General features: G+C 36.3%; 1 protein-coding gene across 1 annotated transcript; it reads left to right on the top strand.

Annotated features, from left to right (window-relative positions):
* The first annotated feature begins 15701 nt into the window (after positions 1–15701).
* Positions 15702–47515, top strand: LOC123813409 (membrane cofactor protein-like). The gene is made up of 8 exons (XM_045830404.1): positions 15702–15757; positions 23719–23907; positions 24896–24998; positions 28011–28096; positions 28942–29139; positions 34971–35153; positions 45281–45331; positions 47405–47515. The coding sequence occupies exons 2-8, from the start codon at positions 23751–23753 to the stop codon at positions 47467–47469; spliced, it is 843 nt and encodes a 280-aa protein (XP_045686360.1). The 5' UTR covers positions 15702–15757; positions 23719–23750; the 3' UTR covers positions 47470–47515.
* Positions 47516–51477: the final 3962 nt, after the last annotated feature.

Here is a 51477-nt window from a genome sequence, read left to right as displayed (position 1 = left end):
CTTAACTTTATCTGCCTTTTTATTTATGGAAATGGGTAGGTTTAGAATGGAAAAAAGTCTACAAATACATATCTTCTAAGAAGAATAGAGTTTTTAAACATTAAACTTAAATTTTAATGAAATAATTAACAATTTAATGAAAGACTTAGAGTAAATCCTGGAGCATAAACTAAGATTATGCTTTGAAATTTCTGAATTTTAGTAACTTTTTGTAGTTTTTCAAATACCTCTGAAATCAAACAATAATTTTAAGAATATTGATATTTATGGTTTTATGGTGCTTATTTAAAATTTAAAAATCAAAATGAGAGCCAACAATCTTTTATTTGGGACCAAAGCATTGCAAGTCATGCCACACAAATTCAGGCAGAAACCCATACAGTGTTCCAATTATACTGCGAAAGTGAAGGGGTTTTATGAGAAAAGAAGAAAGAATTTTATTGGCTTTGAAAAATTGAGGTACCCTTTAGCTATGTGTGATTAGTTATGGGTTCTATCTTCAAATACAAAGTCAATAGTTATCATTCCTTGTTGTCAGGATCTGTAGCCCTGCTGACTTTACAAACATTTGTTTGTAACACAATGTTGCTTTATATTAGTCCAAAAGTTGTTATGCCCAGTTTAAACATTCCAACAGTTCAGGGAGCAAGACATGCAAGGCCATTCCTCTAGAACAGCTGCTCTAGCTCCACTTTAAAATGGCTCCACTTATGTCAACTTTTACAATAATATCTTTTCATTTCATATTAGTCATCTGGTTTAGGCTATGTAACAAAAGTATGTTTTTCACTCATAAAGAATTCAAACATTTTTTTCTATTATTGGCTCCCTTTTTAAAATACCCAAACAAAATGTATACCAAGACATATTATAATTAAAATGCCAAAGGTTAAGACAGAGAGAATCTTAAAAGCATTAAGAGAAAAGCAGTTAATTAACATACAAGGGAGCTCCCATAAGACCGTAAGCTGATTTCTCAACAGAACTTTTGCAGGTCAGAAGATATTAAAAAGAAATATTCAAAGTGATAAAAAGCAAGGATCTACAACCAATATTACTCTACCCAGCAAAGATATCATTTAGAATGGAAGGACATTAAAGAGCTCCCCAAGCAAGATAAAGCTAAAGGAGTTTATCACCACCAAATCAGTATTACATGATATGTTAGAGTCCACTTTAAGAAGAAGGAAAAAATACATAAAATATGAATTATAAAATAAAAATAAATACATATCTATCAACAACTGAATCAAAAATAAACAAAGAAGCAGAACAAAAACAGACTCATGTATATAGAGAACGTTTTAATAGTTGCCAGATAGGAGAGGGGTTTGAAGGACAAGTGAAAAAGTAAAAGAATTAGGAAGTAAAAATTGGTAGCTACAGAATAGTTACAGGGATGTAAAGTACAGCATAGGAAATACAAGGTCTATCCGGAAAAAGTCCAGCCAATGTTAATATAAAGACAACAGTCTTTGCAACCTTGATGTAACCTGTCAGCCAAGGTGAGTGAACTGTGCACATGTATGAACAATTACAACTTCACTGTAGTAGTCAGTGAAGGTGGTAGATGCCATTGGGTGAGTATGTGTACTATGTGGCTGTTGCATTCAAAATGACAGCAAATAGAGTGACAAATCTGCGACAGATTTTATATTGAGCTTGAACATTCCTCCATGGAAACTATTCTGATGATTCAGAAGACTTTCAGGGATGATCGCAGTGCAAATAAAAGTGTGGCACAAATGCTTCAAAGAAGGTTGAGAATCTGTTGAAAGTGACCCATGTTCTGGAAGGCCTGAAACAAGTAGAACACCTGAGAATGTTGAACATGTATGGGCTGCAATCTACAAAGATTGGTGAATGACAGTGTGAGAACTAGAAGCTGACCTGGGGATTCCAAAATCTACTGTGTCTGAGATTTTAATGATGGATCTCAGCATGAAAAGTGTCACGGCAAAATTTGTTCCACAGCTTCTGCTACCAGAGCTGAAGGAATATCATGCTGCCATTGATAGTGGCTTGATTCAAACTGCTACCAATGAACCCTCTCTAAAAATAAATAAATAAAATATTTATTAGTAATAGTAATAATTTAGAAAAATAAGTTATAAATAAAGTACCCAGCATGCTTTCATTTTCATCCTAAATCTTGTACTTATGGAAGATATCATATGCATGTTTACATTTCAATCAGTAGCATATTTTAAATTACATATGCACTACACTGTATATAGGAAATACTATCAATCGGATATGTTTATAAGTCCAAAAGATTTGTGTAGTATGCACAAAAGAAGCCATGGAACACCTTATAAAGGAGACTTTATGGGTTATAACCTAGTAAAAGTTATAAAGGAGACTGCACTATTGGTCTTCACAGAATCTATGTAACATCTATTACATAAGGCTACTCTGGGAATACCAGGAGATGTAGTAAATCTACCTGATGCATAGAAACAAACACAGGGAATCAGACAAAATGAGGAGACTAGGAAACATGTCCCAAATGAAAGAACAAAATAACTTTAGAGAATAATTAAAGGAAATGAAGACAAGCAGTCTAACAGATACAAAGTTTAAAATGCTGGTTATAAGGATGCTCAATGGACTTACAGGAAGGATAGATTAACTCAGTGAAAATGTCAACAAAGATATAGAAAACATTAAAAATGGCATAAAACAAAAAAGAACCAATTAAAAATAAAATACAATAACTGAAAGAAAGAATACATCAGAGAGAATAAAAAGTAGGTTAGATAAAGCAGAGGATTGAATCAGCAATTGGAAGAAAAAGTAGCTGAAAACACCCAATTGGAAAGAAAAAGAATTTTAAAATAGAAGGAAAGTTCAAGGGACCTCTGGGACAACATGAATCATACCAACATCCACATCATATGGGCACCAGGAGGAGAAGAGAGAGAACAAGATACTGAAAACCTACTTGAGGAAATAATAACTGAAAACTTTCCTATCCTCTCAAAGGAAAATAACATACAAAGTCAGCAAGTACAGAGAATTACAAAGAAAATGAATACAAAGATACCCATGCCAAGACACATCATAATTAAAATGACAAAGGTTAAAGACAGATAATCTTTTAAGTATCAAGAAAAAGCAATTAAGTAAAAGCTCTCACTAAACCATCAGCTGATTTCTCAACAGAAACTTTGTAAGCCAGAAGATATTGACATGAAATAGTCAAAGGGATAAAGGGCAAGGACCTGACACCAGGATTGCTCTACCCAGTAATTCAATCATTTAGAAGTGAAGAACATATAGTTTCCTGACAAGAAAAAGCTAAAGGACTTCATTGCCACTAAACCAGAAACACAAGAAATGTCAAAGGGACTTTTAAAGTAGAAAACAGGAAAGAGAAAGAAAGAAAGGAAGGAAGGAAGGAAGGAAGGAAGGAAGGAAGGAAGGAAGGAAGGAAGGAAGGAAGGAAGGAATCTCACTGACGAAGGCAAACAGTAAAAGCAGCGGATCAACAAATTATAAAGTTAGCACAAAAGTTAAATAACAAAAGTAAAATCATTTTAATGATTGCACATGTAACTACATGCAATAAATTAAGGGACATGTACAAATACACACAAAAGTTAAAAACTATGACAAAAGCATAAACATAAGAGAGGTGAGTAAAAATTGTAGTGATTTTAGAAGGTGTTTGAACTTAAGTGTGCATCAAGTTGAAATAGGCTGCTATAAAAGTAGCTAGGTATATATGAGGTACATGGTCTCCCCAAAACAAAAATCTATGAGATATACCAGAATAAAGAAAAAGGAACCCAAACACAATACTATAAAAAGTCATCAGCATAAAAGAGACAAAAACAAGAGAATAAGGAACAGGGAAGAACTATAAAAACAATCATAAAACAAAAAAGGCAATAAAAATATACCTATTCAATAACCACTTTAAATGTAAGTAAGTGATACAATAGAAAGACTGGTGTAGCTGAATAGATTTAAAAAAAACAGAACTGCACATAAGCTGTCAACAAAAGATCGACTTTAGATCAAAGGATGTACACAGACTGAGAATAAAGGAATGAAAAAACATTTCATGCAAATGCACGTGAAAAAAAGCTGGAGTAGCAATACTTATTATCAGATAAAATACACTTTAAAGGAATAACTGTCACAAGAGAAGAAAAGGGACATTTTCTTATGATAAAGGGATCAATACAAGAAAATATCACTCCTATAAACATTTATAAACCCAAAGTAGAAACTTCTAAGTATATTAATAGACATAAAGAAAGCAATTGACAATAATACAGTTATACTAGGAAACAGTAACACCCCTTTGCCATAAATAAATAGACCATCTAGACAGAAAATCAACAATGAGACAGTGGTCTTACATGACTCTTGAGGCCAGATGTACTGAACTGATATTTCTGGAGCATTTCACCCCAAAGCAGCAGAGTATACATTCTTTCCAAATGCATATGGAAAATTTTCCAGAATAGACCAACATGTTAGGCCACAAATCAAGTCTCAATAAATTTAAGAATATTAAAACCATGCCACATTTTTTTCTGGTCACAATAGTATGGAACTAAAAATCAAATGCAAAATGAAAAGTTAAAAACACATGAACATATGAAAGCTAAAAAACAAGCTACTAAACAATGAGTTAAAAATGAGATCAAGAAATAAATCAAAAGATACCTTGAGAAAAATAAAAACAAAATGGCCCACTATGGCCAGGTAGATCAGTTGATTAGAGCATCACCTTGATACACCAATGTTGTGGGTTCTATCCCCAGTCAGAGCACATACAAAAAGTAACCAATAAATACATAAAGAAGTGGAATGACAAATTGGAGTCTCTCTCTCTCTTTCTGTCTGACTCACTCTCTCTCTCCCTCCCCTCCCACCTCCCTCTCTGAAATAAAAGACCAAAAGTCTCTGAGACATAGACAAAACAGGTCTAAGAAAAAAATTCATAGCATTACAGGCCTACCTCAACAAATAAGAGAAATATAAAATAAACAATCTAAGCTTACACCTAAAGGAACTAAAAAAAAAAAAAGAACAAAGTCCAAAATGAATAGAAAAAGAAAATAAATCTGAGTGAAAATAAATAAAACAGCTTAAAAATTAGTAAAGATCAATGAAACCAAGAGCATATTCTTTGAAAAGATAAAAATTATTGACAAACCTTTAGTCAGACACAATAAGAAAAAAGAGATAGGACCAAATAAATAAAATCAGAAATGAAAGAGGAGAAGTGACAGCTGACACCACAGAAATACATAGGACTGTGAGAAAACACTGTAAATAGTTATATACCAACAAATTGAACAACCTGGAAGAAATGGGTTATTTTATAGAATCATACAATCTCCCAAGACTGAATCAAAAAGAAACAAAAAAATTGAATAGACACATAACTTTTCATGCTATTGTACTAGTCATCTAAAAACTCCCAACAAGTGAAAGTTCTGGGCCAGATAAATTTTTGCTTACAAGTGAGTTTTACCAAACATTTAAAGACAAATTAATAGCTATCCTTGTTAAACTATTCTAACAAAATAACCCCTAAGCTCATTTTATGAGGCCAGGATTACTCTGATATCAAAACCAAAGACATTATAAAAAAATTATAGGTCAATATTCCTGATGAACATAGATGCAAATTTTCTCAACAAACTATTAGCAAATTGAATTTAGCAATAAATTTAAAAGATCATAAATCATAATAAGGTGGGACTTATTCCTGTGATGCAAGTTTAGTTCAATATCTGCAAATCAATTAGCATGATAGCCACATAAATAAAATTCAGGATATGACATGATCATTTGATCACATCAGTAGATGCAGAAAATGCATTGACAAATTCAGCAACCATTTATGATAAAAATTTTCAACAGAGAGGGCATAGAGGAAAAACAATATAATAAAGGCCATGGTTGACACAGTAATACCATACTCAAGGTGAAAATCTGAAAGCTTTTTATTTAAGATAAGAAATAAGAAAAGGATATCCACTTTCACCACTTATATTCAACATAGTTTTGGAAGTCCTAAACAGCAATCAGAAGAGAGAAAAGAAATAAAAGCCATTTATATTGGAAAGGAAGAAGTAAAACTCATTATGTGCAGATAACATGATACTATAGAGACCCCTAAAGATTTCACACACAAAAAAAAAACTATTAAAACTGATAAATACATCCAATAAAGTAGCAGACTACAAAATTAATATTCAGACTTCATTTGCATTTTGTACACCAATAACAACCTATTGGGAAGAAAGATTAGGAAAACAGTTCCATTTAAATTGCATCATTAAAACCACAATGAGATACCACCTCACACCAGTCAGAATGGCAATCATAAATCAACAAACAAGTGCTGATGAGGTGGTGGAGAAAAGGAAACCTTAGTACATTGGTGGGATTGCAGACTGGTGCAGCCACTGTGGAAAACAGTATGAAATTTCCTCAAAAAACTAAAAATGGAATTGCCTTTTGACTCGGCAATTCCACTACTGGGATTATACCCTAAGAACCCTGGAACATGAATTAAAAAGAACCTATGCACCCCAATGTTCATAACTGCACAGTTTACAATAGCCAAGTGCCAGAAGCAGCCTAAGTGCCCATCAGTAAATGAGTTGATCAAAAAACTGTGGTACATTTACACAATGAAATACTATGCAGCACAAAGAAAGAAGGAGTTCCTACCCTTTGTGACAGCATGGATGGAACTGGAGAGCATTATGTTAAGTGAAATAAACCAGGTGGTGAAAGACAAATACCATATGATCTCACCTATAAGGTGAACATAATCAACAAAACAAATAAGCAAACAAAATGTAACCAGACATTGAAATAAAGAACAAAGTGACAATAACCAGAGGGGTGGGTGGAGGGGGATAACAGGGAAAAGAAGGGGAAGGGTTGTCAAGAAACATGTATAAAAGGACCCATGGAGAAACCAAAGTTGGGTTGAATTGGGGGTGGGGGTTGGGGTGTAGGGGAGTGCAGTAGGAGGGAAATGGGGACAACTGTACTTGAACAACAATAAAAAGTTAAAATGATAAATTTTTATAACCTAAAAAAATAAAGTTGCCCTGGCCGGCATAGCTCAGTGGATTGAGCATGGGCTTCGAGCCAAAGCATCGCAGGTTCGATTCCCAGTCAGGGCACATGCCTGGGTTGCAGGCCACGGCCCCCAGCAACCGTACATTGATGTTTTTCTCTCTCTCTTTCTCCCTCCTTCCCTCTCTAAAAATAAATAAAAAAAATCTTTAAAAAATAAAATAAAATAAAATTGCATGAAAAAATAAAATATCTAGGAATAAATTTAACCAAAGAGGTAAAAGGCCTCTACTCAGAAAACTATAAGACATTGAAGAAAGAAATTGAAGAAGACACAAATAAATAGAAGCTTCTATGATGTTCATGGAAAGGAAGAATTAACATCATTAAAATTCAATACTACCCAAAGAAATCTATGGATTCAATGCAATACCTATCAAAACACCAATGGCATTTTTCAACAGAACTAGAACAAATAATTCTAAAATTTATATGAAACACAAAAGACCCCAAATGACAAAAAAAATATTGAGAAAGACAAAGTTAAAGGTACTATGCTACCTGATATTAAACTATCTTACAAGTCCATAGTAATCAAAGCAACATAGTACTGGCATAAAAACAGACATATAGGATCAATGGAACAGAACAGAGAGACCAGAAACAAACCCTATAGGGTCAATTAATCTATGGCAAAGGAGACAATGATACTAAAGACAGTATCTTCAACAAACTGTTGTGAATACTAGACAGATACATGCAAAAGAATCAATTTCTTACACCATATACAAGAATAAACTTAAATGGTTTAAGCCTTAAATATAAGACTCAAAACCATAAAACTCCCAAAAGGAAAGAAACATAAGCAGTAAACTCTAATATTTCTCTCAGCAATTTTTTTTCTGATGTATGTCCTTAGGCAAAGGAAACAAAAAATAAATAAATGGGACTACACCAACTAAAATTTTTGCACACCAAAGGAAACCATCAACAAAACACAAAGACAACCTACTGAATAAAAGAAAATATTCATCATTATACATCCCACAAGGGGTTAATATCCAAAACTGATAAAGAATTCATACATCCCAATGCTAGAAAGAAACACAATTCAATTTAAAAATGGGCAGAGTACCTGAATAAATACTTCTCCAAAAAGGACATACACATAGCCAATAGACATATGAAAAGATACTCAATGTCACCAACAATCAGAGAAATGCAAATTAAAACCACAATGAGATATCACCTCATAGGCTATCATCAGTACTTCAACAAACAAAAAATGTTCACAAAGATGTGAAGAAAAGGGAACTGTAGTGAAAATCTTGGTAGAATTGTAAATTGGTATAGCCACTATGGAAAACAGTATGAAGGCCCTCAAAAAGTTAAAAATAGAACTACTAGTTGACCCACCAATTCCACTGCAGGGTATTTACTGGGAGAACTCCTAAACACTACTTTCAAAAGATATATGTGCCCTTATGTTCATTGCAATGTTATTTACAATGGCCAAGATGTGAAAGCAACCCAAGTGTCCATAAATAAACAAATGGGTAAAGAAGAGGTGGTATATATGTATTTGTATATGTATTACTGTGCCATAAAATAGAATGAAATTTTGCCATTTGCAACAACATGGATGGACCTAGAGGGTATTATGCTAAGTGAAATAAGTCAAACAGAGACAGACAAATACTGTATGATTCCACTGATACCTTGAATTTAAAAACAAACACAAACAAAACAGAAACAAATTGTTAGACACAGAGAACAAGTTAATGGTCACCAAAGGGAAGAGGTATTGGAGGAATGGGCAAAAAGGTAGAAGAGATTTTGCAGTTATAAAGGTAGTCATGGAATGTAAAGTACAGCATAGGGAATATAGTCAATAATATTATAATAGCTTTGTATGGTGTCAAAGACATACTAGACTTATTGGGGTGATCACTTTGTAAGTTATACAAATGTCTAATCACTGTACTATATACCTTAAACTCATACTATTGTATGTCAAGTGTCATTGGAAATCATTTTAAAAATCTATGCTGCACTGTACCTAGCCTGAACATTGGTCATCAGAGTCCTTCCCCGTAGACCAGCAGGTCTAGAGCCTGTGGGCTCCCCATGTGCCACATGGGCCCAGGCTCCCTGGATGGACTGTGATGTCCGTGAGGGCTTTCATGTTGCCCTTACTCATTCTTGCTTTTCAAGCCCAGGAGTGCAGAGCCAGGAATCACAGAAACACAAAGTGAAATTTCTGGGAGGGATTTTAGGGCTCATTCAGTCCAATGTCTTCACTTTACAGGTAAAGAAGGTGAGTCCAAGCAAGAGAAGAGGCATGCTCAGCATAGGGTGACATATGAGCAGTTAGACTAGAACTTGACTGGCTTGACTTCTAGTCCTGTGGTCTTTATAAAATGAGGAGGACTATGAGTCAATTTCTTTTAGGAGAGCACTAAGTCATTATTTTCCATGTGCATTCCTCTCCTGTGTTCTTCTATCAGGTCTGTCTATCTGCATGTCCATCAGTCCATCAAATAGACACAGACATATTCCATAAACAGCCAAAGACATCATGGAAAGAGCCAGCATAAGTGATGAGTACTTGGAGAAGCCCAACTTGAGTCTGCATTTGAAAAATGGACACCCCATAGCCCATTCCCACAATTCCAAGCTGGCTCTGCACACAAGCTGAGTCTCCAGTGTCTGATAAGTGCATGCAGACATACACTAACCTGGTCACTAATTCATCCATTTGAAGCCACCGCCACCGCGCTCCTTCACAGAAGCAGGAGCCATGCTTCTCAGGAGGGCAGGAAGGAGAAAGGGAGGGGAGAGAAGAGAAAAAGCAAGGAGGAAATGGCAGGAGTAAAGGAGGATATCAATGAGCTCTAGTCTACCAGAATGAAAAGGACCCAGTCCAGCCCGCTAGACAGAATTTCTCAGCACTGACATCTAGGTGCCTCTCTTACATTCTAAGTCCCAGCCATGAGAAGTTTTGCTTTTCATTTCTTTCCACCCAGAATAAATCTCAAAGCCCTCACTTCCTCATCGTTTCACTTCCAGCTCGAATCTCAGAAGCAGCATCTTCCACACCTACCCATGTGTCATGTCTGGCCCACTCGCCTGAAGCCTTCAATGTCACAAAAGTTCTGAAATTTGCTCAGCTGCAAATGTATTTTACCACCCTCTTTGCAGCTCCCACACATCCTTGGATTTCCAAAGCCACTGTAGCATCAACCAAGCAGGAGCTGCTCTGAGGTCCAGACAGCTGTTGTGAGGTGGTGTTAGAGATCCCAAGGCCTGGCTGAGAGGAACCTGGCAGTGAGTGGTCACTCTATTACCATAAGTCTCACCTGTTAGGTACATGTCACACCCACCTTCCCTGATTTCAGAGTCAGGCTGTCTTTCCTATGTTATTAAGAAGCAAATACATTATTTGTGATGAGCTGTAAGTTTATGTATATAAGTTTATTGCCATGCTTGTTACTTTTTAGCTTCTCAGCTATCAACTTCCACCCAACATGATGCTGTTAGCCTTGACTTTCTAAACTTCACAATTCTCTATGCCCTGAAATCACATGGTTCCCAGGCCTTATGCTTTATCTGCCCAGCTGGGTCTCTCTTCAACTTTATATTTCACCAGATCACAGCTTTCCTTCGTGTATATCTTACCTTTTCCCAGACCCCCATCCCATCCCATTAAATGTATCAAGCATTATTTACTGAGCACCCACTGAGGTCAGACACTGTGAAAGCACTTCAGGGTTTGCAAAGAAACATAAGATATAGCTTCTATCATCAGAGAACTTCCAATCTTATTCCTATAAGACAAACAAAAATAACCACAATGCAAGGAACAGTGTGTCATAGCCTTCTACAATGGAGATAGGTAGGTCAGATGGGAGGGAGAATCATACTGGTTTGAGTAGAGGTAGGTGATATTTGAGGTGGGTCTCATAGGGTGTGTATGATTTTAACAGATGGAGTTGGTAAGAAAGTACCTATGGTAGCAGGAAGTTCAAGAGCAAAGGCAATAAGGTAGAAGCAGGGGTGTATATGTGATTTCTCACAACTCCATCAGGTAAGGTTCTGTAGGCTGTAAGTGACAGAAAAATCAATGAAAAGCTGTTTAATAATAAGGATGTTTATTATTTCTCTTATCAAGAAAATGGTCCCAGGGTTGGTATTAGGGCTCAATGTCAGCTTCCTGCAGTTTTCTTGGCCTCCCCTCTCATAGCTTAAAGATGGCTCAGGAACTCTAAGCATCCCACCTTCACATGAAGCTCAAAGGGGGAAAAAAAGGATATATCTCAGTGATTCTTTTTATGAGTGAGAGATATGTCCCCAGAACACCCAGCAGACTTCCCTTCATCAGCCAGGATGGCATCACTGGCAATGGGGACTGGAACTGACTTAAACAGACCAACATTCACCTCCAGGACCTGGGGAAAATACTGGCCTAAGCAAGCATTTAAGTAACAAAGAGTAGGGAGTTTCTGCCCTTATATGTTTGCTTTCTCACATCTTTGTAAGCCTTTGCACAGACAATTCCTTCTGCCTGGGGTGCCATAGTGACTCTGACCTGTGCCCTAGGAACTCCCAAAGTGCTGTCCATTCCCCTAACCAGTCATTTTATTGTTTGCTAGCTCCCCTGGATTCTGAGCATGTTAAGGGCAGGGACCATTTTTAATCACTTTGTATGCCTAGCTAGATGCTTAGCCTACATTAGATGTCCAGTACATGTCTGTTGAACTGAATAAATGTTTGCAGCACAGATGAATGAGTGAGTGGGGGAAATGAGCTAGGTGATGCAGGTGCAGGGTGGTACCATCTGAGGCCAGTCATGTGGTTTCTAGGTAGTTTTGCACCTTTTCTTCCCTTGCATCTATGCGGACCCATTGACCAAACTCCACAGGAGATGATGGGGTAACTGGTACTGGGCAGCTTAGCACCACCTTCAATAAGCTTGTGTAACAGACACAGGTAAGCAATTTCCAGGCTGTAACTTGATTAAAGTGTGAGTAAGTGAAGCCAGGAAGGGGAGCTAAGGGAAGGAGAAGTCCTCCCTGCAGAAATTGATGAAATATTCTTGGCTATTTAGTAGAATCTCAGAGGTACAATCCTCACCCTCACCTTGATAATTAAAGTTTTTGATTCCAGGTGAAAACTCATAGTGAATTGATCACAGCTACAGACCTGATGACGTTGTAATATCTTTGCACTGAGTAAAACTTTCTCTTGATAAGCCCTCAGCAAGAATGTACAGCCGATAAAGCCACTTGAAGATTCTACTAAATTCACATCTTCACTAGATGGACTGCAGGCAGTGTAGTGGGGCTATAACTATTACACACCCCCAAATAGAACCCAACCAGGAGGGATCCCTGGGTTTGTGGGGAAGCATCAGTACTTCACACTGAACTGTGTGATGTGCCCTCCTCGACCCCATGTTCAGTCATGATTCCCTCTGTCACTAATTCTGAGGGAAGTGAACACATAAGTAAGCCACACGAACAGGTTCCCTTCTGTCCTCTGCTGTGTCAGCCACCTTCAGTATCCAGGCAGCTGGAGAATGTTATGTGAAATGAGATGGGGAAAATGAGGTTGTATCTGCAGCATTAGCATTGTGTTGTGGTCAAGAACTCATCCTCTCTAGCCAGAAAGAACTGGGTTCAAATCTTGACTCTGCCACTTATGAACTCGGAGTATTGGTCAAGTTATTGCCTACGCCTCTCTGAGTCTGCACTTGCTTCTTTGTAATAAGAAGCTAATATTAGCACTTCCCTCATAGGGTTATTGTGATGGATAAAAGCCAAAAGCCATCATACGTGCAGAGCCAAGTGGAAGGTGCCTGTTATAGGGTTAACATTCAATTAATATTATCTTGTACTTTTTTATTATGCTCATAATAAAAAAGAAGGTGTTCTCCTTTGGAAACAAGTGGGGGTAAAACAAAAGACTTCCTGGAAAAAAAGTGATTTTATTCCACCCAGAACTATGTGAAGTCAGTCCTCAAGAAATGTCCTCCCAGGAAGAGTGACAGAAGCATCACCAGAGAGTGAGGTTGATTTGTTTCGAAAATAATTTTATGATTGTGTTGGGGTGAAGTCCTAATCTCCATGAAATTGAGCTACATTTAAAAGTCTCAACATGGGACAGCGATAGTGGTGTCTCAGTATCACCCTGGCAGTGGATCTGCTTCAATTATTGATAACAGAAAGACAAAAGAAAGTTTCTGCCCTGGCTGGCGTAGCTCAGTGGATTGAGCACGGGCTGCGAACCAAAGTGTCACAGGTTCAATTCCCAGTCAGGGTACATGCCTGGGTTGCAGGCCATGACCCCCAGCAACCACACACTGATGTTTCTCTCTCTCTATCTCCCTTCCTTCCCTCTCTAAAAATAAATAAATAAAATTTTAAAAATATATATAACTACTATTAATATGGGCTGTACTATTGTTACAGGGTGCAGCCAAGAGGGGGGACCCCAAATGGGCATTTGAAATGGGGTCCAGAACTCAAGGTGTCCAGGAGATTTTAGGATGTCTTCACCTACTCCCCCAGGGTGTGGGTTGGGGGAAGGGACAAATGGAGTGGGGCCATTGAGAGCTGTTTCACATAGCAATAGCCTTGCAGCTAACCTCTGGCATGGTTATTTAACATATCTATAACCTTTGATTGGCTGTATAGATATGTTAAATAGCTGTGGCCATGCTCTGGGCCAGGGGGATGGAAAGGATCTTCTGTAACTGGGGGGCAAGTCCCCCGAGTAACAGCACCTGCGTGGGAGCTTGGAGAAGATTGGCTCCCTGATATGAGGCCACGCCTGCCCAGATTCATGATGGCAGTCCAGTAAAGCTGGAAGGATGTGAGTTCTGGCCTGTGAGGCTGAGTGTGGGAGGAGTCGGAAATGGGGCTGCAGAGGAAGATTGGCGGGGGCGGGGGGGCAGGGGGGGGCGGTTGTTAAACCCAGACACGGCAGCCCTGAGAGAACCATGCGGCTGCGGCAGTGCAGAGAGGATCACAGCTATTGAGAAGGGAAAACCACGCGGCTTGAGCAGAGAGTCGCCACTCGGCTTTGGCAGAGTGGTGACCCCCCCTCCCTTGACCGTGGCCCTGAGAGGGGAGAAGCACACGATTTTGGCTGAGTGGGGACTCTTTTGGTCCTGGGAGAGAGGACCACCACGTGTCTTTGCCAGAGTGGGGACCCCCACAGCTTTAGAAGGGGGAACCACCACCTGGTTTTAGCAGAGATCCCGGCGACACAGCTGAGGATGCCAGGAACCCAGGGAGGTCTCCCAGTCAGGATGGAGTCTGACTGGGAATATCCAGAGGACTGCCTGAGCCACGGACTTCTATTTCCTTTCCTGAGATAACGGTACTCTGGACTAGGCAAAGGGGGAAGGAAGGACTGTGTCTGTTTGTGGGTGTTTTAAGGGACTTTAGGATTTTTGATGAAGACATTAGGTCACTACTTTAAGTTTGTATAGCATTAAATAAACATTTCCTTTTCACGAATCTCTGGCATTGAGAGACGTCTTTCCTCTGGAGGCAGACATAATGGACCTGGTGGCTTCTTTCAGTAATAGTATATTGTCCCAGGCCCCCCCCTTGTTGTTCTGTAACACTGTCACCATTCTTTAAAATTAAAAAAGAAAAAGAAAGTTTCTATTACCTCCAAACCAAACATCTTGGGGGCCAACCCAGCTTCCAAGGAAGATGGCATGGGCACCCTTTTCCCAGCCTCGAGGATCTTCAGCTGAATTCAGGACTGCATGCAAACTCCATTATTCCCGCCAGCCCCTGGGGTGAGAAGCAGCACAAGGAAGACTCTCCTAGTTCAGAGGGAGGGCTGGAGAGCCTCCCCAAAGCTTCCTTCTTCCCTGGAATTACAGGGGTCTCTGTGAGCCTGGTCAAAGGAGAGCTGGCACGCCAGGCAAAGGGGCAGGGTGGTGGGAGCCCCTTAGAAGTCCAGAGCCCACCCAGGTGAATGTGGGGTTAAAAAGTGCACTCGTGACCTTTCCGCGAGGCACACCAGCACCTTGAACAACCCTGATCCTTCATTACACTGCCCTGACAGCATGACCCACTAGAACCTGCACACACTAAGAGCTCCTTGGAGGCAGGGGCGGGGTGGGATCTGCTCTAGTACCCACTGACCTAGCGCCCTGCCGGGGTCTTAGTAAGTTCTCAATACACGGGTCATGAGCTAACTGAATAGAGCTGCCAGGGAAGAAAAGGGGAAGGGGTTGATTTCCTCTAAATCTTTTTGAGGTGATAATGACACCTCTGAGAAAAACAGTCCTCGGGTATCATCATCGTTAGCTTTTGAAAAGCGTAACTATCTATGAGCAGCTTTTGAAAACGGTAACTGTCGATGAACGATGAACGTGGTGGTGAACCACCAAGTCTCACAAGTGGCAGGGACGCTTCCCGGTAGTCAGGAAGCCAGAGAACTGTCAGACCGCACCCTCCACCCCACCCGCCACCGCGGGCGCGGGCAGAACCTCGCCTGCCAGCGGGATCCAACGGATCAGAACCACCGCCATCCATCCAGACCTAACGCAACGGCCCGGGCGTTTGGCCCCGCCCCGACCCTGAACGTCACGGCTCAGACCACGCCCATCATTGGTACCTCACTAGACACTTTTGGAGTCGGGCGATTGTTGCGTTTGGTGTCTGCACTCGAGAAGGTAAATGTTTGCTGTTCCTCCAGTTTCCAAGTTGATCTCTTGGAAAAATGAGGGCGTCTCATGCGCCGCGCACGGCACCTCCCAGCCGCCCCGGGAGTCCCTGTTTTTCTTGGTGCTTTGCTGGGATCGTTTTGGTGGCCCTAGTGCTCCAGCTACCCAAAACCTCTGGTAGGGGATGGGAGAGGGTGTGAACTTTATAGGCGAACTGGAGCTTGTTGGGGAGATGGCCGACTGGAGCCGAGGGCGGGGAGAGGGGGATTTGGTGGGTCCGTCAAGAGGCAAGGGACTTGGGCGGTCCCGGAGGTGCAGAGTTGGGGTGAAGGCGTGGCTAGAGCTCCTCGGGGTTATGCTGTGCCCGGATCCTAGGGGAGTGGGGCCCTGAAGTGCCGGCGGTGAAGTTTGCTTGGTGGTCGGCATTGAGCCTGGCGGGGCTCTGGGTGGGGGCGGGTGTTTGCCAGGGTCCAAGAAATAGCTTGCATGTTTCTGGACTGAGCCAAGCGGGATGGGAAGCGCAGGCCGGGTGCTCAAGGGGTGCCCAGGTGCCTGGGAATGTTGCTAGAGCCGGTGCTGTGCGTATGGGGAAGCTATGCAGTCTTCCGAGAAGGCGTAATGCCTTGGTGTTTAGGCCCTTCTGGGTAGGCCTGAGAGGAGCTCGAATCGGACGTTCGCGAGTGTGTGCTTTGTACAAGTGTCCAGGCCAGCAGTACTAGATGTGCGGCAAGGAAGCTCGCTGCTTGCTCTCCAAGGGCACTGGGGAGCACGTTTTGCAGGGAACCCTTGAATGAGAGCTAACTCTAGGTCCTGGGATTTAGAGGATTTTAGATGGGCATGCAGTGCCTTTTGTACATAAAGTAACGGGCTCTTTGTTGCTCAAAAATTGTATTATTGGTTTGAGGCTGTTGCTTTAAAAACAAACAAATGTGGAGTAATCTTCCTATTCCCATCCAATACAGACATTATCATTTTTTATCCCCCCAAATGTCTTTTGAGCAATGTTTTTTTTTCCTTTTTTTTCATTAGATTGGGTTCTATTTGAGGTGAGGTCTGGAACAACCTAAAAACTACTGGTAACCAAACCTAATCAGAAATGAGTATTCTAAGAAATGATTGATAAGTAACTGTAATATGGTTTTCCTCTAAAGCTCATAAACGAAAGCTGAAGGCCATCTACTCAGTTTGATACATGTTTCATTCAATGGAATAAGTACTACTATGTGTGTGTGTGTATGCCAAAAATCATGTGTATTGTATAAAATGTACACAATGAAAGGGTAATTATTTTTAATACTTGGGTATATTTCCTTCTGTCTTTATATGCACTTGTGTGTCTATGCCCCAATTATTTTAGGACCCTATTACATATACAGTTCGCATGCAGCATTCTTTCCTTAGCAGAATTCATTCAATAAATATTTGCCTTTTATGTGCCAGGTCCTGTACTGGTTTGGGGGCCACACTGGCGAGCAATAGCAAACCATTCCTACTTTCATGATCTTTGTTTCACTATTTTTTCCGCACTCATGCACACACACGCACACAAACACCCACATACTGGAATATAAGCAGGGACTATGTTTTTTGCCCACTGTTAGATCTAGGCACACAGTATGCCTACTGTGTGCAATCAATCAACATTTGCTGAAATTTATTGGGACTGGCAGACAGTAACCAAACCATAATACTGATATGTTACACCCCCAGACAGGTGCCCTTCTGGAGGGAAGGAGCATGAGTCTCTGACAGCAGTGAACAAGTGACTGGTCAAGGGGAGACTTTTCTGCTCATGAGACAGGCCAAACTCTGCTGCTTTGCGGCTTCTGCCCTTGCTGTCCCTCAGTGTGGGAATATTCTCCTGCTGCCTCTTACATAATTGGCTCCTTATCCTTCAGACTCATTTGCAATCTTATTCCCTGAGGAACTGTCTCTGAGGGAACTATATCTAGAAGACACACACACTCCAGTTCCAATCCTCCCTTACTTGGAATCACTCTTCTGAAACTGTCTTTTCTATCCTCTGTCCACTGGAATGCAGAGATTTTGTCTGTCTTGTCACACTTGCGGTTGCAAATGTCCAATTTTTTGCCTCAGTATCAACATATTTGTATAACTATTCAGTGTCAGAAAATGAAGTATAATGTTTAGCCAGGGCTCAGGGCCCAGGAACAAATCTCTCTTGCTCCAAGGGAAAGGTTCTTCAAAGAGCCATGCTTAGGATGGCCTTTCAGTGGTGCCTGACAAGCTAAGGCAAAAACAGCTGAGGGTTGGAGAAGCTCTGTCCTTTCCCGTTTATGTAGAGCCTGCAGGGCTCATGTTGCTCCAGTCTTCTTGTTACTGATCATCAAAAACTTTGTTTCTATGAGAGAGGGAAGGGAACAGTGGTGGTAAGAAAACTAGAGGAAATTTTTAAAGAAGAATAAAGTTTAGTATAGGCTTAACACTAGAGTTGAAGAACACTGTAAATGTTATTTGGAATAGAGGAAAATACATAAAATGTGGGGTGCAACATGGAAGGTAACAAAACTAGAAATGAAGGGGATGAAAACAAGGTTAAGTTTAAGGTTTAAAGTTAAAATCAGAATAAAATAAAACTTAGACAAAGTAAAAATGAGAAATCACTTTGCTGGGCAGGGAAAACATGTGGATAAAATAAACATTACTCTCTTGAAGCAGCTCAGAAGATGGATTTGCAAGCAGACAGTGTTCTGTGTGGGAGGCTTGCATCTCAGAGTTAGTTGTCAAATTCTAGTAAGTTGAGGGAAGGAACACTTGTATTTCCAGGAGCAATCTCACTCTTCCAGAAGGGGTCTTCTTTTTGGACAAACCCACAATATACTGTTATATGTGTTCTCTAATACCTATTTTAGTTTTTTTCCTTTCTTTCTAATTAAAAAAAAAACTATGATCAACAAGTGCTTACACAGAAGTTTCTTAGTTTCCTTAGTTTGCATATTACAATGTAAAGACACCAGTTGTTTGCCTATCAATTGCTAGGTTACCAGAATACTGGCAGATAGGCAACAAAAAAAATTACATATCCAAATTCTTCTCCAGTGCATAGAGTTTTAAATGATTATTTTCAATATTATATTCATTACAACATCTTTTTTACCATCATTTTTTATTTGACAGCACTGGTACATTGAGTATTGAATTTTTTTGAATAACTGCTATGGAGGACATTCTGTGCTAGGTCTTATGGCCACATGGATGAGTGGAGTCAGCCATGTTAACTAATAAACTCAAAAACATCTGCTAGTGACCTAAGAGATCCATGCAGAAGACTGAGTCCAAGAATGGAGGACTGGTCACTGCCTCCTCAGGGCAAGGAGACAATGCTTCCTAGAGGAGATGTTGAGTGAATTAAGTCCACAAGATGAGAGCTGAGGTGGGGGGAGGGTATGCAGAGCACAGGAAGCAGTGAGAGCAAAGACTGAGGGATGTGATAGGGCTCAGGGCATTCATGGACTCTTGAGCTGTCCACTGTGGCAGCAGTAGAGCAAAGTAGGCAGGAGAAAGGCATAGAACTAGATCGAAGAGTGACTAATTGTAAAAAGGAACAGGGTAGTTAGTAGTGAATCATTATCACCATAAAATTTAAACTACAATGTCATTACCTGTCCTTTTAGGGCAACTTGAGCACTTCTGTTTGACTTAGCACAGTGCAAATCTAAAGTAGTGTTGCTTTAATTTCTCCAGGCTTAGTAGAAGACCTATTCTTGAGGACTAAATTGCAAACAGGGCGTGCTGGTGTAAGCATGTAAGTGTTCCACACAGGAAACAGTGTTTGTAATAGAACTAGGCTGCCTGGGTGGCTCGGCTCCTGGATCAGTTGTCTACTAGGAATGTATTCTTGAGCAAGTTACTTCACCTGCCTATGCTTCAGTTTGCTCATATTGAAGAGGGGGAAAGAGTACCCAACTCATGGCATAATTAAGATTAAGTTACTTAAAAAGCACTTGAAATAATGGTTGGCACAGGTAGTGCTCTATGCTTGCTATTTCTAAAATTATTCATAACATCACTATCATTGTAAGAATCAAGTACTGGAATCTTTCATAGCCAACCATTGCCATACTTTAGGAAAAAATATAACCTACGGTATTTGGAATTCAGCTTAGGTAATATTTAAAAGCCATTTCTAATAATAACAATAATGAGAAATGGGTACATAATAAACTAAGCATAAATGTTTTGACATGAAAGAAATTTGATAAAGGGAAATATCAATAAATAAATTAATAAAAAATGAACACAGGCATAAAAATAACAAAGAAAAATTATGATTTGGAGACATCTCCAAGACAAGCTGGCTGAACAGTAAAGAATTGAATGTTGATCTGAGAGTGTCTAGAACTGATTATCTGTGTTCACTCACCTCTAATGCTAGGTGCAGCAATGAATGAGACGAGGTCCTCAAGGAGGTGACAGTCTCATAGAGAGCATAAACAATAAACAGTTACTATAGTAAAAGTGTTTAAGAAAAAAGTGGGGAAGCATGAGGACACTTAACTCAGTACTTAAGTGAGAGACATCAAGAGCCTCAAGGAAGGAGTCTCATCTAAGATGGAGCTGAAGGGTGAGCAGGTGGGAAGAATGGCAGGGTCTCTGATCAAAGCTGAAGGAAAATGACGCATGCAGGCCTAGCATGCAAACACAATTCAAAAAACTTAAGTAATTTAATGGCCACTACAAGGAACTGAATATGGCTTGAGAATAGTGTGCAAGAGAAAGCAGGATTCAGATAGTGACAGATTGTACTGTGAAAGTCTTTAGTCATGCTAAGGAGCCTTAAACATTATCCTGAGGACATTGGGTATCCATTGAAAAGTATCTGGCTTGGGAGGTCCTTGGTCACTGTGTCATAGCAATATTACTCTGGTAGCATTATGAAAAATGAATTGAATGGATAGTACCAAGGTAGATGAAGAGACCTATCCAGAAACTGGTCACAATCCAGATAAATGACAGTGGCTGTAGAAATAAAGGATAGAACTAGAGGGATGAACAAGCATTCAGTTGTGGAAACAATGTAACTAGTTTGCTGGGTATGTGTGAATGTGAAGAATCAAAAGGGCGAATTCATTATGTTATTTAAGATAGCATGACACTTTCCAAGTGGAGTTGTGTGAAGTGGCAACTGAATATGTAGACCTAGCACCCCAAGTAGAGATCTAGAATGGAGAGGGATTTGGGAGGCAGCTCTCCTCAGGGGTAACAAGGTTGTGGGAGTGTATCTACCCACCCAGGGTGTCCGCAGAATGAAATAACAAGAGTTCCCAGAAAGACCATTAGGAACATCCCATTATCCCATTATCTGATCAGGCAGAGAAGGAAGACTAGCCAGAGGACAGGCTGAAAACCAAGGTGGTGGTGCTGTCCTGGAAACCAAAGAGAGCTTTTCAGACAGAAAGGAGCAAAGACAGAATGATCAATAGCTCCAGATGTTAGAAACAGTGTAACTGAAATTACTGAGGAAGAAAATGTTAGGATTTGTAGAAAAACAAGGAGGCCACTTAATGACTTTTAAAGTAATTTAGTGATTTTTGTAGGCCTAGAAATAAGTCAGAAGTGAGAAATAGCAGAGGTGTAGATGCCAGAGTCTGCATTTTGGGAAGCAAAGAAAGTTTAAAAATAGGTTGTGTAGACAGTGGGAAGAAAGAGCAAGATGGTCAGGTTTCACTGGGCTCCAGTTGAATGAGAGACCATGATTTTCTGAAGGCATCATCTGGGTAGGGCTGTGTGTGTACTCATGTGAGAAAGTGATTTTAATTTTTGCAAGCAGGTAGAAAGTACTTACCCAGGGTTGGCAAATGTAGACAAGGTGAACAGTTCTTTTGGCCAATAGTAGAAAACTATTTCATTTTCCTAAAACTCACCTCGAACATTGGAAAATTTTCTAAATGCAGCCCATCATATTACATAGTGTCATCTATTGTTGAAATATAGTATTTCGGCTCAATAGTAAACATATTATAAACTACCTAGAAAAATAAGTCAGTATGCTGTTTTTCTGCATCTGGAAATAATTTAGTTTGAACATCATTGATGGAAGGAAATTTAGTGTTCTGAGCAAGGTAAGAAATTTGATTATTAAAATGTGTGATATTAGACTCGATTATCACAATATATAAACCAAGTATCAACTGGTAGCCAACCATATTTTAAATTCTGCACATTATTGTAAGCATCTTTAATAATGCATGTTCGTGGGAAGAAATACTTTGAATTAGATGAATAGGTTAAAGCAGCCAATTGACTTTTCCTTTTCCATGCAGAGACTATATATGAGAGTAATATTGGGCTTCCTCTCTTCTTAATCTGCTTTCCATACAAAGCAGATAACGCAGTTACAAAGACTGAATGCATAAAACAAAGAACACTTGTATGATTAAATCACAGACATGTTGTTATGTGGTTTCTTTCTTGGTGGTTCCAGGAAATTTTGAAATGATGTTATGTATTCTGAGTGGAATTATATACCATTTCTAGCCGTGTGTTTTTTTCCTATTTTAAGAATGTCTGTCTCGCTGTACTCAATAAATGTAACGTTATTAATAAAACTCACCTCTGTACTAATCCTCTTTCTTAAAATGCTGTTTGCCTTTTGTATTTGTTTTGTTACAGGCAGTTGTATTCAGATACCAAGGTCAGCGTAGTGGAAATGTTGAAATATTTTGCCAGTAGTTCGATTATGAGATATGATAGAAATGAAATGGTAGACTGTGTATATAGAGAGGATTTTAGAATTTCGAATATGACATGAAATAAGAGTAAAATTGCCCTTGTTTAGAGTTCTCTTTGCTGGTCTCTCAATCCGAAGACCAAGATTCAAGGAGTAAGAGAGGAAAGGTTTCTCAGGGTTTTCAAAACAGACCTTTCTCCTTTCTCCTTCAGTCCTTAGCCTTGTAGGAGAGGCCTCTGCATTCTTTTAGCCCTTTAGGGCTTAATGTGTCTCCAGCACATTATTTTACATATTGTTCTAACACATTTGTTAGGTATTCAAGCCTACAAATAATTTAAGGGAAAGAAAAATTGCTGATGTAGAAATCGTAAGAGGCAGAAAAGTCTACTTAAAAAAACCCCAAAGTAAAAAATTTTATGGCATAGCAATGTAGTAATTTTACTATCAGGAATTGTTGGACACACAGCCCAAACAGCTACCTCAAAGCACTTCGGAGAGAATATATGATCCATTGATCAGTGAAGAGAGATTAAATTACATTTAAAATAATGTCCAAGAAAGCAGTTTTTTCTTCATCCTAATAACTTAAAGGTTTAATAACCTAAAGGTTATTAAAAGTAGTAAATGTTGATATCTAAATATCTATTCACATATAAAATGCTCAGTTCACTGATATGAAACATATGACATGAAGTCTTATATTTTGAAATAGTTTAGTCCATATTTATTTTGATCTATGAAATCTACAACGCTTATTTAATAATCACATCATAACATAGCATTTCTAGAGCACCCACTGGGTTCAAAGAATACAGATGCTTCTCTGTCCTTTACAAAGTTGCCTTCAGAGAGGAGACTGAGCATGAAGTGACAAATCATCATCAATTTGTATTTCAAATTATGGAAGAGTAATCTGACCAAGGACTATATACTATGGAAGGCTTCTTAGGGTAGAAGTGTGAAATGAACTCAGAAAAAAAGTAGGAAAAGATGCATAACTATATATACTTTTTGACACCCCAACCTTGATATTTGTCATTTCAATTTACTGTTAAGTGAATATTTACCTTACTCCCCAACAAAACAAAAGCTAATAGAATGTTATTTAAAGTAATCACGGCATATCCTCAGCTTGTGTAGAAGCATGAAGCAAGCATTTAAAAACTTGCCAAGGACCTTTCCATTTATTCTGCACCACCTAACCACTGTCAGACTACAGTCCCTGGCTGATGAAAAGACAAAACACTTCATTGGCCTCTTCTGATTCTCTTATGCCCAGATGCCTGTGGTGATCCGCCAAGATTTGAATCTATGATGTTCAAGGGTAATCCTGCACCCTTTTATCATCATGGGGACAGAGTCGAATTTAAGTGTCGTTTAGGATACAAGCGTATTGTACCTTTTCTCGCTACCACCGCTGTTTGTCAGCCTGATAACACTTGGACACCCCTCCAGGAGGCTTGTACAAGTAAGTACACAAAACTTTTCTTTTTATTGCTCTGGAGATTTTTACACATGTTAGAGTGAATATTTGACTGCTACAATGGTGATTTTCTCATGGGACTGTGGATGTTAGATAGCAATGTCTTTGAAAATCTCCTGGGAATCTTTTTCTTGGCAATTGCTTATCAGGGTAAATGTGAATCTTAAGTTTGGGCTTTAAATAGTTAAATGAATTTACAAGAGCAATATATGATCTTTTTAATGTATTGTTGGATATGGTTTGCCAATATTTTGTTGAGAGTTTTAGAAAACTGAAAATGGATCTGCCTTTTGACCCATTAATTCCATTGCTAGAATTATATCCTAAGAACCCTGAAACATCAACCCAAAAGAATCTATGCACCCCATAGTTCATAGCAGCACAATTTACAATAGCCAAGTGCTAGAAGCTACCTAGGTGCCCATCAGTAAATGAATGGATCAAAAAACTATGGTACATTTACACAGTGGAATTCTATGCAGCAGAAAGAAAGAAGGAGCTCCTACCCTTTGCAACAGCATGGATGGAACTAGAAAGCATTATGCTAAGCAAAATAAGCCAGGCAGTGAAAGACAAATACCATATGATCTCACCTTTAACAGGAATCTAATCAACAAAACAAACAAACAAGCAAAATATAACCAAAGACACTGAAATTGAGAATAGGCTGACAGTGAACAGAGAGGAGAAGGGAGGGAATTTAGGGGAAGGGGGGAAGGGTTTGAAGGAACTAGTATAAAGGACACATGAACAGTAACAGGGTTGGGGGGTGGAGGTGGGAGGTGGGAAGAGCTCAGGAGGTGGGCTGGGATGGGGGTAAAAGGCAGAAAACTGTACTTGAACAACAATTAAAATAAAAAAAGAGAAAATATATAAAATAAATAAAAATAAAAGAGTAATGTAGAATTTTGACTTTGATTCAAATCTGTTTTAAAATGGATAAAAAACAACAAATTTGAAAATTTCCTTTTAGAAAAATCATGCCCACAGCTAGGAGATCCCACAAATGGTCAAGTGGTCTACGTAAATGGAACTTACCAGTTTGGTTCACAGGCTCACTATGTTTGTAATGACGGGTAAGTTGCTCCTTAGAGAGATAAGGTAAATGTTACTAGTTCTATTTCTGTTTGGTTCTCTTCTAAGCATTCCCATAATTTGGATTTCATCTTGCTTTCTGTGTGACAAGTTGGACTTGTAGCCAGTCAGCTCTTAATGTTTTTATGGAGACTGAAAAGATATGTAATGAATAGAAATTTAAATTGAAGAAAAGGAAAATTTTATAGTTTTATGTGTATCATTAGCATTAAAAATGTAGTAATCATAATGACATTACTTTAACAACTAAGTGTACCCTATTTCACATGGCCAACCCTCAGAGTCGACGGAGGGCTTACAGAACGAGAGGTAGATTTGCCCACCAAGGATATTATTACATTGAGATAATTCTGTAAAGTGTCAGAAGAATATTGACCTGGTTAGTCTGGACCATAAGATTGATCAAGACCTCTTAGTTGGAAAACCTGATTTCTCAGACTGCTACAAAGAATGAAGGTCTGAAAAACTATTACCAAGCACTTAATAGTAGCTTTGTTCTATAGGACTCTTTTAATAGTATATATTTGAAAATCTGTGAAAAATATGCATTTGGAGGGTAAATATAATACACTATAAAAATGCAACTGATTTTTTAATATTGCCTTTGTATACTGCTACTCTGCTGTATTCGTTTATTAGTTCTAGCAGAATTTGTGTGTATATGTGTGAGTGTAATCTCTAGGGTTTTCTACATTTAAGATTTTATTATCTGCAAATAGTGACAATTTTACTTCTTCCTAACCAATTAGGATGCCTTTTATATCTTTTTTTCTTGTCTAATTTCTCTGGCTAGAACTTCTAGTACTTTGTTAAGTAGAAGTGGCAAAAGTGAGCATCCTTGTATTGTTCCTGATCTTAAAAGAAAGCTTTCAGATTTAAACCATTGCATATGATGTCTGTTGTGAGTTTTTCACGCATAGCATTTATTGTCCTAGGGGTACTTACCTCCTATACCTAGATTGTGAGTACTTCTTTGCAAGAGTGTTGAATTTTAATAAGTCCTTTTTCTGCATCCGTTGAGATGATCCTGTTGGGTTTTTTTCCCTTCATTCTGTTCATATGGAAGACTACCTAGATCAATTTTCCTATACTGAGTTACCCTTGCATTTCAGGAATAAGTCTCACTTGTGCATGGTGGATAATCTTTCTGGTTTCTGTTTGCTATGATTTGATGCATGTTTTTGCATCAAAGGTCAGAATGGATACTGGTATGTGGCTTTCTTTTCTTGTAATCTTTTTCTGCCTTTGGTGTCACAGTAATGCTCTTCTCATGGAATAAGTTCTGAGGGCTTCTTTCCTCTACAACACTTTGGAGAAGCCTGAGAACACCTGGTATGAGTTTTTCTTGAAATGTTTGGTAGGATTCACCAGTGAAAGCATCAGGTCTCTCTGGCTTTTCTTTCTTGGAAGATGTCTGATTACTGATTCAGTCTTACAAATTATAAGTCTACTCAGATGTCATATTTTGTGTGTGTGTGTGTGATTCAGTCTTGGTCAGTTTTGTGTTCTGGAATTTTTCTGTTTTATCCAGGTTTTCCAGTTTGTTGGATCAAGTTGTTCATAGTACTTTAAAGTATTTTGTATTTTTGTAGAATCAGTATTAATGCCCCCAGTTTTATTTTTTATTTAGTAATTTGTCTTCTTTTTTTTCTTAGTCCATCTAGCTAAAGTTTCATCAATTTAGTTGATCTTTCTGACCAAATAACTTTTAGTTTGATTTATTTTTCTCTCTTGTTTCTCTTTACAATGTTTTATTTATCTCTGCTCCAAACTTTATTATTTCCTTTCTTTGGCTAACACTGTATTTAACCCTTTTAATTGTTCAAGTTGTAAAGTTAGGTGGTTGATTGCATAGCTCTTGTTCTTTGTTTTAAGTGTTTATAACCATAAATCCCTCCCTTGGAAATACTTTTGCTGCACCCAAAAAGTTTTAGGATATTATGTTTTCATTTTCATTCATTTCAAAGTATTTTCTAATTTCTGTTTGATCTATTGGATGCTTAAAAGTGTAAATGCTTGCAATTTTGTGAATTATCCAGGTTTCCATTTGATATTGGTTTATAACTTTGATAAGAGAAAGATTCTGAGCTGTGTGAAATTAAATTACAGAAGGCTAGAGGGGTAGGAGGAAGAGACAAGGAGTCATCAGTTAACAGAGCCAAGGGCAGAAACGAGAAAAGCTGCTCACTTTCCTAAGTGTATGTTGAACCATTGAATCACCTTGCAGACCTATTTCAGCATAGTGTTTAGAGAAGAGCTATTTCAGGAAATAGTCTAACCTAAAGAGGGGTAGCTGACCACCACTCTCCACTGCATCCTGTGGACACATGCCCATTCCAAATGTTGTCCACAAACAATCCAAAAGCAGCAAACACTTCTTTCTTATGGATTCTCTCCCTATCCCAGAATTAGACCAGCTTTACTTTCTCTTGCCCTCCTTACCTATAGCCATTGTCAATTATTTCAAAACAACTTACTAAAACTTACAGAGTACTCACTATATGTCAGACACTATTTATCTACTATTCAAAACAACCCTGTGAGGTATATACCATTATACCATTTTCATAGATGAGGAAACTGAGAAAGAGAAACATTAAGGGTAGCTCAAATAACAAGTTAGTCCGGCGGCTGGGATGTAAATCCAGGCAGGTAAGCACGAGGGCCAGATTTCTCTACTTGGGCGTTTTACTGGGCTGAGTGGCATGAGAAGTTCAGAGAACTAAATGTTGATGTGCCTCCTGAAGATAGAAAAGAGGCCAGACTATCAGGCAATGACAGACTTATTTAGACACTTTTCTCTAGGCCTATGAATGTTCAAATGCAAAATCTCTTTAAGTTGCCAACTTGCTTAGCAGTTCAATACATTGTTTAAGAAACTTCTCCCTCAAACTACTATAGTGCAGAAAAACAATCACATAAAAATGTTCTTTATAATCATGTGCTTCTTCTTAACTAATAAAGAAAACAGTAATCTTTCTTTTCTCATTTAGTTATTACTTACTTGGAACAAAAATTGTATATTGTGAAATTTCTGGAAATAGTGTGGAATGGAGTGACAGTCCTCCACAGTGTGAAAGTAAGTACATTCTCTCTTTAGAATTTAGAGCCACAGTGCTCAAATTCTGTCCCCTGGGGACTCTTTTATGCTTTTAATTTAACAAAGACCCCACAGAGCTTATCTTCAGGTGGGTAAGTCAATTGATATCCATTATCTTAGAACAAAAACTGATAAATTTTAACAAGAAATATTTATATATTCATGTTTAAGAACTCATAAGCTTGATGCATATTTGACTATGGAACTTTTACATGGAAAATCAAAACTTTAAAAACAAGTGATGGAATAATGGCATTGTTTTACATTTTTCAAATGTCTTCAAGTTCTGGCTTTAGAGGAAGATGCCTGGATTCAGCACATTGCATTAGCAGACAATTTGCAGGCGTTGGAAATTTCACTGTACACTCTTAAGGATGAAAGTGATGAAAGGCAGTGATATCTGAGTCTACCTGTGAACCACTGATTTACACATGGATATATTTTTTAACTGTGAAGCCTTTTTCAATGACCACTGAGTTTTACTTTTAATCACCAGCAAATTTTCTCATTAAACGGTCAACCTCTTTAATGATGAGAGCAAAACTTGGAATGGCCTTGAAGATAATACAGCTATTTCACATAGGTATCTTCTACTGCTATTAAGAAAACTACTTTTATTCTAAAAGTACAGCTCCACATTAGTGTTTTGAATTGGTATAATACATTCTCTCATAGAAACTTTCTTCTTAATGGACATTGGATTCACAACTAGATTGTAGAAATTCATATGTTAATAACTACTGAAGGTAGTTAACAGGATGTTACTAATACTGTCTTCATCTTTAATCTTTTTTTGCCTTCTGTGTCTTTTTTCTATTTTTAAGGAATTTTATGTCAACCTCCCGGAAAAATATCAAATGGGAGATATACAAATAGCTACAAGGACATATTTGAATATAATGAAGTAGTAATTTATAGTTGTAATCCCTCAAATGGACCAGATGAATATTCACTTGTTGGAGAGAGCAGGCTTATTTGTTCTGGGCATAATGAATGGAGCAGTGACCCTCCTCAGTGTAAAGGTAACATTTCCATTTCTTTCTTTCTTCATTTGTAAATAGTATGGAAACACTTTCAAAATACTGTTGCCAAAAAAGTAAACAAAACAGTCATATGAGCTTGCTCCTCCTGTTAAATTAGTTTTTAAGTTAATTTACTATAGGGCAAATAGATTTAAAAAATACTTCTAGTTATAGAGTTCCCCAATGTTCTCATCACCCCAATGTTCTTGGTACTTCACTGTATACATTGTGAATTAGTGTGTATATGCATGAATTAAGACTTTTTTTGCTTGAGAGCATCACAAAACACACACCGGCTTAAAAATAAAGTCTCATAATATGGGACATATAAGAGTTCTGCCCAGAGGAAATGGTAAAATGCAAAAGACTAAACCTCTCACCAACAAGAGTGATAAACTCTGGGTAAAACATACAATCATACCTTGTTTAACTGCACTTTGCTTTTTTGCATTTCATACATGTTGTAATTTTTACAAATGGAAGATGAGACCCCTAGGAGCAAAATTATTATGACTTACTTTATTATGATACTCCCTCTTTATTACTGTGGTCTGGAACAAATCTGCAGTATCTCCAAGGTATACCTGTACATAAAAAGCAATGTTTACTGCATTCAAGTGTGACCAAAAACAGGGAGACAACTAGAGTGTATTTGACTCTTGAAAGGAAGAAATAAATCACTGTATAACAACAAAGTTTCTCTTTTCAAGTACATATAGAACAAACTCTAATAACATATTGTAGTCAATAAGATAATTTTTTAGTTTCCAAAATTTAATTCATTTATTGTATAATAAATATCACAATGGGATGAATGTAGAATAAAAAAACAAACATAGTATCTGTAAAATCCCCAAATATTTGAAAATTATTAATGGCAATAATAACTCATCAATGAATCAAAGAAGAAGTCACAAAAAATTGAAAAGTGTTTTGAATGGAATAAAATTAAACAATATATCAATACATCAAAATTTCTGGGACAAAGCAAAAGCATTGCTTAAGAGGGATATTTATAGCCCTGGCTGGCATAGCTCAGTGGATTGAGCACGGGCTGCGAACCAAAGTGCCGCAGGTTCAATTCCCAGTCAGGGCACATGCCTGGGTTGCAGGCCACAGCCCCCAGCAACCGCACATTAATGTTTCTCTCTCTCTCTCTCTTTCTCCCTCCCTTCCTTCTCTAAAAATAGAAATTAATAAAATCTTTAAAAAAGAGGGATATTTATAGCATAAAATACCTACATTAGAAAAAGAGAAAGATCTCAGATCAATAATATATGCTTAAGATGTATTCTATCTTAAGAATTGAAAAAGAAGCAATTTAAATAAAGAACAAGGAAATGATAAAACTAGAAATCAATGAAATTGAAAAAAGAAAAAGTAGAATCAATAAATACATGGCTTTTGGGGAAGATCAATAAAATAGATAAACCTATAGCCAGTTGGATAAGAATAAAAGAAGATACAAACGACCAATATCAAGAATGAAGAAGAGGACATTACTAAATATTCTGTATACATTTAAAGTATAATAGGGGAATAACAGAATTTTATGCCTATAGCTTTGACAACTTAAACCTCTGACAAAGACACCTACAGGCTCCATGTCCTCACTGGGTAATTCTACCAAACATTTCAGGAGTGAATAATAGCAGCTCTATATAAACTCTTCAAGAAAAATAGAAAGATGGCATTGCCTTGATATCAAAACTAGGAAAATTATAAACAGTATCCATTATTAACATAGAATCAAAACTTCTTAACAAAATATTAACAGATTAAATACTGTCATATAAAAATAACAATATCATAATTAAGTAGTATTTATTCCATGAATGTGATGTTGATTTAAATTTAAAAATTAATCAGTATAATTTGCTATATAAAAAGAGTATAAAAGAAGGAAAAACACATGATCATCTTAATAGGTGTAAAAAAACATTTGAGAGAATTTATCATCTTTCCATGGTAAAACTTAGCAAATTAGGAACTGAAGTGGACCTGTCTGAAACTGCCAAAAATCACCTCCATTACATGAATCTCACAGCTAACATTATACTTAATGTTAATAAAGTAATTTATTTCCCCTTAAAGTTGAAACAATATAGGATGTCTACTCTCACCACTGTATTGAGTATTATATTGAAGGTCATAGCCAGCACAATGAGGCAAGATATGGAAAAAGGCATATGTATTGAAAAGGAAGAAATAAAATAGACCTTATTCATTTATGGAATGATTGTTTAGAAAATATGAAAGACTGAAGCTTTAGACAAGAACTTAATGTGGAGTAGTCAATTCTATGTCTATTTACTGGCAATGATCTATTAGAAATTCAAAGTTTTAAAGTACTATTGACAACAGCTCCAAACTGCACAAACTATTTGTAAATAAACTAACAACATATGTGCAAGATTTGAATGGTAAAACCAACTGAACACTTAAAAGACATTAAACAAGACATTAATTAATAGAGAAAAATTCTCTATTTTTCATAGATTGAAAAGATTGTTCATAGATCGAAAGACAATATAATAAAGATGCCAATTCTCTGTAACTGATCTATAAAATCTCAGTAAAAAATGCCAAGTCAAATTTTATAGTAATGAAAACTAAACTTTATATGGGAAGATACTCAAAACAATTTTGAAAAAAATTAGAAGATTCAATCTTCCTGGTGTCAAGACTTACTATAAAACATAGTACAAGGCATATGCTTAAGGTAGTGTGGTATTGGTGAAAGAATGACCATAGAAAACAGTAGAACTATATAGAGGCCCTGGAACAGACCCTTTAAACTGTGTTGATTTCTGTACTGGCGCACAAAATATGCAGTGGAATAGCTAATAGTACAGGGACAATTGGATAACCATATGCAAAACATTTTTTTAAAAACCCTAAGCCCATGTTAAGAGCATATTTCACCATTTACTGAAAATAGATCTTAGACTTAAATTTAAACCTATAATTATAAAACTTACACTAGAAAACATAGAAAATATTTGTGGCTTGGCCAAAAAATATTAAATATAATCTTAAAAGCCTGATCCTTTAATGAAAAATAATGAACACATTGGACTTCTTAAAAACTGAAAAATTCTTCTCTCAAAAGACATTGTACCAAGAATAAAAATTAAATGATAATAAACACTGGAATAAAATACTGGCAAGCACATTTCTGATAATACACTTGTATCTGTTATGTATGTAGAAACACGATAATGAGAAAACATCCCAATTTTATTAAATAGACAAAAGACTTGACTAGACCTATTTCACCAAAGTAAATATAAGGGTGGCAGAAGTACATCAGAAGTTGCTTAATATGATTAGTAAATACAGAAATGTAATTTAAAACCACAGTGACATACCATTGAACATACCATTGAACTTGAATGGCTGAAATTCAAAGCAAAAACAAACACGTAATAGAACCATACACTGGAAAAGATATGAAGCAATTGGAACTTCCATACATTGCTGGTAAGGATGCAAAGTGGACCCTGGCTGGTGTGGCTCAGTGGATTGAGTGCTGGCCTGAGAACCAAAAGGCCACTGTTTGAATTCCCAGTCAGGGCACATGCCTTGGGTAGTGGGCCAGGTCCCCAATAGGTAACATGTGAGATGCAACCACACATTGATATTTCTTTCCCTCTCTTTCTCCCTCCCTTCCCTTCTCTTTAGAAATAAATAAATAAAATCTTTTTTTAAAAAAGAATACAAAGTGGTATGTCTGTTTTGGAACACAGTTTGGCAATTTCTTATAAAGTTAAGTATACATTTACCATACAGCTCTGCAATCTGAGTAAATTAAAACTTGTGCACATAGAACCCCTGTGTGACAATCTTCTTAGCAGCCTTAGTCATAAGCACATTCTAGAAAATCTATATTATAGGGATGAAAACAGATCAATGGCTGGCTGGTTTCGGGAGGTGGTTGTGGGGTGGGGGGTGGGAGTGCTGAGTACTAAGTGGCATGAGGAATGGTTGGATGTAATGGAACTTTTCAAAGTCTTTTCTGTGGTGGTAATTACACAGTTAGTGTTTCCATTTATGAAATGTCATAAACCTGTACACTCAAAAGAGTTTTACTATATGTTAATTAAATTCAGTACACACCTAACTTAAAATCATTAATGTGACTAATAGCATTTTAGCACAACAGAAAAAGCTCAGTGAACCTAAATTCAGGACAATCAAATCGAACATGATTTTAAAAAATATTTAAAATATTTAGAGAGATAATGTAGCAAAGAGCAGCAAATAATCATACATATTATTGGAATTTCAGAAAGGAGAAATAACAGTATGGACAATTATTTGAATAAATATTAACCCAAAATTATTCACATCTGAACCAAAATAGCAAACCCACAAGTCCAGGAATGTGAGTGACTCTAGCAGGTTAAATAAATTTTAAAATTTTACCAAGAAATCCCCACTAAGTGAAAACACTTGTGATAAAACTACTACAATCAAACGTGAAAGTAAAAGAAGCCCTGAGAAAGGGGAGGAATGCATATTACACTGCCCCTGCCCCCATAGAGTGAGAACTGACTTCTCTTGGATCTGTGGCAGGGCTGTGGAGACTAGAAGACAATAATATCTGCTAAAGTACTAAAAGAAAAACAGAACACATTACCTAGAAATCTCTTTCAAGGAGAATTTTTTCAGACCTGAAAGTGAAATAAAAACATTTTGAGATAAAGGTAAGAGAATTTCTCACTATCCAGGCCTACACTACAAAAATTGCTAAAGGAAATACTTCAGGCTAAATGGATACCTTACCTGATGGAAATTCAGATCTATAGGTAAGGAGGAAAACCACTCTTCTGGTTTAAAAGTCTGTATGTTACTGGCCCTTATCTATTGCTAGGATTTAATCTCATAATCTCTTTTACTCACTGGACAACTCAAGGTTTGGTTTGTTTGCTTGTTTGTTTATTTGCTTCATCTTTTCCAAATTCTGCCAAACACATTACTGGATCCTCAAATCAATGGTCAGCATTTTACTTCCTAATTAGAAGAGTATAATTGAAAAAATGCCAAAGCACAGTGCTATGGAGTCTAAGTTTTGACTTTTAACTTTATCTCAGGCCTATAGGATTATACGTTGGGTTACAATGTAAAATGTGATATTTGATTATTAAGATATAGTTTGGTAAATACAGCCCTAACTTCATTGGCCTTTCTATTTTTTAAATATCCCAGTTCATGTAAATTCTTGCTATCTAAGAACTTTCTTTTTTCGTATCTTTACATGGCTAGCTTCTTATCAATGTTTATAACTGAGCATAAGGATAACGTTCTCACAAGAGTCTTTCCTGCCTTTCTAAAAAAGCAGTGTACTGTAGTCAGTATCAGCAAGACTTTTTTAAATCCCTAAAGAGAATAAAATTTGCTTTTGAAATTTCCCAGAATTTGTATCTGGTAGTCAGATACTTTTAAAAATGTGTCAGTATGGGAAAAACATGAAGGATTGAGCAAAACGGGAAAAGGACTCATGGCCATGGACAACAGTGTGATGGTTGCAGAGGGGAGGAAGGTATAAGGGAAATCAATATTAATGGAAAAAAATACAATTGAAAAAAATATTTTAAGAAAATATCACAAAATAAAACATAAAGGAAACCAATAAACTATAATGACAGTCTGTTCTACGTGGGAAAATATTAGATTTCTCTATACCTGTTTACTTGGAATTAGATATTTTTAAATTAAAATCCTGCCTTGTCTCTTTATTCCCAGTGGAAATTACTAACTTTGCACTAGTTTTTCTGTCCTATGTTAGAGCAGCTTTCCATTAATTATGGAATTTCTCTGCCTTTTAGTGGTCAAATGTCAATATCCAGTACTCAAGAATGGAAGACTGGTGGCAGGATTTAGAAAAAAATATTACTACAAAGCACAGGTTACATTGGAATGCCTGGAGGGATTTTACCTTGAAGGCAGCAGCTTACTTACCTGTGGAGCTAACAGTAATTGGGAGCCTAAGATACCAAAATGTATTCAAGGTACAAATACCTTTTCTTTTCTTTTTTTATTAATTTTTTTGACATTTACATTTTATTTCTTGACATCAACAAAACAGAATAATTGAAAAGAGGCAGTTTTTGTAATTAACTATGTCTTAGATTCACTTCCATGACAGATGTATGACATAAAATGTATATGTTATTTATATTTGTTAGCACATTATGTACATCACACTGGTGCCTAAATTTCTGTTGTTTGGCATTTTTATGTGTAAATTGTGTAGCATATATTTTTCCAATAAGTTGAAGCATGAGAAAGTTTACTTACATAAGTCAAGAATGAAAGGCATCTTATTGTATACTGAAAATAATAACCATTGGTTGAGCCAGCCTACATTATTTTGTTTTCTAAATGTTTACTCCTCCCAGGAAAAAAACTGTGATTTCCTATGTCTCAGAATTAGTAACTTTCTGCTTTATTTTTCAAAGTTGTTTAAATACCTGTTGATTTTTTTAAAATCCTTTGAATGGTGGTTTACAGTCATTCATAATTTTAGTAATAAAAAGAAAAATAACATATTTACAGCTATTCTAGTTGTTATACTAATGATTCTAAATTGATTTTTCATAGTCCACAAATATAAACAGGTGTGTAAACTTGGGCAAGTTACATGAACTTTAAATGTGTTTCCTTGTATGTAAAATGATTTAATGCCTTCCTCACTGGGTGATAGTAGAGTTGAAATGGGCTGCACTTAGAGCACTTAGCACAATGTCTGGACTATAGGAAGCTCTTAAAAGAAGCTCATTTATGATTTACAGCATCACTCTAATTTACGTGAAGAGGAAGGTCCATAACTTCCATGTTGTCCGCTTCCATTGACTTTGCTCTTTTATTCACTTTAAAAGTGATCTGTTGACACCTTTATAAGGTATCTTTGTATGACCAGTTTAGTTCTTTTTATATAGTAGCATTTAAACTGGGAAATGTTTGCCCAAAACAAGATCCATATTTCTACCACCTTTCCACACTTCATACAATAGTGTTTTTATCTGTACTGGGAATGTTTATTTGGCAATGGAAGCTAAACATTATAGCAACTGAAAGGCAGGAAAAGTCTTCATTTAAGTGAAAAGGAGTACTGATCAACTGCTCTCCTAGACACTTCAGAGATCCGAGAGTTCTGATCAAGATGGCAGAATAGGTAAGCACTGAGCTTGCCTCTTCCCACAGCCACATCAAATTATAGCTCAGTTATGTAACAGTCAACCTGGAGAACCACCTGAAGACTAGCTGAACTAGTGGAACTCATGTAACTAAGGATATAAAAAAAGAGGCCACATCAAGACTGGTATGAAGGACAGAGGTGTGAAGTGGGCTGGTCCCAACCCATGTGTGGCAGTTGAGAATCAGGAGGGACATTGTGACTGCGGAGGTCCCCACTGAGGATCGAGAGGTCCTAGCTCTACACCAGGCTCCCTGGACCAGCATTCCAGTGCTGGGAAGAGAATTTCACAGCAGCTGGCTGTGAAATTCAGTGGCTGTTCAGTCCAGTCTTATTGAGATGGAGAGCTGCTAAAAACCCAGATGTTCTCCTAGAAGGCCTGCATACAGGCTCAGTCCCTCGCAAGCACTAACCCTAAGCACCAGAAAAGGAACAGTGGCTCAAAAAGCACCAGAGACATGTGGGGAGAAACTGAAATGTGTGGCTTCAGGGCAAGGGCTGTCATTGTCTCTACAGCCTTCAGGGAGAGACTGGCACCAAATCTGAATCTGTATTAACCCAGTAAATACCACTCACAAAATCCCGTTGACTCCCTGAGACTCAGCTCTAGCCCATGTACACACTGCCTTTGGCTCTTTCAGTGGCTAATGGGCAGATGTGACCTGCACTGCACACTTTCTTAAAATTTTCCAAAGTCTACAGGCCTCAAGAAGGCAGTGGCTGACCTTGGTGTGCTCTATGCCTTTTGCAGAGTGGCTCCACACTCATTGTGGGTGGCTGCCAGCCTCAAGTCACATTGTGTCTTCTCCTACAAGCCTCCTGGCCTAGCACAGGCAGTAGCCAACCCGGGATTACTTTGTAGCTCATACAAGATGGCCCTGGTCCCAGCACAGGCAGCGGTTGAACTTAGCCTGTACTGGAGCCCCGCTCAAGAAGCCCCAGAACCAACACACCTGATGGCCAACCTCATATCACAACAGAGCACCACTCAATTAGCTCTGCAAAAGGCAAACCCAAAGGGTGGTCTCAAAAGGCACCAGAGCCCCACTGGGGTGAATCATATTCCATAGGGTCAGTTCCCACTGTGGTTGTTGTCAGTCCTCACAGCCAGTCAGCCTGAGGGACTACCCCACCTATTGACTAGCAAACAGCAATCAAGGTTCAACTACAGCAGGGGGGCACACACAATTCACACGAGGGACACTCTTGGAGCATCTGGTTCAGGTAACAGGGAGACCATGCCACTGGACCCCAAAGAAAACCTATTACATAAGGCCACCTGCCAAGACTGGGAAACAGCAGATCTGTCAAATACATAGAAAAAAACACAGAAGGAGTCAAAATGAGAAGACAAAGAAATATATCCCAAATTAAATAATAGGAGCAAACTCCAGAAAAAGAACGAAACAAAATGGAAATAGCAATACACGAGATGCAGAGTTCAAACCACTGGTTATAAGGATGCTCAATGAACTTAGGGGAAGAATAGATCAACAGAGTGAGAACTTCAACAAAGAGAGGGTTAACATAAAAAAATAGAAACCATAAAACTAACCAGTTAGAAATGAAGACTTCAATAACTGAAATGAAGAATACTCTAAAAGAAATCAACAGCAGATTAGATGAAGCTGAGGATCAAATCAATAATTTGAAAGATGAGATAGTGGAAAACACCCAATCAGAATAGCAAAAAAAAAAAATATATTAAAAAATGAAGATAGTTTAAAGGGCTTGTGTGACAACATCAAAGTTACCAATGGACACGTCATAGGAATACCAGAAGGAGAAGAGAGAGAGAGCAAAGGATTGAAAGCCTATTTGTGAAATGACTAAAATTTACCTAACCTGTTGAAGGAAATAGTCACAATAAGTCCAGAAAGTATAGATAGTCTCATACAAAACAAACTCAAATAGGCCACACCAAGACACATCATAATTAAAATGCCAAAAGTTAAAGACAAAGAGAGAATCTCTAAAGCAGCAAGAGAAAAGCAGTTAGTCACATACAAGGGAAACTATCATCAAAATATCAACTGATTTTTCAATAGAAATTTTGTAGACCAGAAGGGATTGGTATGAAATATCCAAAGTGATGAAAAGCAAGGACTTATAAGCAAGATTACTCTACCCAACAAGGCTATTATTTAGAATCAAAGTAGAGATAAAGAGCTTCCCAGACAAGAAAAAGCTAAAGGAATTCACCACTATACAACCAATATTATAAGAAATGTTAAAGGGACTCTTTAAGAAAAAGAACATAGATATGAAAAAGAACATAAAAATGAATAATAAAATGACAGTAACTACATATATATATATATATCAATAATCACTTTAAATATAAATGGATTAAATGCTTTATTCAAAAGACACAAGGTAGCTAAATGGATTTTAAAAAACAAGAACCATTCATATGCTGTCTACAAGAGACCCATTTTGGATCAAAAGACACACACAGACAAAGTGATGGAAAAGATACTTCATGCAAATAGAAATGAAAATAATCAGGGATAGCAATACTTATATCAGAAAAAATATATTCTAAAACAAAGTCTATTACAAGAGACAAAGAAGGACATTACATAATCAAAGGATTAAAGCCAACATGAGGATCTAACTCTTGTAAACACTTATGCACCCAATGTACAAACAATTAAATTCATAAATTAAATATTGATGGACATAAAAGGAGAGATCAACAGTAATAGAGTAATTGTAGGAAACTTTTAACACTCTACTGACATCAGTGGATAGATAACAAAGATAGAAAACCTAAAGAAAACAGCAGCCCTAACTGACATACTGAGACAGATGGATTTAAATATTTTTAGAGTACCTTACTCCAAAACAGAAGAATAAACATTTTTCAAGTGCACACTGAACATTATCCAAATTATACCACATGCTAGGCCATACATAAATTTAGCCTCCATAAATTTAAGAAGGTTGACATTATCTTCTCTGATCATAATATATGCAACTAGAAATCAATTACAAGAAGAAAACAACATATGGAGGCTAAATAAAATGCTGTACATAATGGATGGATTAACAATGAGAGCAGGACATAAATCAAAAGTTACCTTGAGTAAAGTGAAAATAAAAAGAAAATGACCCAAAATGTATGGCACACAGCCAAAGCATTTTTAAGAGAGAACTTTATAGTAATACATGTCTACCTCAAAAACCAAGAAAAATCTCAAACAACTTAACTTCATACTTAAAGGAACCAGAAAAAGAAGAACAAACAAAGCCCAAAGTGAATAGAAGGAAGAGAATAATAAAGAGCTGAGTGGAAATAAATTAAAAAGAGGCTAAATCAAAATAAGTAGAAAAAATCTATGAAATCAAAGGATGATTCTTTGAAAAAATAAAGATGATTGACATACCTTTAGCCAGACATATAAAAAAAGAGCCCAAATAAATAAAATCAAAAGTGAAAAAGGAGACATGACAGCCAACACCACAGAAATACATAGGATTTATAAGAAAATACTATGAATGATTATATGCCAAGAAATGAGAAAATATGGAAGAAGTGGCCTAGAAACATAACCTTCTAAGACTGAGTCAAGAAGAAATAGGAAATCTGAATAAACCAGTAACCACTAACAAAATCAAATCAGTAATCAAAATATTCCCAACAAACAAAAGTCTTGGACCAGATGGCTTCACAGGTGAATTTTAGCAAACATTCAAAGAAGAATTAATACCAATTCTTCTCAAACTATTCCAAAAAATTTAGGAGGAAGGAAGGCTTCTGAGCTCATTTTATAAGTCAGCATTATCCTGGTCTCAAAACCAGACAAAGCATTACAAAGAAAAATTATAGGCCAATATCCCTGATATATGCAAAAAAGTTTTCAACAAAATACTAGCTAACTGAATTTAGCAATATATTAAAAACATCATATACCATGATCAAGTGTGATTTATTCCTGGGATACAAGGTTGGTTCAATATTTGCAAATCAATTAACATGATATATTACATAAACCAAATGAAGGATAAAAATCATTAATCTTATCAAAATATGAGGAAAAAGCATTGAAAAAACCTAGCATTCATTTATAATAAAAATTAGCGAAGTGGGAATAGAGGGAATAGTATAGGCTACATATGCCAAACCTACAGCTAACATCATACTCAGTGATGAAAAGCTAAACTTGTTTTCTTTAAGATCATGAACAAGACAAGAATGTCCACTTTTATAGCACTTGTTCAACATAGTATTAGAGGTCCTAGCCAGAGCAATCAGACCAAAAAAAAAAAAAAAAGAAAAAAGAAAGAAAGACATAAAAGGCATTCAAATGGAGAGGAAGAAGAAATGATACTAAACTACATATAGAAAGCCCCAAAGATTCTACCAAAAGAATAGAATGGATAAATGAATTCAGTAATATAGCAGGATACAAAATTAGTTTTCAGACATCAGCTGCATTTTTATACATCAATAGCTAACTATCAGAAAGAGAAATTAAGAAAACAATTTCTGCCCTAGCCAGTGTGGTTTTGTTAGTTGGAGCATCTTTCATCACATAAGCTGACAGGTCGCAGGTTTGACTCCCAGTCAGGGCACATACCTGGGTTGCAAGTTTGGTCCATAGTGGGGACATGTGTGAGAGACAGTTGATTGATGTTTCTCCCTCACAACTATGTTTCTCTCCCTCTCTCCCTCCTTTCCCTCTCTCTAAAATCAATAAGCATGTCTTCAGGTGAGAAAAAAAAATGTTTTTAAAGAAAGAAAACAATCCCATTTACAATACCACTAAAAATCTAAAATACCTAGGAATAAGTTTAACCAAGGATGTAAAAGACTCTACTCTAGTGAAATAAGACAGTCACAGAGGAACAAATACTGCATGATCCCACTTATATGAATTATCTAAAATAGTGAAACTCATAGAAGCAGAGAATAAAATGATGGTTTCCAGGGATTGAGAGGAAGGGGAAACAGACAATTGTTAAAAAAAAAATTGTAAGACACTGAAGAAAGAAATTGAAGAAGATACAAATAAATGAAACATATACTGTGTTCATGGACAGAAAGAATTAATATCATTAAAATAGGCATACTACCAAAAGCAATCCCTATCAAAATACCAATGGCATTTTTTAAAGAATGAATAATTCTAAAATTTATATGGAACCACAAAATACCCTGAAGAGCCAAAGAACACTTAAGAAGGAACAAGGTTGGAGGTCTTGTGCTACCAGATATCAAAATATACTATAAGTCTATAGTAACAAATGGCATGACACTGGCATAAAAAGCAGACATATAAATCAATGGAACAAAATAGAGAGCCCAGAAATAAACTTACACCACCAAAAAACTACTTGACCTAACAAGTGAATTTAGAAAAATAACAAGATACAAAGTGTATATTCAGAATTGAAGGCATTTTTTATACACCAACAACAAAATATCAGAAACAGAAATCAGGGGGGAAATCCCATTTTCTAAAGCAACAAGAGAAATAAAGTACCTAGAAATAAACCTAACCAAGGAAGTAAAAACCTGTACTCAGAAAACTACACAACACTAAAGAAAGAACTTAAGGAAGACATAAATAAATGGAAGCATATACCATTTATGCATAATCCATGTTCATGGATTGGAAAATTTAACATCATCAAAGTGTCCATACTACACAAAGCAATTTGTAGATTCAATGCAATCCCTCTTAAAATACCAATGACATATTTCACAGATATAGAACAAACATTTCAAAAATTTATGTGGAACCATAAACAACCTTGAATAACCACAACAATTTTGAGAATGATGAACGAAGTAGGAGGGATCACAATACCTGATATAACACTATACTACAAGGCCACAGCAATCAAAACAGTCCGGTACTGGCATAAGAATAGACACATAGATCAGTGGAACAGAATAGAGAGCCCAGGCATAAACCCATGTCTCTATGGTCAATTACTATTGTACAAAGGAGGTAGAAACATAAAATGGAGTAAATATAGCCTCTTCAACAAATGATTTTGAAAGATCTGGACAGCTACATGCAAAAAATGAAACTTGACCAACTTACCCCATTCACAAAAATAAATGCATGATGGATAGAAGACTTAAATATAAGCTGTGACACCATAGAAGTTTTAGAGGAAAACATAGGCAAGAAAATTTCAGATATTCTATGCAGCAATGTTTTCACCAATATGTTCCATAGAGCAAGGGACATGAAGGAAAGAATAAACAAATGGGACTTCACCATAGTAAAAAGCTTCTGCACAGCTAAAGAAAACATCAGTAAAATGAAAAGGGAACCAACTGTACTGGAAAACATATTTGCCAATGATACCTCAGACAAGGCTGTGATCTCCAAAATATATAAAGAACTCACATGACTCTACACCAGGAAGACAAACCACCCAATTGAAAAATAGGCAAAGGACCTGAACAGACACTTCTCCAAGGAGGACATACACAGGGCCCAGAGACAGATGAACAGATGCTCAGCATCACTAGCTATCAGAGAGATGCAAATTAAAACCACAGTGAGATACCACTTCACACTAGTCATAATGGGCATCACAAACAAATCGACAAACAACAAGTGCTGGTAGGACGTGGAGAATAAGGAACCCACTAGTACACTATTGGTGGGAATGCAGACTGGTGCAGCCACTGTGGAAAACAGTATGGAATTTCCTCAGAAAACAAAAAATGGAACTGCCTTTTGGCCTGGCATTTCCACTACTGGAATTATATCCTAAGAACCCTGAAACACCAATTCAAAATAACTTATGCACCCCAATGTTCATAGCAGCTCAATTTCCAATAGCCAATTAGTGGAAGCAACCTAAGTGCGCATCAGTAAATGAGTGGATAAAAAATATATGCTATATTTACACGATGGAATACTATGAAGCAGAAAGAAAGAAGGAGTTCCTACCCTTTGCAATAGCATGGGTGGAACTGGAGAGGACTATGCTAAGTTGAAATCAGCTAGGTGATGAAAGACAAATACCATATGATCTCACCTACAAGAGGAACCTAATCAAGAAAACAAGCAAGCAAGCAAAATATAAACACAGACACAGAAATAAAGAAAATCTGACAGTAACCAGAGGTGAGGTGGAGGGGTATAATGGGAGAAAATAGCCAAGGGTTGTCAAGGAACACATAGAAAAGATACATGGACAAACCAAAGAGGGTAGGATTGAGTGTGGGAGGTGGACGTGCATGGGGTGAGGGAGAGTGGCAGGTGGAAAATGTGGACAACTGTAGTTGAACAACAATAAAAAAAGGTTCAGGAAGCAATACTTACATCAGACTATACAGACTTTAAAACAAAGGCTATAAGGAGAGACAAAGAAAGACATTTCATATATAAGATCCAAGATATGGAAGCAACTTAAGTGTTAGACAACTGGATAAAGAAGATATGGTACATATATACAATGGAATATTATTTGGCCATAAAGATAGTGAAATCTTATGATTTTCAACAACATGAAAAGATAAAGACCATACGATTTTACTTATACATAGAATCTAAAAAGCTAAAACAATCAAGACAGAAAGAAACTTATAGATACAGAAAACAAACTGAAGGTTGCCAGATGGGAAGGAGGTTAGGGAGCTGGGTGAAAGAAGGTTAAGGAATTAAGAAGTACAAAGGCATAGTTACAAAATACTCACAAGTATGTAAAATAAAACCCATGTAATATAGTCAAGAATATTGTAATAAGTATGTATGGTGCCAGGTGAATACTAGATTTTTGGAGGAAAAGGGCCACTTCATGAGTTATTTAAGTGCCTAGTCACTATACTGTACACCCGATACTAATATAATAAATCCTTGAGTGTCAACTGTAATTGAAAGAATCCCTAAAACAGGTAAATATCAAAACTTGCATTTGAACTTGCCCAGAATTTGCATCTGATAGTCAGATCTTTCTCAAAACTTACTGTGGGAAAAGAAATGTGAGAAACCAATAAACTATAATGACAAGTTTTTTTTTTCCAGCTGGAAAAAGTTGTTACATTTCTCTAAATCTGTTTACTTAAATTAAAATGTACAAATCAAGTCTTTCATCAAAAAAAAAATCTTGCCTTCTATTCCTGTCTTTTTGTTCCCAGTGGAAATTACTACCCTGCACTAGTTTTTCTCTCCTAGGCTAAAGCAGCGTTTCATTAATTTTGAAATTTCTTTACTTTTCATTGGTCAAATATGAATATCCAGTATTCACGAATGAAGGACTGGTGTCAGGATTTGGAGGAAAATATTACTATTACAAAGCGAAGGTTGTAGTTGAATACCTGGAGGATTTTTACCTTCAAGGTAGCAGCACAGTTTTCTGTGGATCTAACAGTTTATGGAACTGTTAGATGAAACTGTTAGATGGAGCCTAAGATGCGAAAATATATTAAAGGTACAAAGGTGTCTTCTTCCTTCTTGTTTTTTTAAAGATTTTATTTCTTTGACATTAAAAATCAGTGACACAGAATAATTGAAAAGAAGCCATTTTAGTAACTAACTCTATCTTGTATTCATTTCCATGACAGGTAGTACATACATTTTACAAAGAATTCTGCTGTTGTTATTTGTATGTTTCCATAGGATCTTAGCATGTTCTGTACATCACACATTTTTAACTGCAGATGAACTTTGAAATCATTTAGTAAGCCTACCTATATTTTTAATTTGAAGTAGAATCACATTAAACTCATAGGCTAATTTTAACAATACACTAATGACAAACTTGTTTGCAATTCCAAGAGTGTTATAGAAATTATTACTGGTCAGAAAGAAAATGACAATGATATTGAATGTAAATTCATAATATTTTATACTTTTTAATGATAAACATTAAGATAATTTATAAAAGAAAAAAATGAAATTGTAAGAGGTTTTTACAAAGGCTTTATTGTCTTTATGTTTTTTTTACTTATTTCCATTTTTCTTTTAGGACATTCCACTACCAGTAATAAATCACCATCTAAAGACATTGAGGATTTCGGTATTACTTTGGTTATTAATGACTATACATTATGAGACCTTAGAATTCTACATGAAAATATGATAACTAAATTATGTCTAGTTAAAGAAGAAGCAATCTGACACAAATGAATGATAATTGATATTGGTAATTTAATAATGCAGATACCATGACAAATATAAGCACTAGTATGCATAGATACATATAGATAATACAGTCTTTAGAAGATGCCTTAAGTAAGGATTCCTAATAGGGTGAGGTAATTTTCTCAATTGCTGTGTAGCTTAAAATTTATACAAGATAACATGCTTTTGTGATGGCAGTTTATAGATTAATTTTCTTTCTGTTGATATCTTATATATGGAAGCCTTAAAGTATTTTAAGTAGGGTTAGTTGCAGGCTCACAAGTCCATGCAATATATGTTAAAGGAAATTATACAGTTTTACAGAAATAAAATATAAATATTTCTAGATGAGTAAAAGAAAGAAAAATATTTATTGCTGTTTTACATTAGATTTGCTTAGTAAGGTAATCTTTTAATAAAATGTACTTCAGGTTTGTCATGTTTTTTCCTCTGAACAACACTGTGATCAGACTGTCATCTGCCAGTAAATCCAGTGCCATCCTAAAACATTAAACACTTGATAATTTTTATAAAAGGAAAAGAGCAGAAGAAAACATAGTATCATATGCTTTGACTTAGAGAAATTTAATAAAAGTTGTGGCAACTTAGAAGCAGAGATACTACTGACCAACATTTGTAAGGATTAAAATTCTATAGTGTTATTTCTCTCTGGATAGCCAAAAATGCAAGCTTAAGTTTCTAAGCATAATTTCTTCCATGTGCCCTGCTGTTTCATTTACATTCTTAGAATCTCCTTAATAAGTATGACTATGTTTTATAGTTCTTTTGGAGGAAGATATAAGGAGGGGTTGATGATAAGGTCAAATATCATTTGTAAAGACTGCAGATTGCACCTGTGTGATAGGTTAAAGAATTTCATCACAACTTATTTCACAGATCCACTTTTGTTGGAAAAAAAATAAACTCCTAATAAAATAATAAGAAATTGTAGATTAAATGCTAAACTAAACCAAGTATAATAAGATAATATGTTTTTAAAATGATTTTTCTCTAGTGAATTCTGATTGTTCTAGTAGTAAACTTTACTCAGTAACCTGGTGTGGTAGCTACACCAGGTAGCTACAAGGGTTCTGTGACCAAAATGAGCTTCATGCACTACCAGTGACACTAAACTAGATTGGTAAACTTTTTCTCTGCTGTAGTCTATAGATTATCTGATGAACTAAAATGTATTTGCTATCTGGAGACTCACATGTGCTCAATTATCTTCAAACAAGTTTTAATTTTTTTTTCTCAGATAGAGGAACCATTTAGTGATTATTCTTACAGTAAGTGTCCCAAACTTGGATTGCACTTAAATCAAAATATTATTGTGAAGAAGTGCATCAATTAAAATTTTTTTATTTATTGATTTTTAGAGAAAGAGAGGGAGGAAGAGATGTATGTGCTCTGACCAGGGATCCAACTCACAATCTTGGTGTATTGGGACAATGTTCTAACCAACTGAGCTACCCAGCCAGGACAAAATGCATTCATTACTTTTTAATGATGTACAAACTTTTCAGTTTCTATAGTTTTTATATCTAGAAATTAAATAAACCAGTCTAGAAAAACCTCACCTTTTCTAGATATACTACCTTATGTTGGTAATTGTATATTCTTTTGTATTCCATATTTTCATTTAGTAATGAGCCTCGAATAATACATATTTTTAATATGATTAGTCATAATATGATTATGATTTGGGGTGAGTTTTCATCCCAAATATACTTTGGATGTTTTTCTAAATTTAAAATGAACTCCTGTCTGACTTACTATGGACTATTTAGGTGATTCCAGAGATTTGGACTTAGTAAAAAGTCCAGATAGAATATAAATGTATATGTGTTTAAATAAAATAATATTTCTTCCAACTAAAATGTAACCAACATTAATTTCTTCTGCTAGATTTTGAAACCTGGTATTAGTTTTTAGAGTTAAATATCATTTGTTTCCTGATTTCTTGTAGTTCCTGGTCTTGTGGAAATTGGCACCAGCATGTACAAATATCCTAACATCAGGAAGACAGAGTAAATTAAACTTGTTTCTTGAGTACATTGGTGCTTGTCACTTGTGGTATACTTTTGTGCAGCCTTAGTTTTCATTCTGTGTTGCATGTTGCCTTGTTTAAAAATGTGCCTATGTGAGTGTGCTGTCAGAATTGTACTTCTTGCTAAAAATATTTTAACTACTTTTAATATTATAATAAGTAATCAGCGTAGAGTTACTTTAGCTATTATGACTGTAAGAAAATTTCTGTAGTGTTTGAGGTTTAAGTTCTGCAGAAAATTATGGATCATTAAAGAACCTATAACCTAGAATGATTTAACTGCTAAATGTATCATTCAGAATTGTAGGAAAGATGAAGTGTTTCCTGGACAAGCAAAAACTAAAGAAGGTCATCACCATTAAAGGAGCTTTACAGGAAATGTTAAAGGGTTTTCTTTCAGAAAAAAAGGAAAGACCATCACAGAAATTTTAAAATAAAACAAAGAAAAAAATCATAAGCAATGACAAATATTTAACAAAAGCAGTAAATCAGACATTTACAAAGCTCAAAAGTTCAAAAGACAAAAGTTCCAAACTCAACTTCAGAAAGTAGGAGATACACAAAACAAAAAGATCTAAAATATGTTATCAAAATCATAAAGCATAGATATGGGAATAAAAATGTAGTCTTTTTTAGAATATATTGAAATATAAATGCCTATCATTTTTAAATGGATTGCTATAGATCAGTGATTTTCAACTGGTGTGTCACAAGAACTTCGGTAAAACATGCAACACCTGACTATTTAGTCAGGGTCACTGACCTCTTTTCCCTTAGATGGTGAAATAAAAAAATGATGACACCCAACACAGTAAGAGCTGTCCGGTGTGAATGAATCAAATTTACACCTCTTTTTTGTTAGATCAGCAAAAAATATATTTTTAGGTGTGCTGCTAAATTTAGCAATTAGTTTATGTGTGCTGTGAGATGAAAAAGATTGAAAATCACTGCTATAGATATGGAATGATATACATTAAACTCATGGTAATGACAAACCAAAAACCTATAAAAGATACACAAAGAAGAAAGAGAAAATAACCCAAAGAAAACCAGCATTAGGTCAGGGACCAAAAGAAGAACAGAAGAAAACTACAAAAACAACCAAAAACAATGAACAAAATAATAAGTACACACTTATTGATAACTCTAAATGTAAATGGATTAAATGCTTCAACACAGAGTTATAGTGTGGCTGAGTTAAAAAACATGACCCATCCACATGCTGCTTGCAAAACACTGCACATGAAAGACTCATACAGATTGAAAGTGAAGGGATGGGAAAAGATATCACATGCAAATAGCAACAAAAAAAAGCCAGCATAACAATACTCATATCAGACAAAATACATTTTAAAACAAAGAATGTAAAAAGAGACAAAGAAGGATATTACATAAATATAAAATGATGATGAGGACATAACAATTATAAATATCCATGCATCCAATATATGTTGCTAAATACATAAAGGAAATATTAATGGACATAAAGGGAGAAACTCATAGTAATACTGTAAAAGTGTTGGGTATCCCACTCACATGAATGGATATATCATACAGCAGAAAATTAGTAAGAAAATTCTCTTAAATGTCACATTAGAACATACTGACTTAATAGACATTTGTAGAATATTTCATCCAAAAACTAGAATACAAAGTTTTTAAAGTACATATGAAACATTCCCTATGGTATATCACATATTAGGACAGAAAACAAGCCTCAGTAAATTCAACAAGATTGAATTCATATCCAGCACAGTTTTTGACCAGTGTCATAAAACTAGAAATTGATCAACCACAGAAAGAAAACTCAAACAAAACCCCCACAAATATGTGAAGACTAAATAATATGCTACTAAACATCAAATGGATCAAAGAAGAAATCAAACAGAAGATAAAAAATACCTTGAGAAAAATAAAACTGAAACACAATCTTTTGAAATATATGAGATGGAGCAAAAGTGGTTCTAAGAAGGAAAGCTTATAGCCATAAAGGCCTACATCAAGAACCAAGAAAAATTTCCTGGCTGGCATAGCTCAGTGGATTGAGCGTGGGCTGTGAACCAAAGCATCAAAGGTTCGATTCCCAGTCAGGGCACATGCCTGGGTTGCAGGCCACGGCCCCCAGCAACCGCACATTGATGTTTCTCTCTCTCTTTCTCCCTCTCTTCCCTCTCTAAAAATAAATAAATAAAATCTTTAAAAAATATTAAAAAGAACCAAGAAAATTTAGAAATAAACAATCGAACTTTACAACCAAAGAAACTGAAAAAAGAACAAACAAAACCCAAAGTAAACAAAAGGGAAGAAATTATAAAAATCAAAGTGGAATAAATGAAATAGAAATCTTTTTATAAGACAATAGAAAAAATCAATGTAACTAAGAGCCGGTTCTATGAAAAGATAAAGATAAAGAAAACTGATAAATCTTTAGCCAAACACATCAAGGAAAAAGAAAGGGCCCAAATAAAAATAATAGTAAATGATAGGGAAGTTACAATGAACACCACAGAAATACAAAGAATCATTAAAGAATTTTACACAAAATTATTTGCAAACAAACTCCATGATATAGAAGAAATAGAAAAATTGCTAGATGCATATGACTTGCAAAGACTGAACTAGAAAAAAATCTAAACAGACCAATTATTGGTAATGAAATTGAAGCAGTGGTCAAAAGTTCTCTCAACAATTATAGTCCAGGATGAGACCAATTCACGGGTGAAATTCTTCCAAACATTTAATAAAGAATTAATACCCATCATTCTTAAACTGTTTCAGAAAATATCAAAAAGGAAGAAATGCTTCCAAACTCATTCTACAAAATCAGTGTTACCCTAATACCAAACCCAAACTAAGACATGCAACTGATGAACATAGGTGCTAAAGCCCTCAACAAAATATTAGCAAACCAAATACAACAGTGCATCAAAAAGATCATACACCATGATCAGGAGGGATTCCTTCCACAAATACAAGATTGGTACAACATTTTCAAATCAATAAATATGATTCACCACATAAACAAAATGAAGGATAAAAGCCACACACTCATATCAATAGATGCAGAAAAAGCATTTGATAAAATCCAGCAACCATTTATGATAAAACTCTTAGCAAAATGGGAATTGAGAGAACTTCCCTAAACATGATTAAGGTTGTATATGACAAACCAAAGCCAGCATCATACTCAATGAGGTAAAGTGACAAGCATTCCCCCCGAGATTAAGAACAAGATAGGGATGTCTGCTTTCACTTCTCTTGTTCAACATAGTAGTAGAAGTCCTAACCATAGCAATCACACAAGAAGAAGAAATAAAAGGCATTCAAATTGGAAAAAAAGAAGTAAAACTATGTTTATTTGCAGATGGATGATATTCTACATAGAAAACCCTAAAGAGTCCACCAAGAAACTACTAGAACTGATAAATAAACTACTCAGCAAAATAGGATATAAAGTTAATATCCAGAAATCCATTGCATTTTTATTTTATTTTTAGTTCAAAAGTCTTTTTTTAATTTTAATTGTTGCTCAAGTACAGTTTTCTGTCTTTTATTTCCATCCCAGCCCACCCCTCCAGTACTCTCCACCTCCCTCCCACTTCTACCCCCCTAGTTTTTGTCCATGTGTCTTTTATACTTCTTCCTGTAAACCCTTCCCCTTTTCCCCTGAAATTCCACCCCCTCTCTGCTCTGGTCATTGTCATCCTGTTCTCTGTTTCAGTGTCTTTAGTTATATTTTGCTTGTTTGTTTGTTTTGTTGTTTAGGTTCCTGCTAAAGGTGAGATCATATGGTATTTCTCTTTTGCATTTTTATATGCTAATAATGAACTATCAAAAGGGAAATTAAGAAAACAATTTCATTCACAATTGCTTCAAAACAAATACAATACCTAGGAATAAATCTAACCAAGGATGTAAAAGACTTGTACTCAGAAAATTATAAGACACTGAAGAAAGAAGTTGAAGAAGATACAAATAAGTGGAAGCACATA

The sequence above is a fragment of the Phyllostomus hastatus genome, unplaced genomic scaffold (genome assembly GCF_019186645.2).
Source record: "Phyllostomus hastatus isolate PE091 unplaced genomic scaffold, TTU_PhHast_1.1 phas_contig_1518, whole genome shotgun sequence".
Lineage (NCBI taxonomy): Eukaryota > Metazoa > Chordata > Mammalia > Chiroptera > Phyllostomidae > Phyllostomus > Phyllostomus hastatus.
This window is presented reverse-complemented; position numbering and strand designations above follow the sequence as displayed.

Bases quoted from the DNA above. Each gene is read 5' to 3' on its own strand.
- LOC123813409 (XM_045830404.1), top strand. From the start codon at position 23,751: ATGATGTTCAAGGGTAATCCTGCACCCTTTTATCATCATGGGGACAGA. The intron at 23,908-24,895 runs GTAAGTACACAA...ATTTCCTTTTAG, and splicing joins CCTCCAGGAGGCTTGTACAA to AAAAATCATGCCCACAGCTA. The intron at 24,999-28,010 runs GTAAGTTGCTCC...TTTCTCATTTAG, and splicing joins CACTATGTTTGTAATGACGG to TTATTACTTACTTGGAACAA.